This window comes from Vicia villosa, linkage group LG1 (assembly GCF_029867415.1).
Source record: "Vicia villosa cultivar HV-30 ecotype Madison, WI linkage group LG1, Vvil1.0, whole genome shotgun sequence".
Taxonomy (NCBI): Eukaryota; Viridiplantae; Streptophyta; class Magnoliopsida; order Fabales; family Fabaceae; genus Vicia; species Vicia villosa.
In genome coordinates, this window is record NC_081180.1 from 38780488 (window position 1) to 38852576 (window position 72089).

Genomic DNA, 72089 nt, shown 5'->3' on the forward strand with positions numbered 1-72089 from the left:
AATTATTTTAACCCTAAATATTTTCCAGGGTCGAAAACGTGTCCTCGGTACAACCAACACCACTAATCTAACAAAAAATAAGAAAACTAGTGATGACCCTAAACCACAGGTACATAATCTTACCATCTTTTAATCCTTTCGTGTCTCAATGTACTAGTACTGATTCATCCTTTGCTCTTAGTCTCTACCACCACCGCCCGAGAAGTTCGTCGAATAAGAGGATTCTGAGGAAAAATTAAGATTAAGCTATTGATTAACTTAACTCAAAAACAGAGTCGCCACCAAACTTTATTATTTCCAAAGGAAATGGGAAATATTGATAAAACCCAACGCGGAAATAAAACAAAAGAGAGATCTGGATACGGGGGTCGGTTATGCAAGGGGGTATTAGCACCCCTTAAATCTATGGTACTCCATAGGAACCTCTTGAAAAACCTGTGTTATAATAAAACCGGGTTGTTTGAAAAAAGATTGGGGTGATGAGAAAAGAAGTATTTTATTATTCCCATGCCTACGTATCCTCCATGTGTAATGAAGAAGTCAGAGCCTCGTAGTTCATGGTAAAAATAACCACAAAGTTTGTTGATTAATTTTTAATTTGTTAGTTCCATGTTTTTTGTGATTGGCAGCTAAAACATGGTTCTTAACCGATGTTGAGCTAGATGTTGAAACATCTTGTCCTACTGGCATAACAGTTTCATCTGTTATGTATTTTGACAGATATTCTTCCTGATGTTGTGACATCCTACACTAGAATATCATGATAGTTCAAACTGGTTTTTAATCCTTGAAAGATTTGATGGAAAAGTATGAGAATCTGGAATATTCATATACTCATTACATGCGCAAGCAATTAAGGAATGTTTAGGACAAATGCATATTGGTCTCGGTGTTTAGAAAAAGAATCTTTGAGATTTCTTTTATAAAACTAATATTTGATTTAATTTGTTCCTATTATGTGTGAAGATCTTGCAGCTATTTTTTGAAAGGAGAAGACTGAATTTATTTTAAAGTCCAAGCCCATATTGCAAGAGTCTATAAAAAGAAACTTGGGAAACCTAGTTTTACAAGCTATCACATGAGGGAAACCGTGAGTGCAATAAGGGTTATTGTTTTGGGAGCCTGTCAAGTTCTTCATGTGTTCTCACTCTTGAAGCTTTTAAGCAAGAGAGTTGATTAAGGTGTTTACCTAAGTATTTTTATTGGAAAGTGTAATCTTTATGTTGGGTTCCCTTGGTCACAGGGTGTGTGACTATTTTATCACTGGAGTGATTAAAGGTGAGATGTCAATTTCTCATATCTAGATGTTGATTTCTAGGTAAAAGTTGCAGTGGATAGGGATTAGGAGAGAAGTTGTATACTGGAACTATTTAGGCTTCAAACTAGTACTGCTAATAGTGGATTTCCTTCCTAACTTGGTAGCCCCCGGATTAGGTGTTGTTGCACTGAAATGGGTTAACAATTACTGTGTTATTTATCTTTCTGCATTTATTTTTCAGTCTGCTAATTGTGTTGTAAGTCACACATGTTATAACATCTGTCTTGACATTGTGTGTTGTTAGAACATCTGTTGTGTGAGTGCTGTAACACCCCTTTTATAAACCCAAATTACAATTAAACATTCATAGAGTATTAACATGCATAAAATAAAAAGGGTGTCACATGTGATTTTCACCGTAATGAAAACCCAAAACAAAATACAAACATACAAACATGCACCTGATCATTTCATAACACAATTTGAAAACTTCATGTTTCACTAATTATGCATATTGCACGCGGAAGAATAATTAAAATCAAACCATTTCAATGAATATATCTCATACTATATTCATCTACCAATTCAAAATAACATAATCAAATATGCTATATGAAATCCAATAACTAGGCAACATAGCCTTCAACAACCATATTCCAAATGTCATGTTAAAATACGAAAAGATAACAACATCCAAAGAACCAAAACATGAGTTCAAATAAATCCCCAAGTGTTACATGACCAGAGCATTTGAGTCTCTACCTAATCAAAAGATAACCAAAAGCTCATCGGCTAAATCCTCAGACAAACTCACTATTCGTCGGAACCTGCACGATGTCACAATGAACATCATTCAAACAGAAGGGTGAGAATTCACATCATAATGAATACATAATATATGTACAATGAACATAGCACACAATAGCATTATCATTCCCTCACACTTCATAAATTGAATAAGTTCCACAATTATCGTACAAAACACAACAAGATTACTACATAAGCAACCACATCAATCCAAACAATCACATAACACGTAATGTGACTCGAATGCAATTAATGTGACTCAAATGCATGTGGTACCATGTGAGTATCAAGCTCACCGCTCTAGATCGAAACCAAAGCCATGCTTCAGATCCGGACAAGATCAAAGCCCTCAAAATATGAACCTTTAGTTTACCGCTTCTGAACCATAAAAGAACAAAGCCACGCCTATGTTTCCACGCAAGGATCAAAACCACCATGTGAACCCGAAGTTTCACCGCTTATGTTTCAAAGCCAACCATGAATACATGTACAATTATCACAAAACATATGCAATTAAGATTATCCATACAATCTTAACATACCGCATACCACAATAATTCACAAATTGAATTATCCATCAATTGTACAAAATACATCAAGTAAACATTCATAACAAATGCATCCAATAGCATATATTCATTCACACAATTTCATGAATAGTATATCACATAACATATCAACAAATATTATTCACAATTCATCAATTTCACAACACATATACACTTAATGACATGTTATTCACACAATAACATCATAATTAACTCATCAATTTATAACCAATTCTATCATATCGTATAGATAATTACATTAACTTCCTAATGCTTCGAACGACACATAAAAAGGAGTTAAGGATCAAAAGTTATGAGGTTTAGAAGTTAGGCAAAACAGGACACTTTCGCCCGGCGGAAGAATTTGTTTCGCCCGTCGCTCCAAGGCAGAAACTTGGCCACCTCCTCGTCCGCTGTTCTCGCCCGGGGAAGACTCAGGAGCGTACACTCTCCTAGCGAAAGCAACAGGCTCGCCCGGTGAACGACACCAGAAACAGAAAAAAAAGTTGTGCGTTTTAGCACATTCTCACACCAACCCAACTTCAATTTTTGCCAACCAAAACTCATTCCATCAGCAATTTATCACATGTTATGAGTTCCTATTCATGTTTCTAACTATGGGTCATCCATATAGCACATTAAACATGACAAAATCATAAAATCTCATTGATTCAACAAAAACCCTAACATTGTGAAATCTATGAAATTGAGAGATATATAGTTATCATATTAATACACATTGGATATTTATATAATCAAGATAATGATATTTCTCCCCCTTACCTTAGATTAAACTCCTTCTTCTTCAAGAATCTCCCAATTCTCCTCTTCTTTCTATACTCTCTTCTATTCTCCAAAAGTGAAAGTTATCAAAACTAACCTAGTTCCCTTACTATCTTCTCTTAAGTTCATTGGGCTTAACCCACCAAAACACCTAATGTTATATTACTATTACTTTGTCCTAATTAGTTATGTTTCCCTAATAACTTAATTAACCCAGTAGCACAAATACACACATGATATAATTAATTAATCATTATATCACACATAATAATTAAATAAAATAAATAAGTAATGAAAACACCACATAAAATAATTAATAATAATACTAATAAAATCGGGATGTTACAAGTGCCAAAATTTCAATTTACATCAGAGCAAACTGCCTGTTGTGTCTATTGGGTGAGCTTCGGGGAAAATGATTTACGTTACTATGGAATTTGAGAAAAGATTGTCAGACACCATTGTATTTCTTGGAAGTCAATTTAAAAGTATGTTGCAAAGACTAGAGAGAAGGGAAAGAGAAAAAGTCAGAAACATCTCATCTGACAACAGCAATCTCTAAGATAAAGGGATTCATTGCAATGAATGTAAAGAATTTGGGCATATTAGAACAGAAGATCCTACATATCTCAAACCCAAGGGATTGTCTACTTCATGGTTAGATGATGAATATACTGGAGAAGAAGTTGCTAAGATTGTGACTGCCTTAACCGAGAGATGGGATCTAGGGAAGACTCTAGTAGTGAAGAAATATCCCAGGATAATCTTATTATTCCTTTTAGAGAGACGTGTATCAAAAGTGAGGAAGTTTACCATATAGGAGTAAAACAAAGAAGGATCATAGCTAAAATCTAGGCAGAGAAGGAAGAATATCTGGCTGAAAACCATGAACTCCAAAGTAAAGTGACCTTATTAACATATCAACTTGACAATGTAATCAAGGGAGTTAGGATGTTGAATAATGGATCTAACATGATGGATGATAAAGTTTGTTCCTGCTAAAATATAGGATAAAGGGAATATGTTTAATCCAATGTCATAACATCGTGATAGAGCTCAAAAAACTTAGAACTGAGTCAAATCCTAACATTAGAATCATCAATTTAGTGGAAGAAATGGTCACTCAGAGCAAGTGTATCACAGGCTTCATGGATATCCAAAATATTCATCTCAATCTAGTATAAACTCTTTATAGATAAAGACCGAGAAGAGCTGGAGAGTAAGAAATCTCATTGCTCATACCTCTCTTAATGTCTCATCAAATAAAGACTGGTATTTTGATAATGGATGCTCCAAACACATGACAAGAGTAATGAACTTATTAGAAGATATCAAACCTCATACAACTAGCTATGTTACCATTGGAGATGGTGCAAAAGGAGTTACTAAAGTTGTTGGAAGACTAGTTTGTGAAGGATTTCCTAAGCTTGATAGAGTCCTGTTTGTATAAGGTATGGCTGCCAACCTAATAAGCATCAGTCAGCTATGTGATCAAGGTCTGAAGGTAAACTTTACTAATTCTGAATGTTTGGTCACAAATAAAGATAATGAAGTGCTAATGAAAGGAGACAAATCTAAGGATAACTGCTATCTATGAACACCTCATGGAATCAGTGATACCTCCACCTGTATGATGACCAAACAAGATGAAGTCAACCTATGGAATCAAAAACTTGGCCACTTACACTTGAAAAATATGAAGGAAATTGTGTCTGAAGAAGCTATCAGAGGCATGCCTAAACTCAAAATTGAAGAAGGAAAAATCTGTGAAGAATTTTAGATAGGAAAGCAAAGCAACATGTCACACCAGAAGCTTCAACATCATACCACTACAAAGGTTCTTGAACTTCTTCATATGGATCTGATGGGACCTATTCAAGTTGAAAGTCTTGGTGGAAAAAGGTATGCATATGTTGTTGTTGATAATTTTTCTAGATTCACTTGGGTAAACTTCATTAAAGAAAAATCAGAAGTCTTTGAAGTCTTCAAAGAGCTGTGCCAAAAAAACTTCAAAAAGAGAAGGAAAGCAACATTGTTAGGATCAAAAGTGACCATGGTAGGGAGTTTGAGAACAACAAGTTTGCTGAATTTTGTGCCTCTGAAGATATCAGTCATGAATTTTCCTCTCCTATCACTCCTCAACGGAATGGAGTTGTGAAAAGAAAAAAATAGAACTCTACCAGAATCAACAAGAGTCATGCTTCATGCAAAGAAGTTACCATATCATTTTTTGGCAGAAGCTATCAATACTGCTTGTTACATCAACAATAGAGTTACCTTAAGGACTAGAACATCAAATACTCTTTATGAATTATGGAAAGGAAGGAAACCTACTGTCAAATACTTTCATGTATTAGGAAGTAAGTGGTACATCTTAGCTGATCGTGACGAGAGAAGGAAAATGGATCCCAAAAGTAACGAAGGAATATTTCTTGGCTACTCTACAAACAGCAGAGTCTGCAGAGTTTTCAACACTTGAACCCAAGTCATGATGGAATCAATAAATGTGGTGATTGATGACTCAAGCACAGACAATGATCTTAATGCTAACGATAATGTTGGAACATCCTTCCAAATGGATGATGAGCCAGAGAGTGTGGAAGAAGACAACACCAATGTTGAAACAGTTGATGCTGAACCTGAAGATATTCAAGTCATTAAAGGACCCTCAATTAGAGTTTAGAAAGATCATCCTAAAGAACTTAATATAGGAAATCCTAACCAAGGGATTACAACAAGATCAAGGGAAGTAGTTTCTAACTCTTGCTTTGTTTCTAAGATTCAACCCAAGAATGTAAAGGAAGCCTTAAGTGATGAAATTTGGATCAATGCCACGCAAGAAGAACTTGGTCAAATTAAAAGGAATGAAGTTTGGGACTTAGTTCCTATGTCTGATGGAACAAATGTCATTGGTCCAAGGTGGGTTTTCAAGAACAAAATTGAAGAAAGTGGAGTTGTTACCAGAAATAAGTCAAACTTGTGGCTCAAAGATACACCAAAATCGTTTGAAGTAATCTTACCTCATTATGTGATTAATCTTACAACATAAGTTAGACTCTAATGCCACTTGTTGACCAAGTGATTTCAAACACACATGAGGTGAATTGTGTTATATGGTTTTTGAAAATTTTTTACAACAAAATATTGATTTTAGCTTGGTGAATTTAAGAAGAGAAACAAAGCATGAATTTAAGCGCGGAAGATAAATTGCAAGAAAGTAAAAGAGAAGAGTTAGGAAAGTTCACACCAAAATTTATGCTAGTTTGACCTTAAACCATGCAACCTACTCTGATCCCAATAGCTTTCTCTTGACAGTTCCATTATTAACTTGAGCTTTTATTGCAGGATCAACCTAGAGTCTTCTTACACCAAGTTTTTACTCATGTTCAAGTTACAACCTTTATAACAATATTAATTTTACAAGAGAAAGACACTTGATTTTCAATTGCAAAACGATCTGATTCAGACAACAACTACACAACTATTAAGTATTTCGCTCTTTCAACACTAAATCAATATAAAGTTTATAAACTACTTCTAAGAAGAGATTGAGTAAAAGACAAAAATTAAAATATCAAATATCATGTGTTATTTAAAAGTGAACTAAAGTCATCCTTAAATAGAAAAAATTAGGCAAAAAAAAAAAAGAAAGAAAATAGATCGTTTCGTCTCTTTAAACGATTAGCATGCACCATTAATCAATTATATTCAGTTATTTAAAAATGAATCCAAATTCCGTGTCTAATTAATTCAGAAAACTCCTAATCAATTAGGTGACAAATTCACTCTATAATCAATTAGACACATATTTTAAACTATTCAAAGAATTCATAATCAATTAAAGACATATTTTAATTGATTATGAAAACTTCTAATTAATTTAGTGGAGAGTTCAATATATAATCGATTAGAAAAATATTCTAATAGATTATGTGGCAAAATTTATCCATTATAGGAGTATTAAGGATAATTTTAAAGAGACAAGTTAGTAAAACCATCCAGATTTGTACGCAGCGGGCAGGATGTATTTACGACCAAAGTTAGTAAAACCATTTTAAGATTTGTATGTAGGGGTAGGACGTATTTACGACCAAGTTGTAGGGGCTGTTGAGTCAAATTATTCCAAAAATATTAAAAAAAACAAGATAGAGTACGTTCGGGGGATATTTGTCAGTGAGAAGATCACAACACCAATCGAACCTCTTTCTCTTTCTCTCTCCCTTTCCTTCTTCTCCACACTCCTCCCATATTAACATTAACACACTGACACACACCACTCTCAGGTGATCCTTTCATTCCTTTCTCAATCTCCAAACCAACCTCAAATGCAAGAAATACATTCCATCGGTGGCGGAGGCACCAGGTTCTTCGGCGGCGGAGGCGGCGACCGGAGACTCAGGCCACATCTCAACAACAACCCGAACAACAATAACCAAGCCTTGAACTGTCCTCGCTGCGACTCCATCAATACCAAATTCTGTTACTACAATAACTACAACCTCTCTCAGCCTCGTCATTTCTGCAAAAACTGCCGTCGTTACTGGACCAAAGGCGGCGTCCTCCGTAACGTCCCTGTCGGTGGCGGTTGCCGTAAATCCAAACGCTCAAGCAAGCCGAAAAACTCTTCCTCTTCGGAAATCGCTGATTTGCCGACTACTCCACCGGAGAACAAATCGAACTCTCACTCCAGCAGCGAGAGTTCGAGCCTCACCGCCGCGGCGGTAACTGATTCCGTCTCAGAACCAACACCACCGAAAATCAACACTGGTTTAGAGAATGATTCACTGGAACAACAAGGAGCAGCAGATTGCGGTATTTTCTCAGAGATTGCAACGTTCACAAGCTTGATCACTTCCTCCAACGATACATTACCGTTTGAATTCAGTAACGGCAACAGTAACGGTAACTGTAACGTTAACGGTTTTGGCGACGCATCGTCGTTTAACTGGCAACATCAGAAGGTGATGACCGTTACCGGCGATCAGCCTCATCCACAAGAAGATGCATTGAAGTTGTTACCGGAGAATCTCGGTACTGGTGTTGGCTCATCTGGATCGTTGATGGACCACGGTATTGATTTCTCTGTGCTGCAGAGTAAAACAAGCAACGGTGGATTTGGATCGTTGGATTGGCATGGTGCAGATCAAGGTTTGTTCGATCTTCCTAACACCGTTGATCATGGTTACTGGAATCACACTCAATGGTCTGATCATGATCAGGATCAGGGTCAGGATCATTCCAATCTCTTTCATATTCCATGATATGATATGATGATTATCAAGCCTCTCAACTCAACTCAACTTTACTTTTCATTATTTTTCACTTTTTTTTATTATAATTATTATAATATATTTTAACTTTAAAGAAATTTGAAATCAAAGTTAAAAAAAATGAAAGAAGAAATGAAGATGGAAGAATTTGGTATAATTAATCATGAGGTGTATATTTTGTTTTTTTCTTCTTTTTCATTTTGAAATTTGGGAGGTTATTAAGCTTGATTTTAATTGCTGATGTGCATGCACAACTAACTTCCATGTTAGTTTCTTATCTGATTTTTTTTTTTTTTTTGAGTTTGTTTTAAATATATTGTTATTAAATGTATGTGGTGGAATTTGATTGTTCAGAGAAATAGAAAATATAGTAACAATGTGATTTATTGTATGTCGGTTGTTTAGTTTCATAATCTTATTTTACTTTGTTTAGAGATGCAAATACTTGAATAATTAGGGAGTAATTATTTTTGTTGATGGGAATAATTAATTGAGTTAGTTAGTAGTAATGAGTGGTAGGATAGCATGCGTGATGATTAATGCGCGTGCGGAAGAGAGAGTGGACACGTGGGATAGTGTGACAAGACAAGATTTTGATGTAGGAGGAGTCGGTTGAGAAATGTTGTGTTGTGGTGGGTTATTCTGGTCCTTAGCATAGTGTGGTTGAATCAAAGTCTCAGTCACAGTGGCAATTTGAGAGAACAAGAGTAACCAAATAATTAGGGTGGTGGGGAAGGTGTGTTAGTGTATAGATAGTGGAGTGTCAACTCAAATGCTGATATTATGAATGAAAGGGGGTTGATTGTTATCTGCTATGTCGGTCTAGACTATTAATTAAATTTATTTAATTAAAATTAAAAGCTTAAATTTACACACAAGCTCTTGCCTCCAAAATTTCAATGCTTATGAAGGTTACTAGGTTAGGAATTTCTTAGATCATATTAGAGTTTGACTAAACTCATTCTTACAAAATCGGTTGATAAGGTGAGAAATGTCTTTTTATATATACTCTTTCAATGCTTTATCTTCAATCAATGTGAAACTTTAGAATCTTCCTAATATATTGGATTTTACTCTGGTTTTAAATGGAATTTCGCTAATTTACGATAGGATCGATCCTTTTGGATTGATCGGTATCATCACACGATATAAATTTAATAATAAAGTTGCTTCATTATTTGTTTTAAATCACTAAGTTTTGATCTTTAGGGTTATCTATTAGACTATTACTACTTGGTCACTCAATGATCTTAAACTCTTATTGAAAGTGTTTTATAGAATGAAACCTTAATTTCTACAACGTGTTTTAAGTGAGAAAGCTGTGATTTGGTTGTACTGTAGTACGTTGGTTTCGCTGTCCGATCAAGAATCTCATATTTGGTGCAATAGTCAAATATGCTGTGTAAACAACCATATTCTTGTGATTTGGTTTTATAATGAAAATCAATTTCAGGTTCATAATTAATTTGAAGTAACTAATTTTTGTATGTTAACTATGGGTTTACTAGGGAAAGAAAATTCTGGTAATTTGCCATTCGCGGACTAAATCCAGTATGAATAGAAACTGTTTCTTCTAAGATTTGAGTTTGGATTCTTACAAAAAAAAAATTGTTAAGTGAGATTTATTATCTTTTTGGCTTGATTGCAACTTTAATTTTTATTATTTATTTTATTTAATTACAACTTTAGTTCTTATTTGATTTTTTTTTTAATTTTGATTCTTTTATTTTAAAAATTGGTTTTGGTAGTCCTACCAATTATTTTTTTTACAATAATTAAAAATATTAAACAAAATGACTTAAAAAAAAAGAAAATTTAAAACTTTCTCAGCATTGTCATGTCATCAAAACCCAAAAAAAAATTTCTAGATTTAAGAGGGACTAAAATTCTTCAAAAAGTAAAATAGAAGAATTATTAAAATTAATTTTTAAAATAAAAGTATTAAAATTTAAAATACAAATATAATAGTGAGACTAAGGATCTGTTTGGTAAAAATAGCGGTTGGTTGATAAGCTAGTTGATAGTTTATAGCTTATGGCTGATGGCTGATGACAGATAGCTTATAGCTGATGGTTGAGACTGATAGCTGATAAGTTAATTGAAGTGTTTGGTAAAATTAGCGGCTCAACTAACTTATAAATGTAAAATGACATAAAAGTTATTTAATACATAATTATTTTATTTTAAATTAAAATAGATTATAAAGGATAAAAATGGGTTTTTGTTAAAATAATAAGGATAAAAACTGAAGAAAAAATGATAAGCTTTAAACTATAAGGTAAAACGCTATTTGAAATAGCATCTGAAAAGTAAGCTATAAGCTAGCAAAATAAGCTATAAGCTCGTGATGACAAGACCGTTATCAAACGAGTCTAAATTGTTATTTAGACTTTTAAGCTATAATTCATAAGCTATAAGTTCAAAAACATGTATTACGAAATAGACTAATACTATCAATTTCAAGTAATATATTTTATTTTATCCATTGCGCTTGCTTTAATTTTTTGGTTGTTATATTAATATTTTTATGTAGATGTTAAAACTCTTTATTAATTAAACATGTAAAAGTAATTTTATTTAAACTATTTCATAACCAGAGATCATTTATATAAATTCATCTAAAATGACACATTTAATTTATAATTTTATTTTCACAGTAGAACCAGCTTTATAATACACCATAAATTCCAAAGGCTAGTTTAGGAAAATTAATGAATGGATTTTCTTAAAATCTATACTTTAGAAGATTTTAGATATTCTTATCATGGATTTTAAATATATTTTAACAAGTGTGTTGAGTTAGACCATCTCTAATGGTGCAACCCATTTTTGAGTTTTTTATGGGTCTCACCAGCCATATCATCTCAAAATAATTTATTTAATATTTATGTTATTAGTGTAATTCAAATGGGTCCCACAACTTTACCTCATAAATTAATTTGATTGGGTACCGCAATTTTTTACTAGTTGCATTGCAATGCAACTCTACTATGACATGGCATTTTGATTCAATATTTAATTATTATATTGATATCTAGTTGGAGAACTCATTGAAAAATATCACTATTGGAGATGCTTATCATTTTATGTGTTTTCATGCTTATCGGTCAAAAATATTTAAATCATTCTCTATTCCTATCTTAAATAAAAGTGTTTTAAAATTGTTATATAAAAATTTAAAAAATCGTTAATATTTTTACTATTTGCTTAAGAGACTCAAATCTCTTACTATTTAGAATCATTCATTGTCGTTTATGATACGTGTTTTACATTAGGCTGCATCTGATATGTGCTTTCTTTCTTAAACGGTGTATACAATATTAACAAAGCTTAATAAACAAGACGCAAATAAATATAGAAGTACAAAGTCAATGTTGTATTACAAATTTACAATTCACAACCGAACAATAATTTGAGTTTAATGATTATTGTCCGGAAGCAATAATAACGATAGAAAAAACTACTCCCTCCGTCCCAAAATAAATGTCGTTTAAGGTTGTTACACACAGATTAAGAAAAGTAATGATTGAGTCAATAAAGATAACATTTTTACAAAATTACCCTTAATTACTATTGGGTGTTATATATTATCATGTCTTGAAAAGAGTGTAGATAAGGGGTAAAGTTGATAAAAGTTAGTTAATATTGCATTGGGAAAGTAAAGAGACTATTATTTTGGGACAACTTTTTAGAGCTAAAAAGACACTTATTTAGGGACAGAGGGAGTAATGTTTAGAATAAATAACCGACCAATTTGAAAACATTCAACGTCAATGCTGTTGTGTTACCCATACCACACACTATTGGTTACAAGAAAGGTAAAAAAACAACGTAAGTAACAAGCCAGGAAAACACAGAAGAAAAAGGTACAAAGGGATGGGGAAATACATGAAAATAAGGAAATCATATCAACTGTATAAGAAGTAGCCAATTATATTACCAAAACAGGTACTGAAAAGATGGACTATAACTGGTCTATGTTGTGGTCTTTTATTGTGACAGAGTAGCATGTTATGGACTCAGACACTAGCCACATGCTTTTCGTGGTCCTTCATTGTCATAGCTTCCTCTTATTCAACCTTTACGTCTAAATTTGTGCAACTGCTTCCATTATTACTTACTACTACTTCCCTTTCTATTCTTCCACTATTAATCAAATTTCAACTACTACATGTTATTATTATGACTGATTCAGAGTGAGTTTGTTGAATCTGTGATCATTATCTTTTGTTTGGAAATGCTTCTTATGTTGCTAACAGATTTACCATGATCTTTGCCTCTTATGTTTATAGTGCCAGATATAGTACTTAAATTGATTTTACTCATGGTGATAATGTTAATAACATGTGAATTATATATATTTTTTATCATGAACATTTTATTGTGATCTTTTGCATGAATTTATATAGGCATGATTGGCTCATTATTTCAGCTTATATATATATTGAAGACTCTAATCTAATATTGTGGTCACCAATTAAGAAACTTAATTGCATTCACATGTTATTTTCAATGCTACTTTTCCCCACCCTAAAACTAGTTATGTGAAATAAATTTTTCTCTTGTTGTAAACATTATGAAAAACGTTTGAATGATTTAATAATAGAGACTACTGTTGTGTTTGGTTGTGAAAAGAAATGGTTAAGAGAGAAAAAGGTAAAAAGGGTATAAGAAAAAAGAAAAAGAGAAAATTTAAATTATTGTTTAGTCTAAAGGAAAGAAAAGATAGAGAAATGTGTTTAATTCTTGAGAAAATAAAATTATCCTTGTCTTTAATGTTGATTTATTTTGGGTTAATACCTATTTTTACCCCTGCCATATGGAGTTGGTTTGAAAAATCCCTTGTCAAAAAAAAAAGTTGCAAAAATTCCCCTAACAATTGAAGATTCTCTCGTTTTAAACCTTGTAAAAAAATTATTTTTAAAACCAACCTTGCCACTTGAAAGACTCTATCATTTTGAACACTGTAAATTATTTTCTTTAGTAAAATCAACCTTGCCCGTCATATTCCAGAGGGTTTAAAATAACATAATCTACAAGATTATAGGGTTTAAAATGACTGAATCTTCAAATGGCAAGGTTGGTTTTAAAAACAAAATTTTTACAAGGTTTAAAACGAGAGAATCTTCAAATGTTAGGGGAATTCTTGCAACTTTTTTGTTGGCAGGGGGATTTTTCAAATCAACCCCATATGGCAGGGGTGAAAATAGGTATTAACCCTTTATTTTTTATTGGAGTGTAATTTGTTATTTACATTATATTTCTTAATTATATTAAATTTTATAATAAATTAATTTTAAAATTGATTTTATTAGTTTAGGAATTATAAGTTATTAATTTAAGAGAATGACTTTGGAGAAGAATGTGGACTCGAATGGTCTAGAAGGAGGTTGAATACACCGTTTTCAAACTGATCAAATTAAAAAACATTTTCCTTTTGAAATCAAAGTTTAACAAAATCGTTCGGCATAGCGGAATTTTATATGCTATTGGAGTGATGTAGTATTCACTTAAACCAGAAACTAAATGGACGAGAGATAAAGAGACTAAAGAAATCAACACTTCAATTGATCTAAATTCGATTTACACACGACGTGTAAATCAATGATATACAATTGAATAAGAAATCTATTATTACAGTTTTCGGATTTAATCAAAAGTGAGAGTGTTTATGATTTTGATCTAACACATACCTAATTCTTATACACGAAATTGCTACTAATTTGGTAAGCCTAACATCATGCAATTACTAATTAAACCTAAATATATGATTCTAAACAAAATATAAAAGCGAGAAAAAGAGATTTAGTATGCCAAATTTATAGTGGATATGCACGTTCGTCCTCACTTATGCATATTTCACTTTTCAATAGTTTCTCATTAAAAATTTGTAGTATTTCATTATGATTTTGACAGTTATAAAGGATCTTTTAATACAATCACAAGATTCATAATGCTGAAAATTAAACAATCTTCAATATGAATATTCTCTTCGAATGTATACAACTTTTGAAACTTATCTTTGCAAGATCTTTACTCGACTTCCACCTTCCAAATTCCAAATTTTGTCTCCAAGTGTTCATTTTGCAACAACTTCTCTTAAGTCCTACTGGTTCTTTGTTTGAGCCTTGATTTGTATTAAGGTAATAGAAACTTCAACTTCGTTTATAGCAGCTTCCACAAAACTCTATTAAGGAATCTCGGAGGAAAACTCATTCTTTTTTATAGATGGATTGTCAATCTCAGCCACACGCATACAAAGATGCCAACCTGAAATCTTCAAACATTCACAAAATGTTAGTCACAAAACAAAGCTCGTCACATAGATCTCACACCCTAGGTTGAGAAGGTAAACTAAACGACAATGGTAGAAGCTATAGATTCAAGATGAAGAGAAATTTTAATTACAAACTAAAAAAAAAAAACTCAAAATGTTTTTTGAAAGTTTGAGACAAGAATGTGTTGTGTGTTCTAAATTATAGAATGTTGTGAGGAGCAATGTGTGATAAGTGTTTTCCTTATTTTGCTTGTGCTCCCCCTGAAACAATTTACAATACCACAAATAATATAAAAAGCATAAGGTGGTGTCGAGTTGTGTCTCCTTAGAAATATCCCAATGACGCTCTGGATTTGATGGTTTTTAGTAGTCCTCCATCTTTTAGAAAGATCCTGATGATCCATGTTTGATTCCTCTTTTTGACGATCTTCTATTTAACCTTGGTATTTCGCTTGATTTATCTCTTGATACTTATTTTGATCATTATATTCCAATTTACCTACCTAATAATCCACTTGTATCTCAACCTACTTGGGGTTAATCCAAAAAAGGTAACATGTATGAATTTTTCTATAATCACGGTCTTTCTGATAAAATTCTAATAGAAAAATAATTTTAGTTTGAAGTTTTTAAAGATCATACATAGAAGAATTAAGTACCTTTTTCACAAAAGTGACTTAATACTAAGTAAATTGTTTTATAAATTTTAAATAATCAGAAAACTCGAAGGTAGGATTAAGGTTCTTACCTATAGTCCCAAATCCAACACATTTACCTTTGTTGTTACTATACGAAGAATCTTCTCCTCTCATAGGAGTAAAATAAGAGAAAATTTTACACTTTCGGTCATATGACTTGAACAACCACTATACATTTTAAGTTTGAGCTATTAAGCACACCTGCATCATAATTTAACTTTTTGACCTTTGGTACTCAAATCTTTTTAGGTCCTTTCCTGCTAATATATTTAATGTGGTTCAAGTAATTAAATTTAAGCTTATTTGATCATTTTAATCTTTAATTTTTCTAATACAATAATGCTCATGATGGCCACACTTGCAATGGCAATTGCATTTATAAACAAAGTGATCGATTTTATTTTAGCATGTCATGTACTTATAAAATACTTATAATTATTAGTCGGCTGATAAACTAAACCAACTTTATTATACAAGGCTCTTTGATTTCCTATAAAAACATTCAATTTATATATTCCTTTTGTAAATTTATCAAGATTAGTGAAACTTAAAAATCTTTAACCTTTCGAAAATGTTTATGTTAGAAGATATGAATAAAATAGAACAAGGATGAAGATAAAGAAAAATTCACAGAAGAAATAAACAATCAATAGAAATTAAAAAGAGAAATGTTTAGAGAGTGAACAAGATATTTATCCAGTTTCGGCCTAACCATTTAACATATTCTTATCCCCAAGAGTTTCCTCTTCATATTTTCACTAAAATTAGACTTGAACTTTTACATGTTCAACGTATAAACCTTCCAACAATCAAACAGAGCTTTGACATAGGTTAAGCTAAAGAACTTTCACCCAATATTTTTTAAGGTTTAGTTTGCAACTTTAATTCGTTTACAAATTCATTTCACAAAAGAACCAATCTTTCAAATAAAGCAAGTTGATCACAACACTAATTACAACACTACTCAGACAAGAATAAATATACTTCTACTTTAAATTTCAATGCAAAATTTAAGAGGAGAAATCTCCTTAATATAGGAAAAATTTTGGCTAAAAAAGAAAATGATCCATGGGCCAATTAATTGATTTAATAGATTAATCTTAGTTGGTAATCAATTAAAAGCTTTCAAAATACAACAACCCTAATCCAAAAAGGGAAACTCTAAAATAGCTAAATGGTTTAATCGATTAAAAGCTTTTATAATGCATTAAAAGACCATTTACCTTCCCCAATCGATTATAAATACTTCTTTATCAATTCCAACTTACTCTTGAAAAACTTTTAAGAAGTTTTATGAAATCAGACATGGTTTGAAAAATATTTATGTGTGTGTGATTGCCTCAGTACTTCAAGACTTGTCTTGACCTTTTACAATTAAACTCATAAGATGCTAAGCGCAAGGCCAAATTGTCATATCCCAATTTTTGACCCTAAGATCATACATCAGTTGCATCTTAATCATTAGTCAAGAGCACCATTTTGAAGTTCTATTTTTGATATTGTGATTATTTCTGAGGGGAATCATCAAGCACCTCTAGCTTTTAATTTATTTTATACTAACCAAAATCCAAAAATATGTATTTTGTTTATTTTGTTTATATTTTACAGGTAGAAGATCGGGCAAAAATCAAAACAGTGCAAGAAAATGGATTTTTGAAAATTTCACTATGGAAATCGATTTACCCATATAGGAAATCGATTTCCTTGGACGAAATTTGAAAAAAAAAAAGGGAAGCATGACATCATTTTGGCACCAAACACATTTTTCTTGGTTATTCTTTGTCATTAACCAATATTCCACCTCACCACAAATTAATTTCTTTCATTAACCTCACTTTAACCTCACTTTACCAAATTAAACACAAGTTAATTACCAAATGAACAATTACAAAATTACCCACACCTCTCTCTCCATTTCTATAAATAGAGGCCTTCACCTCTTCATTTTACAAGCTTGAATAACCAAATAAACTCTTGCAATTTCTCTCGTCATTCCTACCAAATTCACTCAAAGCTCTCTTTTGCTTTCATAAAGTTAGTGAGTTACATCTTGAATCTCACTAACTTTGAGCTAAACCATAATCCATCTCACTTTTTTCTTCAATTATTGAGAGATCAAAATTTGTGTTGGTTGTTCTTGAAGTGGATCCAAGTTTTGTTCAAGATTTGGTAAATTTCTACATCCTTTTTCATCTTTCACAATGTGATTCTTTTGTGCTTGTGTGTGATGCATCTTTGATGCTATATTGGTGACATTTGGTGAAGATTTGATGGAAAATTCGTGCACATTGATATATGAGATCATAAGGTGTTTGTGTTTTTGCTTAAACAAGGTTTTATGCTTCCTAATGCTGTTTTTTTGAAAACTGTGCGCAGGAAATTGATTTCCTACAGAGGGAAATCGATTTCCACTATTTTTTTGCGCCAGATTTGAAGTCTGCACTCAAGAAATCGATTTCCTACAGGGGTAAATCGATTTCCACTGAGGCATAATGCTTTTTTTTTTGCCTTTTTATGCTTGTTTTGCCTTCTTTCTTCCTCTACTTCATCAATATCATTGGATCTAGGATGTTGATAGGCTTGAAAAGGCTAAATCCATAATATTAGATGAATGATATTAATGATAGTGTGAGTGATTTTATTTTATGCATTTTTTCTTCTTCTCCTTTTTTTTCTTTTGATCGATGAAAGTCTTAATACCTTGAGAATTCTTATGGATTCTTGGTAAAGACTAGATCGCTACCTATTTTCTTTGTGCGATATTGCTTTCGGAGAGTAATCTATATATCGCTTCTCTCACATGCATTAACACATAAAGTTTTGACCGGCCTCGTTGTAGGGTGATTTCTACATAAATCACTTGGCGATCTGCTTAATATAACGCAATATTTCGTGTCCCGAATAAAAAAAGATCAAACATGGAAGAGAATTGTATGCGGTTGATTTAAGACTTATGGGAGTTTATCATGTAGTCGCTATGATTTTATCAAGCTTCTGATAAATTTCCATTGAGTTTAAATCCGAGAACATCCTTCACTCACCATCGATCTTTATTACTAACTTTGATAACATACTTGACAAGTTTCAAGATGGTTATCTTTAACATCTAACAATAGACTTTAATTTCCGCACTTTATTATATTGCTCTTTATATCTCTCTTTATTGCTTTATTTTATCATTTCATCATGTTTATGTTTCCGCCATTTTCTCTTTGTCCATTTGGACGTTTATATTCCGTTATTTCATTTTTGTCCATTTGGGCGTATTGTTTATGTTTCCGCTATTTTCTTTTTGTCCATTTGGACCATACTCTATTTTTGTGCTAAAACACTAATAAATAACAAAAATCTAAAAAACGTTTAAGGCCCTATGGACTATTGGTTACTATCTCGAGCATTTTAGAGATTTGGACTTTTGGACTTAGTACCTCTGGACCCTATTATTCTGTTGTTACTCTGTCGTTATTCTGTCTGTTTGACATTGGATTGTTGTCTGTTTATGTGTGCAGGTATTTCCTCGAAATCCCTTGATGGTTAATTCCAAGGCGTCGTGATAAGGATTTTACCCGAAAACAGCCGTTACTCTGCCCGATTTTCGTCAGAATTTTAATGTGCTTAAATGCAAAGTGGTGCTAAAGATAATAAGTTCATCTGGATCCCCAAGTGGTAATGTGTTGGTTTAGTATTGATAGTCCAAAGGATGAGAAATCTACCTTGAATCTTAATGTCAAGTGTTGGCTTCTTCTTCGATTAGACCGTTTCTTTCCTTAGCTTTTATTTTCTGCACTAGGATAGCCTCTTCATCTCCTCCCCTTCTTAGATTTTCAAATTCTTCTCCCTTTTTCAAAAATCTTCTTATGTTTGTTATCTCTTTTAAAACCTTTTCTTTAAAAATATCTTTTGCCCTCAGTGGCTTTTCTTTCAAAGTTTAGACACGACCAATTGTTGTAGTGAGTTGTGATACCCCACGATTTTGAAATTGATTGATATAATGAGATCTTTTCCACGTGAGAGAGCTAGTGGCATACTCGTTGATTTTCATCCGAGTTTGAACCCTTCTTTCATTTATGATGCAAAGAGTCCATTTGTTCTCATGCTCAAGATCAATGGCTGAGTATTTCTCTCCGACGACGATAAAGTGTTTATTCGGTTTTTTAAAAATGTTTTTCCCTTTTAAGCGGAACTACATTAGCTCTGACTTCTCTATTGCACCGAGGAGGTATGTAGGCACAAGGCTTAATGCTTTGCCGAGCTTATTTTAAAAATAAAACAAACCCCTTTTTAGCACACACGACACATATTTTCAAAAAGGTTCTTGTGGAGTACCACAGATATCAGGGGTGCTTAAAACCTTCCCCTTGTATAATCAACACCCGTACCTAAGATCTCTTTTTGTTTTAGAAAACAAACTTTGGGTTTTCTTCATTCTTTTCCCTTTTCCTTTGGGAACAATAAAGCGCGGTGGCAACTTTCACTGAAATATTGAGTCGACTCAACTTAATGGCTTCATTCTCAGATTTTCCCCGCTACACAAATGAGTTTTCAAACTTTTTCTCTTTCACACTTCAAGATACTTTGTTGAATTCATCAACTTGATTAACACTTGATATGTATTCTTGTTTTGTCTAACTGATGAGGCAAGGGATATCTACTTAAGCATGTGCGATCATCAAGAGCTTTACTTGATATTTGAAAAATCCCCCCTGTCACAAATAACTCTTTGTTGATCTATGTGTATGCATGTATATTGTTAGCAATAACCAGTTAACCTTTATGGTCATTATGATGATAACATTATGAGGTGAACTCTTCATCTGAAGTGATGATTATGTTATTGTGCTTAGTTATCACAAGTTGTTGTGCTTGGAGATCAAGATGTCAAAGCCTATTTCTATAGGACAATAACTAATGTCAATCGGTGTCCACTAGAATCCTTGATGATCTCAATCAAACATTCTCTCTAATGATGGTATATATTAAGAATCCTAACCAAGCCTCATCAGATAAAAGTTAAGTCAAATTCTATATGAAGTGTTGAATCAAGGATGTATTAAGCAAGGGATCTTAAATCTTCAAATTTGTGAAAAAGATAAAGCATGAAAGATGTCTTTGTACGTAATGAGTGGTATGTGTCTGTAAAGATATAATATTAGCTCTTATATTACTTAGGAAAAGCACACACACACACACACATACACACACACACACACACACTTTCGAATGATCTAAAAGTCTTTTTGAATTTGTTAAAACTTTCGGAAAACTTTTTTACGCTCAACTAATTGATTAGGAACTTGTTCTAATAAATTAAAGGTTTTTTGCATGGTATAATCAACTAGCCCGTTAGGGTTAATCAATTATCACATATGTAACACTCATAATTGATTAGAAGGTGCCATAATTGATTATTGATGGTGCCATTTAAAATTAATCCTTTCATATCTTAGCTTATTGATTAAACTTAGTTGTTAATCGATTAACAGCATCACAAAGCCCATGGACTATTTCCATTTTTAAGCCACAATTTTCCCAATAAATAGAGAGATCCCTTTTCAGTACCTAACTCATGTTATAATACTGAATGTTTTAAGAGGTAGTATGATGTCTACAAATGCTTCTAATTTTAACAAAGGACTTTTCATGAATACACTTCGACCATTTGATGATGAAAGGTTTGAATCATGGAGAGTGAGATTTGAAACTTTTATTAAAGCAAATGATCTTGAAATGTGACTGTTTTTTAATCAATGGTCCATTTATTCCTAATTTTTGCTTTGATGATAAAATAGTTAATAAACTTGATTTTCGTTAGAATGAAGAAGACGAGAGAAAAGTAAAACTTTGTTTTAAAGTCAAACATCTTTTGATAAGTGCTTTAATTTCTAAGCAATTCTTTTACATTTTTAATTGTGATTTCGTCAAGGAAGTGCGAGACGCTCTTGAGATGATCCATGAAGTTTCTTCGAAAATCAAACAAGAAATAATGGACACGCAAATCTAGGAATTTGGGATGCTAAATCAATATGAGAGTCATCCTCATAGATGGTACTTAACCATTAGAACCCTTAGAGATTCTTAGATGGTACTTAACTATCTAAGAATTATAAGTTGGCATCATAAATCTGATTCAATCTTCAATTCACACTACAGTAGTGCCTTTGTTGAGTTTTAGGAAAAATCTAGAAAGAAAGAATCATCAAGAAACTCAAGGAGTTGATCCAGCTACTCAAAGAAGAAGAAGTAATATCAAACAGTCCAATATGTTACCATTGTTTCTTTATTTTTCCACCTCCTTAAGAGATGCATTATCATCATCAAGAAGGGGGAAAATGTGGATCTATGTGCTTGCAGGTACAATGATTGCAATAATCGGTTGACCTTTATGATTTTGACGATGACAACATTATGAGTTGAAGTCTTCATCCAAAGTGATTATCAGGTTGTTGTTCTTGGAGAACACAAGTTGTTATGATTAAAAGTCAAGATGTCAATCAAGAAATATCTCTGAGGATGATATCAACTAAGAAGTCTTATCAAGCCTCATAATATATAAGTTACGTCAAGTCCCAGATGAAGTGTTGAATCATGTATCAAGCAAGGGGATCTTCAATCTTCAGAGTTGTGAAATATAGGAAGTTTGAATGATGGACTTGTCTGTGTCGCGTGGTCTGTATATGTAAAGGTATAAAATTAGATCATGAATTACTAAGAAAAATCACACACACACTTTTGAATGTTCGAAGAGGCTCTTCGACTTTGTTAAAACTACCAGAAATATTTTTGTATGCCTAACTAATAAATTAAGGTCTTTAATAATCAATTAAAGGGATTTTATGATATAATTGATTAGCCTATTAGGGTTAATCAACTATCACTTTTGTAAAGCTCATAATAGGTTAGAGGATTCCATAGTCAAATATTGACAATGTCATTTAAATACATTATTTTTTAGGTTAGCTAATAAATTAACCCTAGTAGTTAATCAATTAGAAGAATTAAAAAGCCCATAGATTATTTTCATTTTTGAGTTACATTTTATCATATAAATAGAGAGCTCATTTTTTTCATTTCATTCACACCAGAAAACGTATTTTGAATACTGTTTCTCACTCTCCATTCTCTCCACTCTCTCTATTTCTTCTTCACTTTTGCCTTAGTGCTTTGAGAACGGAATTTACGTGTGAGGTGTGTGGTTCTAGTGTTGGGGATTTTTTGTAATATCTCTTGTAAGATTTTTGTTGTTTGGTTCTGATCTCAACTAAGTTAAAAAGATCTTGTTTGTTTTGTGAGGTTTTCCATCAAATTCTTTTGTTTAGTAAATGAGTTTCATTTGTTATAAAAGCTCTCATTGGGTTTGTAAAATTGTTCATTAAAATATCTATTTGGTTTGTGAGTTGTGCCTAGTATAAAAACTCTCATGTGGTTCGAGATTATCCTAGTATAATCTCGTGTTTGGTTTGGATGATAACCAGTATAAAACCAAGTTTTATCGTAAGAAGGTTTGTGGGCATAACTCGTGAAAAACTCACTCATATAGTGAAATTTTTAAGAATAAATTTTTGGGGAGAGGACGTAGGCGAAGTGGTTAAGTCGAACCTCGATAAATTTATGTTGCTATCTTCTTATCCATCACCTCTCTTTATTTCCATTGCTTGTTAATTTCTGCTGTGTTCAAAACTGTTTTTAACTTTGTTTTTATTCTTGTTAATCATTCTATTGCTTACTCTTTTCAAAATTGTTTTAAATAAATTTTTTATCTGGACATCATTTTGTAACGCAACACAATTCACCGACTCTCTTGTGTTTGGAGTCACTTGCCCAACACTCTTAACATCCAAAAGCCGTTTGGCTTATGGAGTTATTATTTCCAAAGTTGGTTAATCAGTTGTCATCATCAAACCAACAATGGTTATACGTGCCTGCCTATAGATTAACACACTCTTATGGGATTCACCTTGACACTATATCTCATTGCCGCTATTTGATTTTCCGCAAATTCTTGAATCTAAGTCATTACTATGATATACTTTATTAGTTCAACGTAACTCCTTAGCCCAACCTAGTTTCCTTAACTATTAATGTGATATCGTTTCTGTGTGGGTTTGTTGATGTCAACTAGGAGCATTACATCTAAACCACATACCATTTTAAAATGGGCCTCTTTGGTTGATGAATGTGACCTTGTGTGATCTGCCCATAATACCTCGTGAAGATGTTCGACCCAAAGTCCATTTGCCTTATCCAACTTGTTTCTCATCTCGACGAGTATGATTTTGTTGGTCGATTCTTCCTAACAATTTACCTAAAGGTGCTCGACATAAATAACTTCTCTTGGATTCCCATTTGTTGATAGAAATCACCACCAATGATGAGCTCGCTAATTGTCTCCCATTGTCAAAGAGGATGGTCATCGGAAAACCAAATTAGGAGATTATATTCCTCCAATAGGGATGCCACACCTTTTATACTGTTATTTTCACTAATGCTTCTGCTTCTACCTATTTGGTGAAATAGTCAACTCCTTACTAGTAGAAATTCTAGTTGGTATAGGGGCTAGCATAAACTGTTCTAGTATGTTCACCCTCTATTGATAAAAGGGCAATGGCGAAGTAACTTAGTACACTATTTTGGTAGAGGCATGAATTAAGTTTAAGAATATTTGGAATTTGTCACACTGGTTCACAATTCAACACGGTTTCTCAACATGTTCTGCAAGTAATTTCTAGCTCTTAATAATTGCTCGCCAAAGCTCTCCCACCAATGTGACTTTCACATATGCCTTCATGAACTTCTGCCAAAAACATGTTTACCTCTTCTCCTATACATATCAACATAGGTGTGGTTCGATTTATTTTATAGAAACTTTTTAGCGATCATGATATATTGGACAGAGAGCCTTTTGATCCTCTTCGTTTCTAGTTCATCATTGGAAAACTGCTCGCTTGTCAGATACCTAGTTACGAGTGGCATCCATTCCTCGCCCTCTTCAAGCTCCATCATCTAGATGACCTCAATCTCAGTACTAAAGTCGAACTCAACAGACCAAGTATCATCTATTCATCTACTGTTTTACAAAAGCCCGTAATTTAGAGATGTGGTGTGATCTCCTTCTTGATCATTTCTCATGGGAATTTGTTGTGCTTGACAAGTATATGCCTCCAAACAATAACATAATTCCTCTTGTTGAGGTAGTAGCTAGCAAAGTGCGCAATTAATGCAGTGGATTTCTGATGAATAGAGGTCCTATTTGGACGAGGTTTCAAACTTGTCTATCTATATTAATATAGGTGGCTCAACTACAAAACCAAATTCAGCAGAAATGACACCAAAGTCAATTATGTCATTAATGCTATGCTTGACCCTCTTCACCATAAGTCTCCGTATTCTTCATCTCAACAGTATTACCTAAGTGGTAAGTGTTTTTCTTACTATATGTACATCATCCTTCTACAAAGATGGTAGACATAATAGAATGATCCAATTATCACAGTCTCAAGACATAATAATTCATAATATCTTGTCTTGGAGAAAACAGTTTCTCAATTGAACTTCAAAGAATGTGAGGTTAGGATTTAGTCTTTATCAAAATACAGATAAACATCTCTGAAGTCTATCTTGTCTTGGAGAAAAATTATCCTCTCGATTGCTCAACGTGGTTGATAGGGGAAATATTGCAGGACTATAACTCCAAACTCAAGCACAACTTTACCAAGTATAAACCAACATATATGTAAGCTATTGAATTATTAATACGGTAGTGCCAAAAGAATTGATATGACCCTAACTAATCACATGCATATCCTATCACAGAATGAAAATGAAACAAGGAATGTTAAAATTTTCTGCATTTCACATGCTACATAAATGAACTCAAGGACAAAAGATTTAAAATATTCTATTTAATAGAATGATATATCATTATTTCTGGTCCAAATTGCCACAGTTAATTGTAAAAGTTAAAAGGTTTGGAATTTGCAGCAGGTTACATATATATCTGCCATTTACGTACGGATTCCTTTATCCATTAATTATGGGGGATCCTGTTCTTGGACAAGCCAAACTATATATGACAAAGCCATTTGTAATCTATCATATAAGAAAAGTCTACCATTTCCTCATCTCTAACCTATGCCACATCAACAACCTTTCTCTCAATTTTCCACATCAGCTTTCTCAAAATTAAATTCTTCCTCCATTATATTAGACAGTTTTTCCTCTTCCACGTTAATTCCCATATTGTGGGTTGTTGTAGTTTAATCCTCATAACTGCCCTTAAACCATCCTCTTCCAAATTCCAAAACCGTTCAAAAAATTATTAGTGTAGCCCCATTCTTCTTCTTCTTTCACGATCCATTTCCCCCAAATTCCTTTTCACTTTGCCTCATAATTATGTTTCCCAAATTCCTTTTCGCTTTTCCTTTACAAATTCTTAGTATCAAAACACTGTATTCAAATATAATTACAGAAATGACAAAACTTACCACAAATGGAGAGTTCTATGTGCGAATCAGAGGGATCCCGATTGAAGATTTGCGTTGGGCTGTATGTACGTGATGGTGGAAGACGTCGGTTCTGGGTGGATCGCGGCCGTAGCCGCTGATGATGGTGGTGGTCTACGTGGGTTATCACGGTTTGAAGCGGCATGATGTGGAGGTTACGCCTGGTGTTTCGTCGGAAACGTTGGTAGTTCTCCCGTGTGTTTTCGGATCTGTTTTGGTTCCTTCTATACGACTATTTTTTTATTATTTTTTCTTTTTTACTCTATTGTGTTGTAACTTGCAGGTTGCATCTCATAATCATTTTTCCAGGTTTTTTGAATTCGATTGATTAATGATGATTGTTGGTATACAGTTGTTATTCTGTTTTGATGCAGGTTTTTGTGTGTAGTTTGGTGAAAGTTATATAGCAACGTGAGTGTAGGGTGATCATGGTGGTGCAAGGGCGGTCTCTTAAAGGTAGGTACATAAATATATTGTTAAAACTGTTGATGAATTAAGCATGCTTTGTATGATTTCTATTTTAATTTGATGTTTCCTTATGTTTTTTTTATAAGCCTACATGTGCAGGTCTAATGAAATATTATATATATATATATATATATATATATATATATATATATATATATATATATATATATATATATATATATATATATATATATATATATGTTTTGAAATTTGAACAGAGTTTTAATTTGTTTTTCTACCTTTTTTCCCCTCTTATAATGCAGGATGATGCTGATTGGGAAAGGTTAGGAGTGAAAGCGGTTAGTGGTGCTAGAATGTATTTTTCGGTAATGTTTTACTCTATTCCATATATTTTTTATTTTATAGACCTAAATTATATATCTTTTGTAGGGTCAAAAGCTAATGATGATGGGAAGTACCGATGAAATTGTGAAAACTCCAGAGAAAGGAACAGTTTTTGTTGAAGATCTTCCTGAAGAAGAACAAGTAGCTGCTGTTGTAAGTTTCAAGTTTTTCTTATTATATCAGCTAATTGCCCCACCCAAACAAGTATCTTTTCAAGTCTTTGTCTTGATGTAAATTCAGTGTAGATCAAAGAATGTTAATCTGATTGCTCCACTCCGAAGTCAACGTTCAATTCTTCCAAAAGAAGAATCAACAGAATTCAGCAGTCAAGTCACAATTAATGTTGCAATTGAATACAAATTGATTTCTATGGATTTGTTGGTTGGTTATCATTTTTGTGTTCAGATTCATTATTTACCAGGTGCATATTTTATCCTTTGAAGAACCAATTTTGATCTCAATTGGTTATTACATATTGAGATTTCACTATAAAAGAAACTATGATTCTCGAATCACATTTGTGTTAATCGTGTAGGTTTTGGCATTGTTGTGTGGCGTCCCGTTTCAGAAGTGGTTTGTTGGAAGCTTAGCAGTGCATCTATGGTGCAATAGGTCTGATTGCACATGTTTCTTTTAAACTCTATTGTGTTCAGAAAAACCAAGTACTTCATATGATGCTGATAGCGGTATGGCTCCACCACACCTTGATGATTGTCTCAAAATCAATGTTAAGTCTTCAAAGTTGATGACAATGATGATGAATAAAATTCCTGCAACAGTCCTCCTTCCATACATATTCATGATGATGAAATGAACTTAAAAAATCTCATTTGTTGTGCACCTGCTGTTGTAAGCTTCTTTGGAATTCTACTTCTTTTTTTTGGATTCCAGTTATTTGACTTGAAATACACTGCACAATTTAGTTTCTTCAGTGAACTTTCAAATGCAAGAAATGTTATCTCACTAGAGGATATCTATAAAAAATGTCTGTTTTACCTTCAGTTATTGTGATAGAATATATATTTATTTGTTAATAGAATATTTATTTATATTTATTGTCCAATATTTCTTGCGTTTAAAGCCTGTTCATAAAAAATTCCAACTGTCGGCATCTCGATCATAATTGCAATGAGCTTTACAATCATCTCAATAAACTAGTAACTAACCCGTGCGTGTGCACGGGTTCTGGTATGGAACGCGCATTCATCTGTTTTAGAATAAAACATTTTTTGTAAGAAATATATTTGATAAATTTAGTTAGGGCTTACATTTGATAGCATCCGACTTTTAATATAGTAAAACTAATAAGTTGATTTTTTTTAAGATATATATTTTTTAAAAGCATATATGACTCAACGACAATGTTCACGAATAGATTTTAAGTAATAGAAATTGTTGTTCATTATAATGAAATTTCGAAAGTAGTATTAACATTCTATATTAGGGTGCAGTTGTATAATATATAATGTAACCACCTATATATGAGAAAAAAGGGGGTATTTTTATCCCATCTTCCCAAAAGTAAATATAATTACACATGAAATAATATTAGGAATAATGAAAAATTATTAAATTTACGATCATATAATGTGGTTTGAATGTGGTTAGTCGTATTTTAAAAAATGAGCATTACAATGCTAAAAATAAAATAAAATTGGGAGTATTGAATATATTAAGTAATAAGTAATTTCATAAAAATAGAATCCATTAAAGAAAACATGTTTTTGTGATTGAAAATGTAATATATTTAATATATGATATAAGTGAGAGTAGTTTAAAATACGTTATATTTAATATATGATATAAATTAAATAAACAGGAAATAAATGGGAGTAATTTAAAAGACGTTTTATATTGTAGACATTAAAAGACATTGGGAGACATAACGTTAACTACTTGGGAAACGAAGGTTTTTTTTTTCATTGTGCTCTCAGAGTTATTAAGGTGCTATAGTGATATTCGGAGCACAAGGGTTTGTAGAAGACAATCGCAAGCTGTCGAAGCATCTGTCTGGCACGTCATGGAAAGAACCCAACCCAACCGATCTTCCGCTGCGGTGAGAACCAGGCCATCGAGGTAAGATGTTTATCACTTGTTCCCGTTATTCAGTCGGCCGTGGACTACAGTAAACTTCGATTTTGGTCTTGTTCTAGTCCTTGCATGTAGTCCTTGTTGCCGTATCTTTGTGTTAATAGTTATTTTCAGATTATTTCGCGCATGTATTTTGTCCTCCCCATAAAAGATGTCTATCATGATCCAAATTAAAATAACTGGTATTGTGCAGAGATGAGCAAGGTAGCGTTGGAATCCAAAAGAACCCCAAACGCACACGGAGTTATGTGCTGAAACAAATGTTAGAGGAAATACGTCGTGTGAAAAAAGAAAGTTCAGATGCGATGGAAGAAATCGAAGCACGCACGGTGAAAACAGAACCTGTGAATGAGGAAGAGGAAGTGTGTCCAATGGCAACAGATGTTATGGGTTGCAAAGAAACCGGAGGAGGCAGTAAAGGGAAAGGTTCACAACAGACCGGGGACATTGCTGCAGGGCACCGAACCAAAAGCTATCATGCAGCTGTGTATCGCGCTTCCTTTCAATCATCTCTCAGCCCGAGGTATTCGTGTATTGATTTTTTATTATAGTATAAAATTATTATGCTGTATGGATACCAAGTATATTAGTAAGACCGATATAGCTGATGGGCTTTTGCGTGGCAGACAGCGACGTAATACGGGTACGGGAGAACATAATGGAAGGGCGGTAGAAGCTGGAATGAGCGGTGTTGCCGGAAGTTTGGGACCTCAAATCAAGAGGGAAGCTTGCACAATTGAAACTGCTGGCATAGCCCAAGGGGGATCGCAGGAAAATGCTGGTCACATATCAACCAGTAAACAAAGGTAAAGATGATTTTAAATATAATAGACACATGTGTGTAAGAATATAATGGTGTCCGAAGTTGTAGGTACAAAGGTGTACTTGTGTTTAAGAATACAGTTGTACCTTATATTTGATTTACAAAGGTACAGGAGGACATTAATTCTCTCCCATGGATTTTTGCATTGGTGCAGGAATGCGAGAGCTGAAAGGCTGTCGAAGAAGTTAAAAGGCAAGGCTAAAGTAGTTGGAAACAGTGTGGCGAAGTCAGCAAAGTCGCAGGGAGACAACGGCAAAGGTGAACCTTCGCACAGGCGTGCCTATCGTCCTAAATCTGTAAGGTATAAATGTGCTGTGGATTTGGTAAAGTGGTGAACATGTTTTGATATGTTGTTTATGTTGCAACCAGGCCGTTGCAAATTTACCGTGTTTAGAGATGACAATTCTTAAATAAAGTTGTTGTGTTTAATTTATGCAGGATATCCACACCAGCACCAGCGGTTGTCAATGAGCAAAGGTGGACCAGGGTGGTTGACAATCCGGTTAAGCTGAGAAACAACGTGCTGGTAAGTTACACTATGTCGTATTCTGTCAATATGAACCGCTATTGCATAGTTAGTACTCCTGTAACGTTGGTTTTTATTGGGTTATACTTCAGCACATTCCAAGAGCGGTCATCTATGAATGCATCCGTGGCCAGATTCCCAGAATAACTCTGATAGATGTCAACAACAATGTTCCTTATTACTGCGAGATGATTAAGAGGGAAGACACGGTGGACAGGTATTTGTGCGGTGCATGGTCGGATTTCTGCAAAGACCGCAATCTTCAGAAGGGAGACACACTGCGTTTCTGCATTAGATATCCCCCGGTGGAATCGATTATGGTGTTCGTAGAGCGTGGAAGAGCTGAGTGACTAAACGTGTTTAACGTGCTAAGTAGTATGTATGTTTGTGGTTATGTTTTATTCATTCTGGACAGATGGGGTTATGTTTTGGTAGGTTAATGTTTTGGTCGCATGTGGTATTGCAGTGGTTAATTTTGGTGTAATGTTAAGGATGTTGTCCTTATTTTGGTGTAATATGTGGATGATTTGGGAGACAATGAAGTAATATTAAATTTTCAGTCTATTCCATCAAATGCTGGATTTTGGAAGTGTTGGTGATGAATTGTTAACAATGTTTTTTTAGGTACATTACCAAAAAGTTGAGGCCTAGTCTTCACCATAGCATTAGTTTGTACAATTAATTGATGTTAGAAAACAATTCAAACATGTAGAGATAACCATATATCTAATTCAATATTATTCAATTTCTAATAACATGTAGAACGATATGGTCATATCTTAAAATATAGTTATACATCTTTAAGGGTCTTTAGATAGCAATAGTAATAAAAAATCAATAATATCACATAACAATTATTTTTTTTGGGCTTGATGAATTAATTTTCATCTTATAGTAATACAAAAATTAAGAATATGGTTTTAATTACAAATGAACAATATTATAAAAAGAAACCATGTCAATATGGTCCTCTATTTACCATAGTAGCAGGCAAAAAGACATACATTATACATAGCTTTTCATTCTATTTTAATAAAAAAAAATCAACATTATAACACAGCTCCATCCCACACAAAAGTTGCATATGTATAAAGTAAAGACAAGATTCTTTACTTTTCTCACATGGGTGGCGCCAGTAGAAATGAAATTGATTGTCTAAAAATGCTGTAGACATGTGAACAATATATTCCATTACATACAAAATGACAAAAGCTAATTTGAGTGAATACTTGGATAAGATATGACCAAAAGGAGAATCATGCATGTGATGTTTCCTGCTAAGTTGAACAATAAATAGGATTCAATTCTAGCATCACATATTGCAGCCATATATTCTGCAAAGTTATAACCGTCCTTTTCAACCTTTGTATCCGTGACCTTCCTCTCACAAATGGAGCTGTGTGGTGTTCTTCAACATTCTGAGATGATAGCTTATTTCGACATCGCAAAAATTTCATCCCAGGTTATTTTATCGTGACTATTCTTAACCTGATGGTATTTAAAGTTTGTAATGGGCCTGTTATTTCCCTTCTAACTCAAAATAATAACTGTGTTGAATTCCAGCCCTATGCAGAGATCCAACCAAGTTTTGTTGAAGCTCACAGAGATGAACTCTCCAAGTGTTGGACAGTGATGAACAGCCAAGGTGTACACCATGATGTAATCTATAACCAAATAGAGATTCAACCACTCGTTATTAGCGGATGGCCCTGTATGCAGTCATATTACAACCTACCTTCTGACGTGGTTGTGAGAGTTGGATATTATGGCAACAATAATTTTGGAATTTTATCATTCAAGGAGGTGCAAACAAATGAAGATTTGCCTCGTTTCCATAGTCGAAGCCTCATGAAGCGGGACATTTGGTTTTTTGATATGGATGTCTTTCCATTTAGTGTAGATCGTCCTAAATTAGTTGAGTGCTCAAAACTCGATTTTTCAATATGACTTGCCATCAGCAACATGTAAACTTAACTATTAACCATTGTTTGTTTTGTAGAAAATACACGAGGATTTCGCTTCGTTTCTCGGAGACTATGGATATGGGTTTATTGTTCTGTGCGGTGACAATGGAAGGCATAAGAAGATGTCGCCGTTAAATATTTCAGACCCCCGACGCACAAAATTGGGATATGGCTGGGACGAATTCTGCACCTCAAACAACTTTAAATGCGGAGACCGAATTCGATTTAGGTTAGACATTACTTCTGTTGCCAAAACATGTCACGTGTATTCACTGCCACAAGTGTAAGAGAGCAAGATTATCTATGCGTTATTGAACTTGCTATGGTTAGTTGCAATATGTTAAGTTATAATTGTTGAGTTATAATGTTCAGTTCTACTTGTTGCTGCATAAGGTATATATTAAGTAATCATGAGGACCAGAATAATGTTTTGCATACATAACTGTTACAACTTAAGAAGTTGTACTCCGACTGACATATAACAGGGCCTTCAAAATATATTAGCACACATAAACCAAAAGTAATGAATATTTTACTGGCATGATGAGCAGTCGTGTCCAAAGGTTGCCTGAAGGATGTAAATCCGAGCGACGCCGCAGAGTTCAAAGCCTGCACTTCAACTTTGAACATATTTACAGACAACATCTAAGGTTGGCATAAGCAGAACTATTGCTTCAGAGTTGAGGTGATGTTCTTATATACCTTAGCTAACAACCATCTATATGTTGTTGAAAGTATACAAAAAGGTGTTGCAGACAGAACTGTCAAAACCTTAGATGTTGTATTCCCACTGGCATATAAGAAAAACTCTATATATTAGCAGTCCCATACAAAAAGTTACGAATAGGATACTGCCATGATGAGCAGTAGTTTTAAAATGTTGTCGGAAGGATGTCTATCCGAGCGACGCCGCAGAGTTCCAAGCCTGCACGTGAACTTTGAAAAAATTAAAAGATAACAAAACACCTCCAACATAAGCAGAACTATTGCTTCATAGTAGAGGTGATGAAAGTATATACCTTAGGTAACAACCATCTATATGTTGTTGAAAACCTCCTTATACACGACGTTTGTAGTAGTCGACTTACGCTGGTCATTTTGATCATATATCAGTATCTTGATTCCTTGCTTCGTTGTGACCCTTGACAGTGCGACGTAGATTTGTCCATGAGTAAATACGTCCCTTGGCAAATAAAGTCCGACTGTATCCAGCGATTGTCCCTGAGATTTATTGATCGTCATTGCATACGAAACAACTATTGGGAATTGACGCCGTTTAAGCTTGAAAGGCCAGGGGGATTGAGAGGGAGACATGTCCATTCTTGGTATGTATACCAAGTTACCACAACCCTTACCGGCCATGATTTTTGCCTCTATGACATGGTTGGCCATCTTAGTTACCATTACCCTTGTTCCGTTACACAAACCCTCCGACTGATCTATATTACGCATAAGCATAACAGGCGTTCCTACTTTCAGGCTAATGTGGTGGTTCGGTAAACCCGAAGTAGTTAGTGAACTGAGAAACTCTGGTGTGAGGATGTCGACTACATTGGTGTCATGAATTTCGGACCGGTCGACAGTGTTTGAGCTGTAGTATTCCTTGATCTCACCTATAATTCACAAACCTGATTAATTTAACTGAAACACAGTGAGTTAAATTATATAAGAATGGATTCAGAAGCACTGGGAATTAAATGAAAACCTGGCATTAAATCAAGGACGTGACGATTAATTTGATCGACAACTTCTAACGTAGAAGCAAGTATCGCGCGACTTTTGAGGTAGTCGTTACGTTGGTAATTCTGTATGAAATCAGGGTAAGTACTATTGACAATGGCAACGATTGGATCGCTGTAGTCCATTATCAGAAGTTCCGGTGGCAAGTCAATGTCGGCAAATCCATCATTTGGCTCAGAGACTTTTCCTTCACCAATTTCCAACAACCACTTAGAGAACTCAGCTATTTCAGACCTCTCATGCTCATTTGGGCCGGATTGCAGTCGCATGTTTTGTGTCAATGTCAGAACTTCAACATCCCGCCATATGTAAGAAGCATTTATTGCTGAGTGTACGATATCAGAACGACTTCCTCTAGGTACAACGGGCAAAATCTGTCTGAAATCACCGCCGAATACAACCACCTTTCCACCAAATATTTCCTTTGAATTGCTGTACGTACTCATCACATCCTTCAAAGTTCGATCGAGTGCTTCAACAAAGCTGAACCAACTATGTACTGAGTTAAGTGTATGGGCACAACCTGCATTCATAACTAACTGTCTTTGTTCGTGGAGCAGACCATCAGCCAGAAGTATCCAAGACTCTTTCCAAACATGACCAGGCCTGTTAACAGCGCCTGACAAAAGCATCACTACGAAAAGCTTGCGGAGAAAATGTCCGGATCCCCATTCACTTGCTTCCTTTATCGCCCCTATGTATTCACGGTCATCTTCAAGGAAGCCCATTGCAAAGCAGGCATCCCGAAAAGTATCATACTGTGTGTCGCCAACTCTGCGAATATCTTCGTAAGTAGATGGTCCCTTAACCACGGTCAACATCATTCGAAGATAAAATAATTCTCCTGTCGTTGGGGGTACCCATATCAAACGGCCAATGGTGAACCCCTTTTTACGCGGTTTCCAAGTTCTGGCCTTCTTTTCATAAACAAATTTAGAGACAAATTGGCCATAGGTGAGAGTACGTGCTTCCTCGTACTTGCCGTTAGCAACCAACCAAGCTGTAAACATTGACTCCGTGACGCTTGCTTTTTCCAGTACATCTTCCATTCGTGCGTGATCGGGGTAGTAAACCGCTTTTTCTCCCACTAAATGATAATACATGCGTTCCACCGCCGGTCTCCTTCCATGAATTTTGTATGAATATATCCTCCAACATCCCTCACATGGGGAGACATACCTACAATCCAAATATTGTTTTATCTCATCAATTGGATCTTTGTCACGACTGGCCCCCGAGTTTGTAGTTATTGTTGCTGTGATTCTATCGAAACCCTTATGAATATACTTGAAGAGATATTTGATTGATGTACTTTGGTTGCACCACTCCATGTTAATATGTGCATGGTATTTCAAAAGGAACCTTACGTTGTACGGTACCACATGTCGGTTGTCTAAAGAGATTCCATTTTTTTGAATGACATGGGTATGTGAACGTCTTCTATAGAGGGGATAGCCCTCCGCGTCAACAACAGTGTGTTCAATGAACTTCTTGGGGAAGAATTTAGTACATTTCCTGTTTTTCATACACTGTGAATTCATGCGGGATGGACCACACGGGCCGTGCATCATGTGGGCCGACACCAGTTTGTACAGGGTTGGTTCTAACACCGGGTCCGGAATTTCAGCACAGATGATATTATCTATATCAGAAGGGGTTGGGTATTTGCTCTGAGGGTGCAAAAAAACTAATATGTGAGCATGTGGCAATCCCCGTTTTTGAAATTCAATCGTGTACATGACTGCAACACAAAAGCACATGTTAAAACAAAATACACTGTCATGTAAAAAAGACAAACAACATTGACATACACAATATTGAGAAAAGTCCAAAACTATACATGCAATAACCTTCCCAAGAACATGGCGCTTTGTTATATCATCCATGAGCTCATCAAATTTTATTTTGAATACTTTAGTAATAAGATCAGGTCTATCATGTGGCTTTAAGTTAGTCCCGGCAAGGGCACGTTGTATTTCCGGCCAAGCAGGATTGCAAGTAAACGTCACAAACAAATCGGGGAACCCTAACTTACTTGAAATGGCCATACCATCAAAATAGAGTTGATCCATGTACCGCTTGCTCCCAACAAAAGTAGATGGCAAAACAACTCTCTTTCCTTGCTTTGGTGCCGCATTAGTCTCCGTGTCGTTGCATTGATCCTTCAAGCTGTTATACTTCCCAACACGTAACTTTGATTGATTGTTCCTTAACCAATTGAGACGCTCAGACTCCATCATTGCAAATCCATCCACTAAAAACTGTTGAAAAAGTCTCCTTGAATGAAGTAACGTTTTTGCCTCACAGTTGCGATCTTGTAGCCGGAAAGCTAGCCAATCCATGATCGATTGACGATTTTTCCGCGTAACCTCCTGCTCGTGCTCAAATCTTTGAAGTATATTTTTCCTATATCCATCCTCTCCATAAACAAAAATGAGAGGGTATTGGTATGCCAAGTAAGCTGGATGAAATTCGTTAATCTGTTGCAAATGCCCATTGCGGGCGTGGATGATGATGTCTCGCGTTGTATCAGGATCAATATCTCCCACAATAAGAGCAGCAACTTCTGATACAGTTGGTGTGTTGTAGACACGGCCATCCTGGGGACGATCACAGATTAGCCGTATCTTCAAATCTAAGAAAGGGTTTCCTCTCAAAAGATCCCTCGCCATTCGAAATGCCTTTGCATGTGGGTTGCAGTCGTCCAACATATCCTTCAACTTACCAACGACTTCCCTATTGACCACATCACTGTCACTGCACATCATTCGAAAGTCGTTGCACATCATTAGAAAGTCGTGATAATTGAGTTTGCGTCACAATTACGATGGTGATATATTAAGTGCTGATATGTACAATTACCTGAAACATTTTATTCGGTTATCAATTTCATTGTCCGTGTCAAAAATATAAAGCTGAGCATACTGCGGAGTCTGGCCATCATCCGGTAGCAACGTCCCTATTCGATGACATGTTTGACCATGCAAGCGTAATGTAGGAGGCCCTCTCCCATCAGCAACGGTTTTGTCAAATTTCATTCCTGGAGACGTGAAGGAAAACATGGCGTTGTAAACACGAAGGTTGCTTTGGTAGTTTTTGCTTTCTTCACTGGCACTGCTATGTAGGAGGTGTTGCAGCAGTGGCGGGGGATTAGTTAGTAACGGCAGCACAACTTTTCCGCTCCTACAGCACCGGCTGAATTTAGGAACAGTGGTATGTCGTGATTTCCCCTTCCGTTCCTGATACCACATAGTGGCATGACAAAACTGACATTCCCAAACTCTATCTCCTATGTCAGAGTATTCTGCATTGAATGGTAAATGGATTTTACAAACTAATATATAAAACTTTAAATAGATTAAAAATGTTAGAAGGTAAGCATACGTTGTAGATGGGCATCTACGGCCTCTTCGTTATCGACTCCATCGTAATTATCATCAGAATTGTCTCCCAAGTTGAGACCATCATCGGAGCTAGAGTTTGCGTCATCTGTTGCTTGAGCTGCGGTGACAGCAATTGGTGTAACATCGTCCACACGTGGATTAGACGTAGAAGCCACGCATGTGTTAGGAACCTGGAGAACTGTTTGGTTAAATTCTGCTAGAAGGTTATTGGTAGCATGAAGATTAAGCCTTTGTCTTTTTTGCGCTACTCCACCTCTTACATGTCTATTGGAAGGGGCTGTGTTAGTCAGGTTAGATAGGTTTTCAGATAGAGGTCGTCGATTACACGGAGACAACGTCATATTCGTGGAACTAACGTCCTTTCCGAACAATGGTATATTTTCTTTGTTATGTTGATGTGGGGCATTCTTCCGGTTAAACAAAATCATCCTCCTCCTCTTTCTAGCCATTGCATGAGCAGTTGAATGGAGCAAGGGTTGACAATGAATAGAAACAGGTGTTTCATTTGATTGGAGGGTCCCACCCATGGAACAACGACCATTTGTAGAATGGGATACAATTTGGATGGGGGAGGTAATTTGTTGTTGTTCAACAGTAGGTGTACGTGGTAGATTATGACGACGTGCGCCTCTCCTTTGAGCCAAAATAAACCGTCTCCGACGTCTGGCAATAGCAGCCTTGTTACTTGGATTAGAAGTATATCCGTACTCCATGGGTTAATGAAGACTTAGATGGCATATATCAGTTTAGATGTGCAAACAGAGTTTAGTGTATCTTAAGATGGTAATGGTACACTGAATGTAGTATCAGTCTGCTTTTTACTATCAGTGGCTAAACTGATAGTTTTTTTCAAATTGGGTGGTATCAAATATTAGAGGGAGTTTTGAATTCTTTTCGTTTTCCCGCGAACTGGCTGAGTAGATTTGAAATTTTCCATCAGAACTAAAAGTCATAATATTATTATAAAGAAGTGCTGTCTGTCCATGGGATGGGTTTGATGGGTTTTCAGTTTGGCATGTAGAGTGTAGGAAAACGTAGCCTGGCATGTAGAGTGTAGGAAAACGTGTATACACAGATGATTGGACAGCTGAAACAATAGATTGTAGGTGTTACTTTTAAAAATCCTGCAGAAGAAGTTTGCTCATATCTACCTTGCACGTGATTGTATTTTGGTAGATTAGTTATAAAATATATAATTAAAAGTAAATAAACATTATGCCTTGGCAGTAGGATTTGAAGTCGTTATAGGGATAAGGTGTATTTGAAAAGGTTTATTTAAAAAGGTTTTTCTGAAAAGTTCTTAGCAAAACATATACTCAAGGCAATTTGATGTCAAACAGGTTTCAGCAGATAGGTGTAGTTGGAGGTTGTGTTGAGGAGTAGTGAGATAGTTAATTGAAATACTTTAGGATGTCGTTTTGTAGGTAGGTATCATTAGGAGTGCATCATTTTTATTTAAAAATTAATGAATCATAAATTTAGAAGTCTGGTTTTGGAAGAAAGCAAATTAGTACATAGTAATGAAATGTCATTGCATTGTCGAGGTTGATTACTGTATAACCAAATATTGCTGAAATCTGTTTCAACTCTATGTTATATATTATGAAAGCAGATGGGAATTCACAAACCAAAAGTTATAACAGGACATCAAATAATAATGTTCCAACCGTGCTTTCTGACATCAAGTGCGCACTAAAGATTCTTATAAATTTTGAAATAGTTATAAGGTAGCAACAAAGATAACAAAGATAGTAGGATAATCCCAACCAACAAACAGCTGCTCAATAGAGGCACACAACACAGTATCAAAATGGTACATGCCAACACAAAAAGTTTTAGCTAAGCAGGAGTACAACTATTTGCTCATTTCCAACTTGATGATCTTTTTAAGTTTTGTGGAAGAAAGTTCTCCATCACACACGGTCGTCGATTCGCTTGACCCATCATGATTTTGCCTTTTAGCAGTTGGTGTTTGCGGATCGGGGTTACGTTTGGATGTTATCTCCAGATCCTGCAATCACACAATATGAAGAAACAGTTAGAAATTTTGCACTATTTTGTGAATGTTTTGAATACATCAGTTGCGTATGTCCTTCCTCATACCGTAAGAACTTCACAATCATCGGCAGCAGCGGTGTCAGCTTCATCAACGCTCTCTTTTATCTGAAAAACGTTAACACACATGCTCGTATCATAATTATAAAAACCGATAAGGAATATACACATAAATTCGGCATTGAAATACAAAATTTGTGGTCATGAGACGACCTGCACTGGCAATTTTATTTCGGAAGGTTCAGATCTCGTGAGGTTGGCCTAATACAGAAAAAACACATTCAGCATTACAGGAGGAGGATGTAAAACAAAAGAAGCTTCAGTTGTGATTAAGTGTCACCTGTGTAGGCTCCCAAGGAGCACCGAATTGTTTCACAAACGGCTTGTCATCTACAAACATAATAACAGAGCAGCTGTCCCAACTGGGTTGCCACCTAACTCTTAAAGCCAGATCCAATTCCAACATGGCATCAAGCCGTAAGGGAAAATCCAATGGATCCGTGATACCGGCCTATAACACAAAGCGACTGAGTTAGGGATGGATCCACATACAACACAACGTTTCATCAATTAGTTGATATATTTTCCAACATGAATAACCTGTATCATCGTGTCCCGCATTTGGGCAGCTGAAATGCCGAGGATCTGTCTGCATTCTCTGTCCCAAAAAATAAACTTGCAAGAGGTCTCAAGGTGGAACCCTTCCACTTCAATCTTATACCTGTCGTTGGAATCATGTTACATGTAAAAAAATAATACTACGTACAAATGGCGTATATTTCGAATAAAAACAGGTGCACACATTCATACTTATATATTTCTGTTTCAGTCAAATGGTGATTATCACATTCGTACGGGGGTCTTTCACCGCGTGCCGTTTTGGTACATGCATGACAGCACCGGTAGTACCATCCATTGGACGAAGCGATAATTTTCCTTGTCTTTGCAACCGTAGCACAGAATTTCTCCTGCTCCAACACACAATCATGGACCAGTATTAATCATATGGTTTACTTTGGCATCAAATTTATCAGTAAACGTATTAGTAAGTAAACCTCGCGCAGTTGCTTAATCTCACTCAATGGTAGAGCAACAGCTTTATTAAGCAACTTCTGAGTGTCAGTCTGTTTGACGTTATCAGCACCCGAGCTGCGGGAGTATTGCTGAGAGTGGGAGCTGAGTTGGGTTGAAACAGTACGCAAAGTTGCCTCTGAGAAACTGCATGTAGAGATAAGATAACATAAATAACCAAGAATGACATATAATGAATGTTTTACAAAAAATGTCATGGAAGATACCTATTAATGAAGTCCTTAACTAAAGGCAGATCTGGATTGATTTGTAGTTTTGTAACATGGAACGTATTTGTAACTGATAGCGGGTATTGGCCTACATTAAAAAGAAACGTATTCAAAATATTTTACAAACATTACCGATACACATTAACAACAATACATCATACCCTGTTGTTTAACTTTTGCATAGTTAAGCATCACCACTGTTGGTCCAGTTGTCGTGGCATTTTCCTCGACAAACTTGAAAAACTGTTTGGCATAGTCCTCCCATAGGGTGCAGTTCATTGTGTTGTTGCTGGTAAAACGACAACATTTATAGTTAGAAGGCAAGAATTAGAAGCATAAGAAAATCAGTAGAAATTCAGAAGAAAATTGAGACTACACACGCTGCATCCCTCAGTACGAAATTGACTTGGCATTTTTTTCCACCGCTTCCAGTTTGTTGATATCCAATAGCATCGATCACGCCAATAACATCTAAGGGCATAATGAAAACAGCAAACATCATAAAATGAACAACACCATATAAGCAAAAGTATAGACAACACAAAATGTAGAGTTACCGATCAACAGGTCCTTTTTAAAGTTGCCGGTCATAATATCAGGGAAACTGGTGAATGTGCGCTGTATGTGGGGTATTTCATGTTTGTTGACGTCGTTCACAGAAGTTCCTCCAGTGAACTTCACCAAGAACTTGTGAGTAGTTGGTTTAAAAACCAAGTTGTTTGGCAGAACTGCAAAGTTAGATACAGTGTACGTGTGGTCCACCTCAAATTTGTCATTGTAAGCGGCCATGCACGTAGTTGGAACAACTACGTGAATATCAGACCCCTGTCAAATGCAAAAGACCAAAAACTTGTTAATCCTAAATATGTCAACACAAAGGAAAACACGTTTCAAAGACAAACAATATATCAACAACCCAAAATAATGAAACGGAGATCAACAACAAAAACATGGAAAAAAATATAAACAACCATTGTTCAAAACCCTAAATCCATACCCATTAACAACATTTTTTAACAACATCAAACATCAGATTAGGGTTTATTCTAAGAAACGGAAACTTCAGTGGGACTAACAGCATTCGGACAACAACACAACAAACGACAAACGACACACCTATAAGACTTAACATAAACATTCAGTTACCTCATTGTCTTGAAAAATCATCTCAAAGTGCTCTTTGTTGTTGGATACCACCGTCCATTTGTGGACAACTCTCACCGCCACTTTCCAAAGTTCTTTGGTGTCGTTGATGTCCACCACCTTCTCCATCGGTCGAGCCATCGTTGAAGAAGTAGAACTAAACGTTACAAAACGGTAAACGGAGGGAGGAAGGTGTACTATGAAGATAGCAGAGAAATGAGGAGGGAAGAAGATGGAAGAAGAAGATATATTAAGTCAAGACAGAGTAAGATAGGAAACTGGTGGAAAAGAGGAAGCTGGTATAATTAGACAGATTAGACATATTAGGAAAAGTGAACAGTATATTGGGGTTCCAATAAAGATATATTAGATTTTACACCTTATGCCTTTGCATGCACAATATAAAATGAGGAACCAAATAAAGGAACCCGTGAAGAAGTGGCAAGTTAGAAGCATTGTGAAGTGGAGGAAGCAAGGCTCATCAAAGCAGCTATCCACGTGGAGCAGCAATAGAACAAAGGGGCAAATAGGTACTTTCAACAACAATTATCTTTCTTATATTGTAGATAAATGTTATGAAACGACTTTCCATCTAATTCTTTATGCATTGAACTATAACAAAAACTCTTTGATTCATTTGGGTACATGGCAATATTTTTAACACTAGATATTCATATGGTCATGGTCATGACAACCAAAGCTTTAAATATTGGTGATAGAATTGTTTGATATAGATTGATGCTTATGATTTTGAGATTCTGGCTACGTGCATTCAATGCAATTGATAATGATTAGATAAATAAGTGATAAATTATGTGGATAAATTGATAGCATTATAATAAAAATAAATAGAATTGAATGTATATTTATGATATAAATAAGTGATATAAATAATGAAAATAAATAGAATTGAATGTATATTTATGACATTTACATGAACATATTATACAAATATAGTATTTTATGTCTTATAATAAAAATTAAAAGTAGATATAATAAAATTCTATTTTGGAGAAATCTATATATGAAACATATTAAATTAGAATGATTTTATATATTAGAAATTTTGGATAAATAACTACTCTTAATAGTTAGTATAACTATTTTTAGTTTATCGTTATTTTATTTGTGATATGAATAGAACTAAATACGTAACAAAAATTTATTAATTAATAATTAGATATAAAGTTTTAAAATTTATATAAATATTTAATAAACTATAATAAATCATGATTATATTTTAATGTCAATTACATTTTATTTGTAATATGAATAGAAATAAATATATCATTAATAAAGATTAATTTTATAAATTATTTTACTATTTTAATATTATTTGACTACTAATGATTTGAATTCTCTAAATATAATGGTGATAAATTTAAATAAATCCACGTTATATTTTATTGACTTTATTTTAGAAAATATTATTTTATTTTATTTTAACTTGAAACATAATTGTCCAACCTCTCTAAATATATTTAGAGTTGAGTATGCAGGCTAATTCGCTCTGTTTAATTGTTACGCATAAATCCGCAAATTAAACAAGTTTAGCGTTGTTTATCTGCAACGATTAACGAATTTTGAGTAGTATGTGAAAAAAAAGGATAAAATATTACACAAAATATTTATTCAACTTCTCTAATTATAATGGATTAATAATAATACAATAAAAACTAATTATAATAATTATATTTAATTTTAGAAATTATTTTATTATTTTAATTTAACTTGAATAATAATTATTTAACTCCTTTAATTATAATATTATAATTAGAGCTGAGTATGTACACTACCCCGTTCCGTTTAATTTGATACACATAAATTCACAAATTAAATGGTTCAAGTTGGTCTGTTCATAACTATTAACGGATTATATTTATTCAAATTCTTTAACAATAATGCATTAATTACAATAAATATTAATTATAATATCAGTATTATTTATGATTTGATTATTTTACTATTAATTGACTACTAATTATTCACACTATCCAAATATATGGGTGGTTATTTAAATAAATCCGTATTATAATTATACTATATGTAATTAAATTTTTAACATGTTTTATTATTTTAATTTAACTTGAATTATAATTATCTAACATCATATATATATATATATATATATATATATATATATATATATATATATATATATATATATATATATATATATCTACTTAATCTAAATGCAAGGTTGTCATGATGGCAACCTTGAAGATAACCCTAATCCTAATGCTTATGTGGCATGATTTTAGCAACTTTGAACACAAAATGCTTATGTGGCATAATTTTAAAATTTTCAATTTTTATGAGCCACTATTTTTTTCTAACAATATTATTAAAACCACTTTTCTAACCACTATATTTTTAACAATATTATTAAATCATCTTTCTAGCAATAACATCAAATAGTAATAGTATAATAATATTAATAAACAGTTATTACTTTATTACTAATCCTTCAATAATTATATTTTATTAATAATCTTAAATTTTTTAATAAATTTATAAAAATATATAATCATAAAAATGGAAATAAAAATAAAATATAAATTTAAAATTGTGATATTTTAATATTATTATTATTATTATTATTATTATTATTATTATTATTATTATTATTATTATTATAGTTAGACAATTTTTTTAACATTGAAAAATTCAAAAGTCCAATTAAATAATATATTTTATATAAATAATTTACACATCCTTATAAGTCAATTTGTCATTTTATTATAATTTCAATATTCAATATTACATTAACTCTAATTATCTACATAAGATCTTCTCCAACCTTATATTTCTAACTCATAATAATAATAATAATAATAATAATAATAATAATAATAATATAATAATAATAATAATAAAAAATTATAATATAATATTCATCAAATATTAATAATAAATAATAAAATTATAAACAATAAACATCTAATAAAAATAATAAAATAATAATAATAATATTAATATAATATTAATCTTAAATATCCAATATAATAATAATAATATAAATAATAAATAATAATATAATATTCATCTAATTTTAATAACAAATAAATATGTTATTAACAATATACATACTGATAATAATAATAATATAATAAAAATATTATAAATAATTATAAAATAATAATAATATTTATACAATAATAATTTTAATATATTAATATAAATAATATTGGTAATATAAATAATGAATTATTTCTAATATAAATAATATTGGCGGTATAAATAATAAATAATTTCTAAATATATTATTAAAATATACAAGTAATTAAATTTCAAAATATTTTAATAGAAGCAATTAGAATTTTAATTTTATTTTAACTATTTTTCAATAATAATTGAAATATTTTTTAATTAATGATTATTTTAAATATCATGAACAATTGAACAATTAAATGAAAATGTTGTTCTAACTTTAACCGAAAAACATTTTGAGGTCAATTAACTGTAACTGAAAATTATTCATCTAACATTTATAATAATAATAATAATAATAATAATATAATATTGATATTAATATTAAACATCCAATATCAATAATTATAATTATAATAATATTAATAATTATAAAATAATAATAATATTTATACAATAATAATATTAAGATTAAATCACCCATATTAATATTAATATAATATAAATATTAATATATTAGTATAAATAATATTGGTAATATAAATAATGAACTATTTCTAATATAAATAATATTGGTGGTATAAATAATAAATTATTCTAAATATATAAGTAAAATATGCAAGTAACTAAATTTAAAAATATTTTATTAGAAACCATTAGAATTTTAATTTTATTTAAACTTATTTTTCAATAATAATTGAAATCTTTTTTAACTAATGAGTATTTTAAATATCATGAACAAATGAACTATTAAATAAAAATAATGTTCTAATTGTAACTGAAAAGCGTTTTGAGGCTAATTAATATTGTAACTGTAACCGAAGATAATTAAAAAACGTTTTGAGACCAATTAATGTTGTAACTGTAACCGAAGATAATTAATTTAATAATAATAATAATAATAATAATAGTAAATTATAATATAATATTCATGTAATCTCATAATAATAACAAACAAAAATGATATTAACAATATACATAATAACAAAAATAATAAAACAATAAAAATATTTATAATAATTATAAAAAAATAATAATAATATTTACACAAAAATAATATTAATTTTACACCAATCGTTAGTTGGTCCAGTGGTGATTGGCGCTGGACTTGGTAGGGAGAACCATGGTTCGATCCCCCGCAACTGCGATCGGGAATCGGACTAAACCGGTGCTATAAAGCAAAAAAAATAAATATATATATATATATATATATATATATATATATATATATATATATATATATTAATTTTAAATCACCCATATTAATAATAATAATATTAATATAATAATAATAATATTAATATACTAATATAAGTAATGTTGGATATTATAAACAATGAATTATTTATAATATAAATAATATTGATGGTATAAATAATAATTGATTTATAAATATATTATTAAAATATAAAATTAATTAAATTTCAAATTATTTTATTATAAAACTAAAAATTTAAAAATGGAACAAAAGATATTTAAAAAACAAATTATAATAATTATAAAATAATAATAATACTTATATAATAATAATATTTATACAATCATAATATTAATTTTTTGTCACCCATATTAATAATAATAATAATAATAATATTATTAATTTAATAATAATATTAATGTATTAATATAAATAATATTGGTAATATAAATAATTAATTATTTTTAATATAAATAATATTGGTGGTATAAATAATAAATTATTTCAAAATATATTATCAAAAATTACAAGTAATTAAATTTCAAAATATTTTTTATAAAATTAAAAATTAAAAAATGGAACAAAAGATTAAATGATATGATAGTTTGAAGTTTATAGGTATTTTATTTTAATTCTTTATTGATATAAATAAAGGCATTTATAAAAAAAAATTATAATAATATTTTTAAAAAGGCAAATTATCATTATAAACATCAATTTCAAAAATTTTGACGTTACATTGTATCTACTTCTAATCAACTAATTCATTTAATATTTTAAAATAAGTCATTAAATTTTATTTACTAGACTAGATTTGTGAATTATATTCCATTAAAACCTCATTTAAGGAGATGGAGTTTATCAATTCCACCGTAAAATAATTTCATTTAATGAGTTTTTAAAACAAATGTTTTCGGTATTATTAAAATGTATACGTACAATGCTTTTGGTATCTCAATTTAATTTGAAATTTTTACTAATTTTATTTAATGTCTAATGATACAACTCCTAAAAATTATTCTATACAGGAATTCTCCTATATCATTCAAATATTTAATAGTTTCTTAAATTATGAATAAATAAATAAATATTAAATTTATGAATTATGTTTTATACAACAAAACAACCATTAAATAATTAATTATGTAACAATTTCTTTATCATTTAATTCTCATGACTTATAGGCCCATTATACATTTTTTAACAAAAAAATAAATTAATGAAAGCATTTAATTATAAGAGATTTAAGTAATATACAAGGACATTTATATTTTAGATGAATTGTATGTTATAAATTATATAATCAAATAATTAATGAATTGAACCGTTACAATTTAAAAAATTAATATTGTCATTTATATTAATTAAAAAAAAAACTTTATGAATCTTTGAACTACTCCCTAACAGTGGTATTAATAATAAATTTTTTTGTTATAATTTTATTAATTGTTATTGGTATACTTGCTAGGTGAATATAAATATGGCGCTTTAGTTTCATATCTTCACTTTTGTGCTACTATTTAGGTTTGTATGATAGTTTTTATCTTCTTTTTCTTACTTTATACACGTGTATTAAATATTATTTTTTTTCTTCGTGGCAGGGTAAAAGATTATTCATTTGCTAATGACACCTCATGTAAGTATTTAGATGTTTTTATCTCTAATTTTTAGATCAGTTAAATTATATTTAAACAATTTGCATATATATTTATTTGTATAAAAATTGATATCGATAAACTTTTATAGATAGTAGTTTTTTTTGTGAAAAAATTTAGGTGAGTTTGGCTTCGGGGGCTTGACATGGTAAGACAGTCCTCAAGGATCAAAGAGTACTAATAGAGGCACTTACAAATCATCTATGAAGGGAATTCTCACATCATCTGTGGGAGTTGAACTCACGATCTCTTGGTGTGTGAGTCAACTCATTACCAATGATTAAATATCAGATATCTGAAGTAAATATCACATATCAAGATTAAATGTCACATCCTTATATTTCATATCATTTCAAAATTATTCTTATAATGGTTTTTAGAATTCATTATGTATAAGTCTTACAAAGATACTTTTTAAATGTATAATCATTATGAAAATATATGCGTTTATGCGCAAGAAGAATAAAGACATGTGTGATATTCTTTATGAAACACCTTAAAGGTAAAACGACTTACAAATAAGTGGTTTAAAATATACTCATGGTAAATCAATATTTTTATTTTCTTTTTATTTTCTACCTTTTTTTCCTTAATTCTTTTGTTTGGTATAGTAGGTTTTCGGCCATTAAAAAAAACTCTAAGTAGTTTTTCTATTATTTAAATTCAAAATTCTATACAAATGAAAATAATTTTAAAATAAAAGATAGAAGATTATAAAAAATTATAGAAAATTTAAATGATCAAAAAAACAAAATATTTGATTGACAGAAAACTTGATATTTAGTGTTTTTTAATATTGCTTTGGTAAGTTTTTATACCTAATTACAATTATATTATTCTCATGTTTTTTTTTTAAGATCCTTAGAAAATAAAATAAAAAGAAGCAAGTGACATAAAACAACAAGAAATTCACATATTTATTAGTAAAGTTATAATTTATCAAAATTATGATTTTTCTTAAAATAATAATCATATTTTAACATAAAAAAATTCTTATAAATATACTATATAATAAAAATCATGCAACACACAAGTTATATACTTAACCTCAAAATCCTGTAAGTTTAACTTTTAAAAATATTTATCAAAAAATTCTTACAATTAATATTAAAGTTTTGTGTTATTATATTAATAAAATTATGAATGATTCAATTTTTATGGTAGATAAAAGATAAAATTATATAATAGAATAATATTATTAAAATATTTTGATGTGATGTAATTGTTATAAATTAAGACTAATAATATATTTTAACATGTTAATTAATAATAAACTAAATATTAAGTTTTAATAAGTATCATAATTTTTTAATTCTAAAATACCCGTGCATCGCACGGGCCAACAATCTAGTATATATATATATATACATATATATACATATATATATATATATATATATATATATATATATATATATATATATATATATATATATAAGGAGTGATATATATATATATATATATATATATATATATATATATATATATATATGAGGAGTGATCAAATTACACCAATATATTACACTAATAGTTACACTTATTTATAACTCTTGATATGATTTTAATCTAATGATTAGAAATGCTCACTTAGTGACTCATGATGATGATTGTTTCTTAAAATAATTTCCTCCTATTTTAGGTAATAACTAATTTTTTATTTTATCAAATCATAATTTATTTTTCACATAAAATTAAAAAGATCCCTCTTACTTTTTATAATAATTAAATTACGCTTCATTTTAAAAAAGAAAATTTGATTCTAAATATTTTTTTTTAAAAAGAAAACGTGATTCTAAATAATTTTTATAAAACCAATCAAGATTCTTAAAAAAAAAAAAAACTTCTTTTTATTTTAAAACAAATTTACTTTTTTATTTGCTTTATATAAAATCATATTCTATTATTTAAAAGTAAATACTGAAATTCTACCAAACTTAAATAGAATATAAAATAATGTTCAAGATGTGTATAAAAATACGTGATTTCTAATATTATATTTTACTCACAATTATTATTATTATTATTATTATTATTATTATTATTATTATTATTATTATGTACTAATTATTCAATATTTAGTTTTGTATTTTTTTTTACATATTTTTAGTATTATTTTGAATTATATTTAAAAATTAAACAATTTTATTATTTACATTAGATAACTTTTTTTAACTTTGAATAATGATTTTTTTAAAAAATATTTAGAATCAAGTTTTTTTTAACAAACACGTTTTCTTTTAAAAAATGAAGAGTAATTTAATTAAAAATGAATTTACTAATAACGGGAACATGAAGTTACTTATCAAAATATTAATATTAGCGGAAACATGAAGTTATTAATTAAATTATTGAATATTAACGAAAACATTAAGCTACTGATAAAAATATTTAATATTAACAGGAACATTAAGTTGTTGATTAAAATGTTAATATTGACGAGAACATGAAATTATTGATCAAAATATTGAATAATAACGAAAACATGAAGTTACAGATCAAAATATTGAATATTAACAAAAACATGAAATTACTGATTAAAATATTGAATCTTAACAAATACATGAAGTCACTCATCAAAATATTGAATATTAACGAAAACATGAAGTTATTGATCAAACTATTGAATATTAACGAGAACATAGAGTTATTAATTAAAATATTGAATAGTAACGGGAAGCGATGTTAATATGTTGAAACAATAGTAATCCATTAATTTTCTTTACACTTATTATTTTTCAATAGAATCTCTACATTTCTTAAATGCATTCTTAATTTTATTATTCAATCTATAACAATATCAATATTATTTTCTTAATTACTTTTTATATTTACTGTTCGATTTTTTTACATTATAATTTTTCTAACTTTTCTTTTAAATAATTTTTTTTATTAATACCTTTTATTTAGCTCATTCCAAATGTAATCTTTTATTTGCTTTATTATATTTACTCCAATTTTTATTGCATACTAATAAAACAACATATAAACTTTATTTTCTTAATTACTTTTTATTTTCAAAATTCAACTTTTTAATATTAGTATTTTTTATAACTTTTTCAATTTTAACCCAAATTTAATCTTTTACTGATACCTTTTACTGATAATTTTTTTGAATATTAACGGGAATAAATTTGAAATATTAACGGGAACACGAAGTTATTGATCAAAATAATTAATATTAACGGGAACACGGACTTACTAATTAAAATAATGAATATTAACGAGAACATGAAGTTACTGATCAAAATATTAAATATTAACGGGAAGTTACTAATTAAAATAATGAATATTAGCGGGAACATGAAGTTACTGATCAAAATATTGACTATAACATGAAGTTACTAAATAAAATATTCAATATTAACGAGAACGTGACTTACTGATCAAAATATTAAATATTAACGGAAACACGAAGTTACTGATTGAAATATTGAATATTAAGGGGAAAATAATGTTTATTAATCAATATATCCCAAACTTGGGTCCAACCTATTGAAAAGAAATTTCTATATTTTACATATTTGTTTTTAGGATATTTACTTCAACAATAATATCTATATTGAATAAAATAACACTTTCCCTATCATCTTTTATTTCCCTCAATCACAATGCGCGAAAACGACGGGTACCCGTGCGAACGCACGGGTAAGACACTAGTGTCTTAATATAATTTAAACCTTAAATAAATATTATTTCATGGGCGGTGATAAATTAATTGAAAGGTTTAATTTATGATATAAAAAAATTAATTGTTTTGGAATAGTCAGTTTTGCCCTTATTTTAATGTCTGTCATGTGTCCAAATTGAAGACATTTGATGTCAAAAATTTACTCTCTTTTTTTTCACTAATTGTTTTTCAGGTTCATTTCTAATTAATTGTCTCTATGATCTACCAATGTATCTCAAATTTTCTCTTCTCTCACTTCTATTACATATTTTCTCCCACTTTTCACTTTTCATTTTTATTTACTATATATCTTCTCTCATGCTTATAATTCTAAATTGTATTATCTCTATCTTTTAGAGATGTTTTATCTTATTCTCAATATTTTCCTAATTTTCCATTCTTTTTTACATTTATTTTAACTCATCATCTTTATTTCACTTTTGTTAATTTGTTGAAACCGTGTTTTAACCTGTGTTTTGCATATCAGTTAAAAATTATTCATCTACATCCAAAAGAACACGAATAGGTAAAAAATTATTCTTCTTTATCTAACTAATAATAAAAAGTATAAAACTTCAATAATCACTCTTATTTTTCCAGATTTTTTTCTTCATATATTTTTCTTCAATTTTATTACACGGACAACAACTACATCAAGGTGAAAACCAACCCACTCAAAAAACTACCGAAAAACATGCAGAGGCGGGGCAGGACGGGTTTTGCTCGCGGACTTTTCATTAAAACTTTCTATTTTTTACTTAGAATTAAAACAAATTTAATTATAAAAACAACACTCTTCTCTTATGATTATGTTGATTGAACTATATTCTAAATTTTTATACATACAAATTGAATTATAATTGTAATGTTCTTTCTATAACTTTCTAATACATGTGTTGATTGGAAAAGTTTGAAATAAAAGAACAATTGTATGACATGCATATTTATTAAGTTCTCAATACATTAGCTCATATGTTTTCTTTGGAAATAGATGTTGATTTTAATTAAGAAAAGGAAGTATTTGAGTAGTGTATACGTGTGACAAATTTAGGATTTAAGTATTAAGAAATCAGTCAATATAAAAGTCTATATGACGTAATCAGTGAGAAAGTCAGCTGTTAATATTTTATATACTACTATTTTATGCATTGTGATGTATTAAGCAATGTAATTGTTATCACCCTTTGTCTTGTGTAAATTCCTAATTGGATTCTTTTAGTAGTTAGTTTTTAAATAGAATTAGGATGATATGTATTGTTTATTTATTTATTTTGGTACTTTTTTATTGTGCTTGAGTTTATTTCATTTTTTTTTGTTGTAATTGGTCTTTAAGACAAGTTGAAGTTCTATTCTGCGCTGTTAAAAAAAATTTTATCGGCCTCTTTGGTAATAATTACAAAATTTGTAAACTATGTACTAAATTAAATTTTAAAATAAAAAAATTAAAATTGGCGGGCCGGCCCGCCAACTCGTTAGTAAACGGGGCGGACTTGACTTTTGAGCTCGAACACCTAAGTTGGCCTGCCCCACTTTTGGACGGGCTTAAACGGGGCGGGTTCCCCGCTTTGCCACTTCTAATATATATATATATATATATATATATATATATATATATATATATATATATATATATATATATATATATATATATATATATGTGAGAAGAGATACATTTACTCCAAGAGTAAATTATTATAACTTATTTCACATCTTGATCATTAATTCTTTTCAATTTAATAGTTAAAAATAATAAGTAATTAAATATAGAGAGAGAAAACTATTACTTATTATTTTAACTATAAAAAAAAAAAGTTAATAGTAAAAAATGTGGAAGAAATTATATTAACTGAATAACTTAATCTTGAATTAAATATATGCCTTGTTACAAATAGCATAGGTAATATGTAATTAAAAGTAGACATGCACATAGCTTAGGAATTGTTGCATCGAAACAACCATAAATCTACATTCTTAAGAACAACCAACAAGAAGTGGGAAAATTTTTAATTTATAATGAAGGTTCATTTTAGTCCTCACAAAAACTGCCGAGGTCAAAATAGTCCCTGAGAAAAAATAGTCCATATTAAATTCCTTACAAAGTTTAACCGAGTCTTGTTAGTTCCCCTACTAATATTTTTTTCAAATTGATTTTTTTCTTACTTTTGAACTGTGACTGGACTGAATAGTCATTTTAGTCCCTCACAAAATAGAGAGTCCAAATTAGTCCCTAAGTAAAAAGTCTCTATTTAATCCCATAGGAAATTTAACTGAGTCATGTTAGTCTCTCTTTTAATATTTTTTTCAAACGATTTTTTCCTATTTGTAAATTGTGATTGAACTTGACAATATAGACATGCTTTCATAAATTGAGTACGGGCCAGAGGTTAAGTTCCTTTGCACATGACCTTCAAAGTCGAAGTTTTCACCAGAAGCTGGGTTACCTAGTTGTGAGACATCAGAATCTTATCATTCAGAATTTGAGTCACCAGATTCTGATCTTTCATAATCTGAGTCTCAAGCTTCTCTTCATATGTTTCAATCAAAGTCAGAGTCCAATAAATTCTTTGACTAATGATCATGCACACATGAACATAGGTTAGTATACATAATTGTTCATTAAATACTCATTTATCGTTAAAATCTAAGGAATATGGTATAAACCAATTTTCTTCCAATATATCACGCGTATTATTTTTACCACAAGTATTATTTACAAAAGTATGAAATTGTTCTAAATCACCCCAGTAGCAGAACTAAACCTTTCTAAAAGATTATTAACAACTGAAACAATAACAACACCTAATACACAAGAATATATAACAAGAAAAACCGTAGTTACCCACCCATCAGCCTGATAATAAGCCCAACAAAAAAGAACATCGTGGTATCGCCATGATTTATCTACAATCCCTTCACAAATAATTTCAAATCAACAGTCGTAAAATATGAGTCTAGTCACGGTTTAAAAATAGAAAAAAAATCTTTTGAAAAAAATATTAAAAGCGAGACTAACATGACTCAGTTAAATTTTGTAAGAGATTAAATATGGATTGTGTTTTCAGGGGCTAATTTGGACTCTCTTTTTTTTGTGAGGAACTAAAAAGGGTCTTCACTGGCAGTCCAGTCATGGTCCAAAAGTAAAAAAAAACCGATTTGAAAAAAATATTAGTAGAGACTAAAATGACTCGGTTAAATTTTATAAGAGATTTAATCGGAACTTTTTTTTTCTTAAGGATTAATCTAACCTCTGCAGTTTTTGTGAAGGACTAAAATTGACATTCACTCTTAATTTATTTATTTTTTAATTTCTTTTTATTTGGATTCATGATGTGGTTGTGATTACGAAGGAGACAAAAAAGTTTGTATTTATTTTTTAATTAATTAAAATCTTGTAATTGTTTGTGTGTAAGAGAGTTTCTTATGTCGGTGTCTATCAAAACTTTTTCCCACCGAGCTTATAAATAATGGGTCATGCTAACATGTGCCCTTAAGGGTAGGATACTATAATTAGAAAATTTTTAAATGTAATTAAATGCAATAAAGTTATATTTAAAATTTCGATACATTGAATGCACGTGTTTCAAGAAAATTTTACTATAAATAATTTATTAACTTGTGCCTTGAGTCACATGTTAGCTTTTCCCATAAATAATTTATTTTGAGGATGAAAGTTGAAGGGTAAGTTCGTCATTTGAAAGTTCAAGACCAAGAAATACGACGTCGTTGGGTCTGCAAATCGCAACAATTTCAAACGGCAGTCTCTTCCAAGACTCTCTCTCTCCAACCGTTTTCTCTTTCAAGTCACTCTTCTTCTTCTTCTTCATCGAGTCCAAAGTCTTGAACATTGATAAAGCAAAATGCCGCATCCCGCGGATTTGCAAAGCAATTCCGAGTTCGATGACTCAGATTCAGTCTCCACCGCTGCCGCTTCAGCATGTAATCCCAATTTGAATCGTGATCTCTTCAAAGATCTCGTCGAAATTGTCCCTCTCATTCAGTCCCTCATAGTAAGTCATATCCATCTCTAATTTCTTCCAATTTCAGAACTCAATGCTATTGAATGAAAAATTAAATTTGACTACGTTTGACTCTAATTTGTGATTTCAGGATCGTAAACCGAGTCGTTCGTTCCCTCATCGTAGTTCCATGATCTATACCAAAGCACCACCAAAAGAAAAAAAGGTTTGTATTAATTGTGCAATGGATTAAGGATTATTTGTGTACTTGTGATATATGATTGTTATTTTTTTTTATATTGTGATTGTGTTCATGAATGGTGGCATAAAAGGAGGTTAAGCATGAAAATTGAAGAAGTAATTCATTTCCTTTTTAATCATGAATGAATACTGTTGAATATTTTCTGTTGCTTCATAAATGTGGGTTACATATTCATCTAGAATGGTATATTAATAGGTGGTGAGTTAGTGGTGACAGTTGCACCCACATTGCCGCAAGCCGCTTAAATGCGGTATATGTGTTGCCGTCATTGTAACCTCCAACACCTTCTTTGTGTTGGGTGTGAAATGATGGATTGAGTCTCACATTGCCTAGATATATGATTTGTGTAGAGTTTATAAAGTTTGGGTAGCCCTCAATTATGATACATGGGCATTGAGTATGATATAAATTTTCAAATTTTGTGTAATGTGAAAAGATATCCCACATTGTTGACTAACCTGTGTATTCTAGCCTGACTAACCTGTGTATTATAGCCTTTACATATCGTTAAGAAATGTGATTAGGTCTAACTCTGCCTTACAAAACCGGCTTGTAGAGTGAGAATTGCCCCCACTTATAAGCTCATGTTCAAGCCATAAATTCTCTGATATGAGACTCTTAACACCACCCCCCTTATGCCCAAGACTAGACAACTGAAGCATGGAAATAAATGGTGGGTGGCCCGATAGCGGAAACCTGATAATAGGTGGCCCACAGAATCTTAAACGAGGCTCTTGATACCAGGTGGCCCACCTTGACTACTACACTTTGTTTGAATATCAAGTGCTTCTTCATTTGGTAATGAGACTAATCCCCAATTCCTCATTTGGCAATACTTTGTTTGAACATTAAGTGCTTCCTCATTTGGCAATTAGGCTAATCCCCAATTCCTCATTTGGCAATGACAGTACAACTGTTATGGAGCCCTATCTATAAGTGCTTCTTCCTCAAGATTCAGACTTCTGTTGTTGAAGTTCTTGCCCTCAGTGGTCATATGGTTAAACAAAGACACGGTTCCACCAAGATTTCGAAAACTTAGGGGGCATTTATCCCATGAATAATTTTCCCAGGCATAACATTTCAAGGAATAAGTTTTTATAAAAAGTGTTTGGGTAGGATCTCAAAATCCCAGGAATCTTTTATTTTAAAATTCTTTTTAATTAATAATATATTATAATTATAGATAAAAGTAATAAATATTAAAATAAAATAGTGTGTAGTAGTGGAGGTAACCAGCTATTTTTACATAAAATTTGATGGTAACCGCCGGGAATAAAAGATTCCCACACTTATGATAGGGGATTAAAAATCCACTAAACATGGGAAAATTCTTTTCTGGACATAGTTTTTTGCTGGGAACAATTTTGTATTCCCTTCTAAGAAACATAGATACTTTTATTTCCAACCTTGAGTTCCCACGAATATATTTTGTATCCATGAAACAAACACACCCTTAGTTCTCTCCCTCCCAATTAACCACTTAATATAGACAACTCACTATGCCAATCCTTTATCGGCTGTTTTAAAAATTGGACCGGAGTAGCCGATTCAACTAGTTGGACTAGGAACCAAAGCTGAATCTGGTTCGGTCAGTCTTGTAAAACTGCTAGTGGGCCAAAACTGGCATGAAACCGGATTGAACCGTCTTAAACCGTTTAAACCAAAGAATTGAAGTTGGTTTTGTGAAACTGTCCAGTCAAAAGAAATGCATGCAATTGGCCAAAATTTTTGGTTTTTCTAATTTTTTTTTTTGAAAAAATTAATTTGCTTCAAAACTTATAACATCACCTTTTAACAAAAAAGAAACCCTTGTTTCTTCTACAGCCACTCAAATTTCTAAGTTCCATTACATCGTTATAGTTTTTTTTCCTTTCAATCACACTCCATCGTCATAACGCTGTCCCTTTCAAATACAGTCATGCCATCCATTCTCGTGATATTATGTGTACTATTGATCTTGTTGTATTAAATTTGTAATGTGTTTTTAAAATATTTACTTTATTAAGATTTGAACATATAATTGTGTATGATTTATCTATGAATGTAAGCTTTATATTAATAATTCATTTACTAAATGGTTGAACCAATTGAACCTTAAACGCGAGGGCTCGCTCGTTTGACCTTCAATCCGGTTTTTAAAACATTGTCTTTTCCTGTTTATTGAACATGACTTACAGAGATAATTAATTCATTAAGAAAACAACTGTCAACTGACAGAGAGATGAAACATGACTGCTTGACAAAATAGAAACCGTGACTTTCAGTTCCAGGTCTTAGTAATTCTTGACAGGAGACCATAACAGTTTATTGGTATGATCCTAGACTACGAAGATGAAAGATTTTGTTATTTTTGGTTTCTACTCAATATTCATGGTTTATGGTATGGCTCTAGAATCTGGTGATATGGTTTTGGTGTTCTTAGTTTCTTCTCTAAATAACATAGTACTCTACTTTGTTCTTAAATAAAAAATAAAAATGTTGATGAATGATTTTCCCAACGAGACTATATTGCTACCCATATTCATTATTAATGTTATATTATTTTTTGTTGATCCTACTCATTATTAGTGTTATATTATTTTTGTTGATCCTGTTCATGTAGCAATCTATTTCTGCCACCAAGACGAGGGACCATGGAGCAAAAGAACAAGGACAAAACTCTGATGCTGATAGCTTTTCTATGTTTTCTGGAAGAGCTTTTACATCAGAGAAGGACATAGAAGAGTTGGTTGCCTTGAAGGAACAGATAGGGGACCTTCAGTTGAAATTAAAGGAGAAAGATGAACTTTTAAAGTCAGCAGATGCAAAACTGGATGAAATTAAACACCAGGTTTCAGAAAAGGATGGTTCCCTAAAGTATACTCAACAACAACTATCTGATGCTAAGGTACTATTTAAGTAAAATATTTAAACCTTTTCACTTGGTACATGACATTCATGGCTTCTGATTGTCGTTGAATTGATTCTATAAATCTCAGTTTAGGTAGGTTTGAATCTTTTCTTATTTATTTATTTAGCTGACTTGTTTTCCACAGATTAAACTCGCAGATAAGCAAGCTGCCCTTGAAAAGATAAATTGGGAAATGATGACATCCAACAAGAAAGTGGAGAAACTTCAAGAAGAGCTGGACTCTGTGCAAGTAGACGTTTCGACATTCACGTTGCTGCTTGAAAGCTTAGCAGATACTGACACTGCTATGTACACAGATGATTATGACACCAAGCCTTATGTTTTCAATCACGTGCCTGAAATTGTGAGTTTGTTAACGTTTTCCAATCAATATACACATGTATACATGTATATCTGTACACATTGCTGTATATGGTGACAATTTCAGCACAACATTAGAATTGTGTAGAAATAACTAATCCTTGGATGTTGAACTATTGAGTTATACATCTCTGGCTTGACAGGATGATATGGATGAAATGGAATGGCAGAAAATGGAAGAAGCAAGAAAAGCTTACATTGCTGCAGTTGCTGTTAGCAAAGAAAAGCGAGATGAAGAATCTATTGCTGCCGCTGCTAATGCTAGGTTACGTCTTCAATCTCTAGTTTTCAAATCCAAAAGTTTTAACATATGATTTAACTAATTTAGTCTTACACGCCGGGCCCTCCAGTCACAACTCACAAATAGTAAAGCAATTATCTAGTTTGGACTTTGGATGGAAGATATTCTTTAGTCTACACGCTTGTTTGTGAACAATAGTAGAAGTTTTTACTGTTTTCATGTAACAAATCAATGAATTAGAACTCGTTCAACCTTCAACAAGGTTTACATGTGAGTCCCAGAATTGTGGCATTCAGCAAGTTTTCTTCCAGTAACTGATTCTAAGTTGCAGAGGCTATTTGTGTTGGGGACTGCTGTTATTATTGTTCAAATCAGAAGACTGTTACTGTCATGAGTATCTCAGAATATGTGGCTTCCTATCTCTCTGTGTGGGCATGTATTCAGCCTTTAGTATCCAAGTTGTCTTCTGGATTCATACTTTCACTATGTTGTCCATATCTTTGTTTCCAGAAGCTAGACCTTGTGTTATTTTATCATCTGAATTGTTAATATCTGCACTCAAATTTCTGTATTTGTTCATGTTTGTTTGTTATTTTGAAATGTACAAATGCAATCTAAACTTATTGTTTTATCATTAGGAAGCTTAACTTTTGACGGTAGCAAGAAAAGTAGATTCAGTAAGACTATATAGGTTAAGAATGAAAATAGGTTCAGTAAAACAATATAGGTTAAATGTATGTTTAGTTTGGCTTTTGGCAGAGGTGTAGAATTGATTATAGAGGTGTAGAATTGATTATAAGAGATTTTAAGATGTTTGGTTACATAAAAATAGAATTGATTTTGTTTCCAGAATTAATTCTACTTGAAGTTAGAATTTGTAGCTTCTGTCTCCATAATTGATTCTGGATTAATTTTACACTGTAATTTATTGTTCAATTCACCTTTACATGAATGTATTTAATCATAAATCAATTTTGCTAAACTCAATTTAGATAAAATTAATTCTACCAAATTCAATTCTGCTATAATCAATTTTGTCCATCCCCAATCCAAACACACATGTCATACGAAAAAGACAATTTAATTAAAAACATAATTTGTTGATTTCCTTTTTATAGGATGTTTGGTTTGACTTTTATATGAGATAAATGTAATTCTAGATATTAATATGTTTGGTTTGACTTTTGGATGAGACAAAAGTAATTCCTGCCATGTAAAATTGATTCTGGCTTTAAGGTGTTTGGTTTTTGTAACGTAGAATTGATTCTGTTTTCATAATTGATTTTATTTGAAGTTAAAATTTGTGGTTTTTGAATTTAAGTGTTATTTTTACATTAAAATTTGTTGTTCAACTCACTTTTACATAAATGTATCCAAACATATTTCAGTTTTATTAAACTTAATTATTGTAAAATCAATTTTACCAAATTTAATTTTATTAAAATCAATTATATTTATATCATCCAAGAGACACCTTAATTCAGAGTTCAAATACTTACTTTTCTTGGTCTCATATATAATTAATTCTTTTATTGGTTTATATTTTATCTGAAAAGATTTAACTAATCTACTAAATACAAGGTAACCAGTGAATATAATACATTAATAATTAATTTGCTTTTTTTTTTTTTTGTTTTACATTTATTTAAAAAGAATTAATTCAGAGAAATCAATCTGATTTTTGATAGGGTTAGATTTTCAATATGGTGTTGATATTGTTGATATACAAACACTTTCTGTCTTTTATTTATCTTTACTAAGAATTTTGCATGTTTTAGTTCCGAAAATGAGTTGGACATTGACAAAGTCTAAATCTGTGTCATTCATACTACATTTTTTTAAAGGTAGTACTATAATTCATTTTCTTTATTGTTTCACTTGATATTAACCTCCTATAAAAAATAAATACTAATATAAATATTTTCTTTTTTTTTTATTTGTCACTATGTAATATCACCTGAGTTAAGGTTACATGGAACAAAATTACTTTACCTCATTCAAAACAGAAAATACAAGTTACTGTTATAACTATTATTTTCTATATTTGTACTTTATAATGTCCTCTAAATTAAGGCATCACAAAACACAACTACCTCACATATCATTCATACTAAAGTACTAATCTAACTCACTATATACACTTCGTAATGTTCTGCAAATTAAGAGAAAAAAAAATACAACTTGTTATAGCTGTGGGCATTTGAAGAATGAGTATTCAAACTTAGAAAAAGAAAATGCCTATATGAAGTCAAAGAGAAGTGTAAAAGATAGAATGACTTGATTTCAGCCCTTTCCTTTCTTGTAAAGAAGATGAGATTTCATCTCACCGGGTTGATAATCTAAGATCATTAATATCCTTGGCGTAGAAGACCCAAAATCTAATCAATACTCGAGAACTAAATGACCTCATCGAATTTGTTTGGGAATTTCTTAACATACACTATGCTTTTCTAGCGCACCGCGTAAAAATACATAAATGCTCCTAGTTACGTGAAATGTATTTCCGGAAGCACCCTTAGCCAGGTCTTTGATGAACAAGATTCTATAAAAGAGCGGATAAATAATCGGAAATGCATTTACGGGAGGGACCTGTAGTTATATTTCTGGAAGCACCCGAAATACAGACCATAATTTAGGCTAAGAAACCTTAGATGTCACGTAGAAATAAACCGAAAATGCACTTACGGGAGAGCCCGCAAGTGCATTTTCGAATCGTGTTAACATAAATAGGCTTGTTGTCTCTTCCCTTTCCTCATTTCAGAAAGTGTTTTTGAACAAGAAAGAAAAAACTCAAATACAAAACCCTCTGAAAACCCCAAATGTGTGAAAATCATCCCATAGTGTGAAAATCTCATTAGAAATCACCAAGCAATAGACAAACATCATTGTGCAAGCTTCATCAACCAACAAAAGTCAGAAATTGTAAGTTATTTTTGAGCTTTTTTAAGTTAATGTAATTTCACCTAGAAATTGTGTTTTAGGTTAGATAATCCAAGTATTTTTAGTGTTTGCAAGCTTAGAAGTAGGAATAAATGTTTTAGTATGGTTGTTTTTACGATCAATGGCCGTTTGAGGTCTTAGTGGCTGAGCTTAGCCCTTGAAGAAGCAGAAAAGTTGCATCTCCGCTTTTAGTCTGTCTGCATTTTCCCATTTTTTGAACATCAGTCTTTTTGGTAACGTTTGTTTCGTATAGTTATGGCTGAAAGACCATCTAGGTTGAGACACGACAAGCTTGCACAACATGTTTCGGTTCGAAGGGAAAGGAGTCAAGCATCCCTGGCTCCTTCTACCTCTGGACAGGTTGTGGTGGATGCGGCTACACATCTCGGTGTTCACGTTTCCACGTCTACTTCATTGTCCTTCCGCAACAAATATGGTTATCCAGGTCTTACCTCCCCGCCTCCATCTTCTTATAGATGCATTGCTTCACCTATGGTATTTAAGACAAGAGAGACATTACACTCTCAGACGACACTTCTGGCCACACGATCGATGTCGGATGCATCCTAGTCTCAGTCCTAGCCACAACCTGCATCCCAGCCTCAATCCTAACCTAAACTTGCATCCCAGTCTCAATCCCAACCACAGCCTGCATCCAAGTCTCAATACTGGTGGTACCTGAGGCTCAGGCAGATGAGGCCGCACCTGCAGAACCTCAGGATTTTGGAGGAGGGCCTTCCGATTTGCCACTGCTGCCTCTATACCCGGACCATGTCGCCAGGCATATCTTGGACGTAAAAGTAAATATTGCATTTAACTATTAATTTTTGTAGTGTTTATTTTATTATTAAGTTTTTTTGGTTGAATCAATTTTATTAAACCATGTATGCAGGAACATAATCTGCAAAAGATCATTAATCATGGGCATAAGATCTACCGACTAGTATCTCCCCCTGAGCCATGGTTTCAGGAGCTCTTGCTACTTTCAAGGTTGAAAGATTTGACCCTTTGTGGATATATATTGTCGTTAATCATGGTATGATTAACACTTTTGTTGAGAGATGACATCATCAGATATTATCGTTCCATTTACCACATGGTGAGATGACGATCACATTGAACGATGTCGCGTGTCTGCTGCATCTTCTGATAAGAAAGAGATTTTTAGACCATGAGAGGTGTAGCAAAGAGGAGGCATTAGACTTGTTGGTAAATTACTTAGGAGTTACCTCATAGATTGCTATAGAGGAGATATACTTCAGTCGTGGTGCTCATGTCAAATTTAACTATTTGCAGAAGGTGTTCACAAAAGAACTACTGCATGCACAGTAGGTTGATGGTGATCCCGAGCAGGTAGCTCAGCCCATAGCATGTCCTATGAGAACATACCTTTTTGCTTTCTAAAATCACCGGTTCATCAATTTTTACCGATTTTAGTCTGATCCCATTTAATAATATACTCATCTAATAACTAGATCAGACCAATTACCCCGATAAAACAAAAAACAACACATAAAAAACTCAAATATCTTAAACTTCACCCCCATAAGTTTCAGACTAGATTTTAAACGACCTGAATCACCATCAAGAAAAATCATTGATTGGAAATGAAAAACGAGAATGACAATCGAGGGAATTGTTTACGAAATTGCCTTGGAACCGGCCATCCGAGAATGTAGCAAAAAATTGTTTTTTATTACGGTGATCATAATCGATGTATGTTTTGGCAGGATTCAACCACTATGCAACATGAAACGAATATAATCAGTAGATTTACATTATTAAACATTATATTTAAGACTTTAGTTAGTCAGTCTCTAAAAATAATGTAGTTGTTTTGTTATGGTATTTGGTTGAATAATTAATTACAACGATTTTGACCATAAATAATTAAATTATTAAAATCTGAACTAACATATATGAAAGGTACCTACATCATTGAGATTTGCGCAAGCGAGGGAGACTTGTGTGTGTCAGAATTACAAAACCAACTGATTTTTCCATTTCAGAACAAAAAATGGGTTGGGCCATAGCTCTACACGGCGGCGCCGGTGTTCCAAATTCACTTCCACCGGAACGCCGCCTACCACGCGAAGAAGGCCTCCGTCACTGCTTACAAATTGGTGTCAAAGCTCTCAAATCCAACATGACTCCTTTAGACGTTGTTGAACTTGTTGTACGTATTTATCCATCAATCTCATTATCATTGACATCTCTGAAAAAGATGTGTCTCTGTTACATATGCGTCAACATTAATGATTATTTTAATTATTTTTAAATGAGTACTTTTGTCGTGTATCAGTGTCAATGTCGTATTTCTAGTTTCTGTGCTTCACTGTTATTATCAATTTCCTCTGTTCCTTGCTTTGATAATAAAAACACTAATAATCATTCATATAGGTTCGTGAGTTAGAGGATATTCCGCACTTCAATGCTGGAAGAGGTTCTGTTCTCACCAGCAAAGGGACCGTTGAAATGGAAGCTTCTATTATGGATGGTAACACTATGAAATGTGGTGCTGTTTCTGGTCTTTCCACTGTTGTTAATGCCGTTTCTTTGGCTCGATTGGTTATGGATCGAACTCCTCATATTTATTTGGCTTTTGATGGAGCTGAGGAATTTGCTAGACAACAAGTTGGTTTATTTCTTTTCTCATCATCATCTTTGCATCAATTTATTTGTGTTTATCTTATTTCACAAGGCTCTTTTTAATCACAGTTCAAACGTATCAAATTTTGGATCATGTGCGGTTGTCTTTTTTGCACACCCTTAAAGACAGTCTTAGTTTGGAAATTGTAGCTTGTGGCTCATTTTTATTTATGATCAAGCATCCTTATTTTTCAGGCGGTTGAGACTTCAGATTCGAGCTATTTCATCACTCCAGAAAATATTGAAAGACTAAATCAGGCAAAAGATGCAAATAGGGTCCAGGTATTTATTTTTTCATAGGAACAGTAGCATATTTATGCTTTTCCTCCTTCTCCTATAATATTTGATACCTTGTGTTCTTGACAAATATATAGCTTGATTATACCCCACCAATCCAAAACAATACTACCAAGAATGAAACAGAAAAACCATTTGCTAATGGTGATAGTCAAACTGGAACTGTTGGATGTGTAGCTGTTGACAGTAATGGGAATCTAGCTTCTGCAACATCAACGGGTGGATTGGTGAACAAAATGGTTGGTCGAATTGGTGACACGTCCATCATTGGTGCTGGAACATATGCCAATGAATTTTGTGCGGTTTCTGCAACAGGAATAGGCGAAGCAATTATTCGCGCGACCGTAGCAAGAGACGTGGCTGCAATGATGGAGTTCAAAGGCCTTTCTTTAAAGGAAGCTGCTGATTGTGTTGTACATGAGCGCACACCAAAGGGCACTGGTGGTTTGGTTGCTGTGTCTGCTGCAGGTGAAGTTGCAATGCCGTTTAATACGATAGGTATGTTTAGAGCATGTGCTACTGAAGACGGGTATTCTGAAGTTGCAATTTGGCCAAATACCAAAGTTGAGTGATATAGAGACTTTTCTGGTTTCCAAACTTAATTTACTGTGACATTTCTTGTTGATGATATATGTATGATTATATTATATGGATATGTATTTGCTTGGCACTTTGCTATTATAGTTTGTCATAATAATCATAATAATAGTAATACAACTCTCCATTTTTGAAATGAGGAGAATGTCTCTTCACAACTAACACTTTCAATATGTGCAAAAAGAAGAGGACTGTATTTTTTAGGCAACAGGGAAGGTGAATACTCCAACAATTATTTGATCATTGATGAGATCACCAAGCACCTTGATTAAATCAATTAAAGGTTATCACTGCTGCAAGATATGATTTATTTTCATTTTAAAAAGATTAATTTGAATAGATAAGATATTGACCAATGATTGATAAAGGTGGAGAAAACCATTATGGTCTAAAACTCCTAGTCACGTAAACTTCAAATGCGTGACAGAACCACTTCCATTCTATTAATGATATTGTCCTGCTTGAGAGAAAGAAGTAAGTGCCACCATAAAGTGAGACCTGGATCCTCTCCAATTTAATTCTTGGTGCTGCCCATTCAGCTCCAATCTTAGCCCTTCATTTGCATGTAGCTTTCTTCCCAAAGCAACTATATTTTTTTAAATTAATTTTGAGCCATGAGATAAAGAGCAGGAGGGATGGCAGCACTAAAACAGCTGCAGGTGATCTTTAAGAGAAAGAATGACATTTACCTTGAAGGACGAAAGTTGATAAATACACATTAAAAAGGGTACTAAACGTCTTAAACAGAAGATGACTTTCAATATTGTTTTTAACAAGAGAACTTTGTTAACCCACTCCCCCCATTATTTAATAGTGATAGGATTGAATTGTAAAAAGCTAGATTTAAAATATTCATTTAAAATTTGAACAGTATGTTTATCCTTATTCATTGCATAAGTGGTGAAGTAGTAGATAAACCAGATTTTTTGAACCATAGAGGAAAAGAGAAAGTTTGAAATTGATTTTTAAACAAAATTTTTTAGTCATGTCTTTAAATGAAAATCAGTTTTTCTATGTTCTTGATTGTAATCCCGCAAAGGAAATGTGAGACACTCTTGAAATGATTTATGGAGTTTCTCCAAGTATCAAACAAGAGAGAATGAACACACAAGGTGAAGCAGATGAATGCTTCCTTCACAAATGTTTTTCAACCCTTATAAATTTTAGAAATAATGTTAGAACTTTTGTCACTAACAAATATCTTAGAATTAAAAATTGGAATCAGAAACTTGATTCAATCCATAAATTGAGAGATGATAATATTTACGATTTTCAAGAAAAATCCAAGAATGAAGAAATCGTTGAGAAATTGAATAAATTGATTCAACTGTTAAACAATGAAGACATGATCTCAAATTTAGAAGAATCTCCGACAACTTCATTAAAGAACTCATGTGAAGAAGAACAATCTTTTTTATTGAACAATCTTCGGAGGATTCAACGTCTAATGGAGAAACTTCATCAAGCAGAGAATATGAAGAATAAGAAGTTTCATCCAATGGAATTTTTTAAGAAAGAAATGAGAAGGAAGTCTCAACAAGAAACAGTTTCAGAGACTCAACATCAAGAAGAAATCTCAAAGAATTAACTTGTGGTAGAACCTTCAAAGAATCTTCTTCCAGCAAAGAAGATGAAATTTGTTCGAAAGCTTCCTAGAAAAAATGACTCTGAGATAATAAAGTTATCATACATGCAATTGTTTAAGTTAAGCAATAAGTTAATCGAAGAAAATGTTAAAATTAAAGAGTGAAACCTACATTTTAAGACCATATTGAGTCTTTAGAAAGTAGTAATGAAGCATTAAAATATGAAATGACTAACCTTAAAAATTAAGCTAATAATTGTGAGACTTGTGTCTCGATGAAAAAGGAAGTGAAAGATTTGAATGAAACCCTAAGTAAATTTACTAAGGAGAGAGAAAACCAAGATTTGAATATATCAAATAAAAAGTTTAAAAAAAAAAAAGCTGAATTGCTTGTTTACCAATGCCTTTATGGTGATAGATTTGGACACTTATAACTATTTTGTTCTGATAAATTAAAAGTTCTAATGGTAGAAATCATAGACCTCTTAGAACTACTAACTCACCAGGACCCAAGAAAATTAGGGTAACAAAGGTAAAAACCTACTCTCTCTGTTCCGAAATAAATGTCGCATTTGTAAAAAGTTATTTATCTCAAAATAAGTGTCCCTTTTAGTTTGCAATGCAATTTTAGTTTTTATCTTCCAATTGTGCCCTCTAATTAATACTCTTAATTTACTATTTCTCTCACATTGCATTAATGATAATAAGAATACACCAATAACAAATAAGGATGATTCGGTAAAATTTTCATTATCTCTCTTTCATCTATCACATTTTCTTAATCTATGTGAAATTGTCAACTATGACACTTATTTTGGGACGAAGAGAGTGGTATCTATTGCAGGGATGCTTTTCAGTTTTAATGAAGTTGTAGTGCATATTAAATGAAGTTGTGCAAATCAAGATGTATACTACTAAGTATACATGACGGTGTTTAATTTTTTTTATGCTTGTGATCAAAGAATATTATAGCATATATCAATAGTCGTGATCAAAGTAAAATTCGTTGAGGATAGTCTTAACATGTATGCTCTATGATTTTCATTTAACTTCTTAGTAGGTTGAGAAGATAAGTATGTAGTGAATCTATTTATCTTGTTGTTTTAATCAACTCTCGTATCCAACAACTAACAGAGAATAATTTACAATATTGTTTTTCTGTTCTCTCGAAAGGGGGGGGGGGGGTGGTTATCAAGATTACTTGATATTTAAGGTGATACACTTTTTAGAGGTAGAATAATAAAAAAAAACTATGATTAAACCTCTAAATAAGTGGTTTAATATTCGCTCAACAATTTAAAATTATTATTACTAATAAAATGAATGAGTCTATAGCCTCTTTCAAGTAAGGGGTGCAAATAAGATGAAAAAAGATGTCAAAATTAGTGCCAAAGTAAAAAAAAAATAACCAAAGGCCCAAAAATACCAAGGAGGATGAAAAACAAGGGAATAATGTTTAGCTAATCAGTTAGATATGTTAGAACAAGAAATGTTCTGATCAATATTCTTAGTTTTGATGATAACATTAAGTATGAATTTTGTATAAGACAATGTGGTACTCTAATCTTTTACGTTTTCCATTTCAGGAAAAGTATAAAAGAGTAAGCACAAATCAGCGTTCAGAAGCACTAACCCAGAAGTTCTGGATGGCTTCATCAAAACATGGCCTGGCAAGACATCAGAAGATGGTCCTGCAGAATCAGAACATGATTTGGAAAGCATCAGAAGATGACATTCAGAAGATGACAGTCAGAAGGAAAAGCTCTGAAGCTCTGATGGTATCACGCTAAAAGCACTTCAAGTATGAAGACAGAAGTTGCATCTGCACCAAAGATGAGGACTCTGAAATTCAAACGTCTATTCTATACATTCTGATTCCAGAAGAAAGTACAAGATGAAAAGGCTATAACGTCAAATCTCTTACTGACAAAAGGAACGTTAGAAGCTACAAAAGGCAAAGTCAGTAAAAGCAGCAAAAGCATGGCTCGAGGTAGTTGACAAAAGTGTGAAATGTTAAATGTAGCGTTGTACTATTCACGCAATGCATTAAATGCCCCCAACGGTCATTTCCTCTCAAGCGCCTATATATAGAAGTTCCATTCAGAAGCAGCATACAACTCTCTTGCATTATACCAAAACGTTGTCAAACTGAAATCGTAAAAAGTAAAGAAGAACTTCATCTTCAACCTCACAACTTTGTAATATCTTAGTGAGTGTTAAGAACTAGAACTTAAGAGAAATATCACTTTGTGATTACAACTTTATTAGAAGCAAGTTATACTCTTGTAAACATTAATTTTACATTGATTGTAAAAGGATTTCCTAGAGTGATCAAGTTGTGATATGTAGACTCTAGAAGACTTAAAGTGTTTCTAAGTGGAGAACCATTGTAATCAATTTGATTAGTGGATTAAATCCTCAGTTGAGGTAAATCACCTTGTCAGGGGTAGACCGGAGTAGTTTAGTTAACAACGAACCAGGATAAAAATAATTGTGTTCTTTATTTTTATCTACGATTTTGAGAAGTTACACTTATTCAATCCCCCCTTTCTAAGTGTTTTTCACTCTTTCAAGATAGTCTACTTGTTTTAAAATTCACATAAAATCATTTTAAATCTTCGCTCTAAGCAAAATAAATTAGTACATTAATGGAGAGTGCAGAAGATCTTCAATATCATCATTACCTAATCGATTACTGCCAAAATATAATATATTTGATGGCTTATTTTGAAAATATTTACTTCTCATTTTTTTGGGTCAAATCTTCAATAACTTTGCGGAGCTTTTTAACACCCAAACCGTTATAACGAGGGCTATAAATAGGTAATTGTATTCCCTTCTTTTGTATCATTCTCACTCTTTCTTCTTATTATGTTTTTTTTTTTTAATTTTTCTCTATGTCATAAGTATCATCATCCATGACTCTTACAAGAAGCTTTCAATCCAAAAATTCTTAATCAAGAAGATTATTTGTGGAAGTTACAACCTCAAGAAATCAAGAAAGGAGTGTGATGTTCAACCGTAAGGTGATACAACCTGGTGTTATGGAGGAAAATTTCCTCAACAACTTTAAGTCATACGTTCACATATGTCAAGGATTTCTAAGAGAATTATTAACAAAAGTACCGGATCGAATGTTCCCTAATCTTATGAGAGAGTTCTACACATACTTAACATTTGAAGATCTATCCTTAAAGTCAATTGTAAAAGGAATAGAAATATAAATTTATAGAGATCAATTTGGAAGAATGTTTTAGCTGCCCTTTTGCGGGATTTCCTATACCTACGAGGGGCCAATAAAGTTTAAGAAGTTCAAACTCTCCATTATCATAATCTTTTTTGTTATCAAACCCATAGAGGATATGAAGCTTCATATCAAAGCAAGCTATTTGAAGGAAAAGATTTGTGTGGCCCACCTCATGATTACAACGATATTCCTCCAAAGACAAGACAACCTTGAAGTGGTCATTAAGGAAACACGGTCAAACAAAATAGAAAATACAAATGTCAATACTAGAAAATACAACTATGAAACTACCTTAGAAAATACAACTGTCAATACTAAAAAATACAATTGTCAATACTCTTCTAGAAATGTCTCAACAAAAACTCTAGCCAGTACAAAATTTGGAAAATGATGTGGCCATTATCAAGAAAAACACCTTAAGAAATGATTATACTAATGATAATGAGTTGTTTCACGTATGTGTGCCTAGCTTTTAAAGAGGGTTTTATTCTGCATTCTCTTGTTTCTTAGAATTTTTCGCGTAATTTCCTGCTTTCTGTAATTTGATCAATTCTAGATTGTGAATTACTAAAGTAATTAATGTTTGTTTTCCTTTTCTATGCAAAATGTGTTTGAACTATGTGAACAATGTGTTACTTTGATTAATCTATTGATGTACTCCAAAAGTGACTTCTTCCTCTAATGAAAATCCGTGAGGACGACTATTGTCTTTGGCTGACGTCTTTGTATTGTAAGTAGTGAAGTAAACTCATCACATAAATTTCTCTAAGAGATGATTGAGTTTTATTCCAAAATTTTGAACCAGATCATGACAGTTTCTATGAGAGCCCATATAAAAAGTTTGCATTACACCGTACTTATGGCCTGATGTCTAGTATAGTGTCCATAGGCTCAGTGTGTTCATCAGGATCTCCTGTCCCATTATAGGAATCAATATTTTGTTGCTTCTCCAAAGACTTAGGGATTATTTATTCAATTATATGTTTGGAAAAATCAACAACAACAACAACAAAATCAATAGAATTGTTAAACATTAAATCTCAACAACAATAAAAATAAGAACAACAACAAAAACACTAAATAGATAAAATCAGTAAACATTAAATCTTAACAACAACAACAATAACATAATCAACATAATCATTAAACATTAAATCTCAACAACTATGACAACAACAATAATGACAACAACGACATTAACATTTTGCCTCACACAACAATAATAACTAACATTGCTAAGTTGATTCCATACTTTCCTTGCCTCATTCGAGTTTGAGAAGAGATGATTGAGTTTTGAAACTCGTTATTGGAAGAAATGATGTTTTTTAGTTTTGTTCATGAAAGAAATGAAGTTTTCGTATTTGGTTTAGTGGA

At 32.0% G+C, this 72089-nt stretch overlaps 4 protein-coding genes and 2 long non-coding RNA genes across 6 annotated transcripts; all 6 read left to right on the plus strand.

Annotated features, from left to right (window-relative positions):
* Window positions 1-7548: 7548 nt before the first annotated feature.
* Window positions 7549-8686, plus strand: LOC131634635 (dof zinc finger protein DOF5.4-like). Its single transcript, XM_058905291.1, has one exon. It carries the CDS (start codon window positions 7722-7724, stop codon window positions 8655-8657), a length of 936 nt encoding a protein of 311 aa, XP_058761274.1. The 5' UTR covers window positions 7549-7721; the 3' UTR covers window positions 8658-8686.
* Window positions 8687-25511: 16825 nt separating this feature from the next.
* Window positions 25512-27916, plus strand: LOC131604524 (uncharacterized). Its single transcript, XR_009284638.1, has 5 exons — window positions 25512-26596; window positions 26872-26907; window positions 26999-27106; window positions 27194-27374; window positions 27489-27916. It is a non-coding gene; the product is annotated as an uncharacterized LOC131604524 (long non-coding RNA).
* Window positions 27917-28897: 981 nt separating this feature from the next.
* LOC131617283 (uncharacterized) lies at window positions 28898-30909 on the plus strand. The gene is made up of 6 exons (XM_058888630.1): window positions 28898-29029; window positions 29238-29567; window positions 29671-29850; window positions 30022-30168; window positions 30306-30393; window positions 30486-30909. The coding sequence occupies exons 1-6, from the start codon at window positions 28974-28976 to the stop codon at window positions 30741-30743; spliced, it is 1059 nt and encodes a 352-aa protein (XP_058744613.1). The 5' UTR covers window positions 28898-28973; the 3' UTR covers window positions 30744-30909.
* A 735-nt stretch (window positions 30910-31644) lies between these two features.
* On the plus strand, window positions 31645-42848 carry LOC131634643 (uncharacterized). Its single transcript, XR_009293601.1, has 3 exons — window positions 31645-31855; window positions 31957-32307; window positions 32393-42848. It is a non-coding gene; the product is annotated as an uncharacterized LOC131634643 (long non-coding RNA).
* A 12555-nt stretch (window positions 42849-55403) lies between these two features.
* LOC131634650 (protein MICROTUBULE BINDING PROTEIN 2C) lies at window positions 55404-60034 on the plus strand. The gene is made up of 5 exons (XM_058905303.1): window positions 55404-55677; window positions 55778-55852; window positions 58491-58775; window positions 58924-59142; window positions 59303-60034. Exons 1-5 carry the CDS (start codon window positions 55528-55530, stop codon window positions 59471-59473), a joined length of 900 nt encoding a protein of 299 aa, XP_058761286.1. The 5' UTR covers window positions 55404-55527; the 3' UTR covers window positions 59474-60034.
* A 4225-nt stretch (window positions 60035-64259) lies between these two features.
* On the plus strand, window positions 64260-66006 carry LOC131634684 (isoaspartyl peptidase/L-asparaginase-like). Its single transcript, XM_058905324.1, has 4 exons — window positions 64260-64516; window positions 64741-64974; window positions 65185-65271; window positions 65364-66006. The coding sequence occupies exons 1-4, from the start codon at window positions 64358-64360 to the stop codon at window positions 65856-65858; spliced, it is 975 nt and encodes a 324-aa protein (XP_058761307.1). The 5' UTR covers window positions 64260-64357; the 3' UTR covers window positions 65859-66006.
* The last annotated feature ends 6083 nt before the right edge of the window (window positions 66007-72089 follow it).

Coding starts and splice junctions, on each gene's coding strand:
- LOC131634635 (XM_058905291.1), top strand. CDS start 7,722: ATGCAAGAAATACATTCCATCGGTGGCGGAGGCACCAGGTTCTTCGGC.
- LOC131617283 (XM_058888630.1), top strand. CDS start 28,974: ATGGAAAGAACCCAACCCAACCGATCTTCCGCTGCGGTGAGAACCAGG. Junction 29,030..29,237: donor GTGAGAACCAGGCCATCGAG/GTAAGATGTTTA, acceptor GGTATTGTGCAG/AGATGAGCAAGGTAGCGTTG. Junction 30,169..30,305: donor TATCGTCCTAAATCTGTAAG/GTATAAATGTGC, acceptor TAATTTATGCAG/GATATCCACACCAGCACCAG.
- LOC131634650 (XM_058905303.1), top strand. CDS start 55,528: ATGCCGCATCCCGCGGATTTGCAAAGCAATTCCGAGTTCGATGACTCA. Junction 55,853..58,490: donor CACCACCAAAAGAAAAAAAG/GTTTGTATTAAT, acceptor CTGTTCATGTAG/CAATCTATTTCTGCCACCAA. Junction 59,143..59,302: donor TCAATCACGTGCCTGAAATT/GTGAGTTTGTTA, acceptor CTGGCTTGACAG/GATGATATGGATGAAATGGA.
- LOC131634684 (XM_058905324.1), top strand. CDS start 64,358: ATGGGTTGGGCCATAGCTCTACACGGCGGCGCCGGTGTTCCAAATTCA. Junction 64,975..65,184: donor AGGAATTTGCTAGACAACAA/GTTGGTTTATTT, acceptor CTTATTTTTCAG/GCGGTTGAGACTTCAGATTC. Junction 65,272..65,363: donor AAGATGCAAATAGGGTCCAG/GTATTTATTTTT, acceptor ACAAATATATAG/CTTGATTATACCCCACCAAT.